At 39.8% G+C, this 72,089-nt stretch overlaps 2 protein-coding genes across 8 annotated transcripts in view; both read right to left on the reverse strand.

The window, feature by feature from the left end:
* Positions 1–15,353: 15,353 nt before the first annotated feature.
* On the reverse strand, positions 15,354–60,289 carry osbpl5 (oxysterol binding protein like 5). Of its 3 annotated transcripts, none has more exons than XM_022754456.1 (23): positions 60,019–60,289; positions 47,399–47,460; positions 32,237–32,392; positions 31,900–31,973; positions 30,227–30,307; positions 29,763–29,864; positions 29,302–29,505; positions 28,453–28,537; positions 28,174–28,336; positions 23,823–24,036; positions 23,356–23,540; positions 23,135–23,216; positions 20,774–20,872; positions 20,477–20,573; positions 20,171–20,269; positions 19,593–19,690; positions 19,338–19,427; positions 18,840–18,976; positions 18,482–18,661; positions 18,149–18,278; positions 17,713–17,827; positions 17,520–17,622; positions 15,354–17,142 (listed from the first exon to the last, which is right to left on the reverse strand). In XM_022754456.1, the coding sequence occupies exons 3-23, from the start codon at positions 32,370–32,372 to the stop codon at positions 17,007–17,009; spliced, it is 2,610 nt and encodes an 869-aa protein (XP_022610177.1). In that variant the 5' UTR covers positions 32,373–32,392; positions 47,399–47,460; positions 60,019–60,289; the 3' UTR covers positions 15,354–17,006. The 3 variants fall into 3 exon arrangements, with proteins under 3 accessions (XP_022610177.1, XP_022610178.1, XP_022610179.1); XM_022754457.1 differs by lacking the exon at positions 60,019–60,289 and adding an exon at positions 53,640–53,707; XM_022754458.1 differs by lacking the exon at positions 31,900–31,973.
* Positions 60,290–62,112: 1,823 nt separating this feature from the next.
* The window catches only part of ptprj (protein tyrosine phosphatase, receptor type J), a 35,135-nt gene continuing 25,158 nt past the window's right edge, over positions 62,113–72,089 (reverse strand). For 4 of the 5 annotated variants that reach the window (XM_022754454.1, XM_022754455.1, XM_022754453.1 and 1 more), the window contains 22 exons: positions 71,787–72,050; positions 71,396–71,650; positions 70,749–71,012; positions 70,232–70,492; positions 69,884–70,147; positions 69,216–69,485; positions 68,842–69,105; positions 68,173–68,439; positions 67,681–67,830; positions 67,284–67,488; positions 66,647–66,762; positions 66,472–66,559; positions 66,333–66,377; positions 66,222–66,230; positions 66,001–66,088; positions 65,346–65,436; positions 65,055–65,131; positions 64,691–64,825; positions 64,486–64,602; positions 64,209–64,369; positions 63,946–64,081; positions 62,113–63,846 (listed from right to left, as the gene is read on the reverse strand). In XM_022754454.1, the coding sequence (XP_022610175.1) occupies positions 63,688–63,846; positions 63,946–64,081; positions 64,209–64,369; positions 64,486–64,602; positions 64,691–64,825; positions 65,055–65,131; positions 65,346–65,436; positions 66,001–66,088; positions 66,222–66,230; positions 66,333–66,377; positions 66,472–66,559; positions 66,647–66,762; positions 67,284–67,488; positions 67,681–67,830; positions 68,173–68,439; positions 68,842–69,105; positions 69,216–69,485; positions 69,884–70,147; positions 70,232–70,492; positions 70,749–71,012; positions 71,396–71,650; positions 71,787–72,050 (3,686 nt within the window). In that variant the 3' untranslated portion in view covers positions 62,113–63,687. The remainder of the gene's footprint in view (positions 63,847–63,945; positions 64,082–64,208; positions 64,370–64,485; positions 64,603–64,690; positions 64,826–65,054; positions 65,132–65,345; positions 65,437–66,000; positions 66,089–66,221; positions 66,231–66,332; positions 66,378–66,471; positions 66,560–66,646; positions 66,763–67,283; positions 67,489–67,680; positions 67,831–68,172; positions 68,440–68,841; positions 69,106–69,215; positions 69,486–69,883; positions 70,148–70,231; positions 70,493–70,748; positions 71,013–71,395; positions 71,651–71,786; positions 72,051–72,089) is intronic. The other variant, XM_022754452.1, reaches the window with a different exon arrangement.

A 72,089-nucleotide genomic window follows, 5' to 3' on the forward strand; every position in this document is an offset into this window, starting at 1 on the left:
TCAGCAGGGGCTGCAGAGCTGAGCAGGGATCATGTTGCTTAAGACCCAGCTGTCCAGAGAGAAGCTTCAGACAGAGAGAGGAGACGCTGTTAGGAATGTCTACAAGGCAGTGAGGGGGCGGACGGCTGAGGACGAGAGAGCTCCGCAAACACTCTGTGCCTTGAGGAAGACGGCAACGCAAAATCTGCATCAGACAGAGTAGACTTTAAACTTTAGACCTGAGTTTAACTTAAGTAAAAAAAAAAAAGAAAAAAGAATGACAACGCTTCCAATAGTTGAGAAATTTTACCCAAAACCATAAATGTGAACCTCATGGTGGTGCTACAGAAAACGTCAGGATCATTAAAGTCAGTAAGATATGTCATGTGGGAAGCATGAAGGTCTGTTCAAAATTTTGGGCCAATCTAATAGATGTTGAAAAATTTTATGAGAAAAGTGAAAACTTTGACCTGCTGGTGGCACAGGAGGAAAAGTCACAGGAGGAAAATGTCATTAACCATCCTCTGGATACCATGAATGTCTACACAAAGTTTCATGGTAATCCATCCAGTAATTGATATAATACCAATCTTTTTCTAAAAAAAAAAAAAAAGAAGAAAAAAAAAAACTCTAGAGACCAAAAAAACAAAATTGTTCTCACAAACACTTATTGAAAGAAATATTTCTCCCAAAATTCATTCCAAAAAGTCATTTTTTTCTTTTGGGATTGAGGCATAAGTCAGAGAGGCTGAGGTCTTATTTGTCAAAACCTGGACAAACCAAAACTACATGTGTATCTCCATACAACCGGGACTAATCATTTAACATGTCAGTTACAGAAACATGTGGATCACAGTGGATGATGGGACTGTGAGCAGAGGAGCAGAGCAGCTGGGGTTCAGGAGTCTGATCACAGTCTAACTGGGCTCCTGAGGGGAGCTTTAGTTACAAGCACCTGCCTGAGTGGGTGTGTGAAGAGATGAGCAAGAACAGATTACAATAACATTACATGTCCCAGGAAGTCCCATGTGAGACATCATTCAGAGCTCAACATTTTTATATTAACAAATGTCTTTTGAACCCAAATCATTGGATTAAGACTTAAAATTAAATAATTGAAAGCGCCTTTAAATTAAAACAATATGAAGCTTTTTAAACTGTAGACGTTATTAGATGAGATGGCAAAATCAGCTATTCTTCCGTTGAATAAATACAGTATCTACTGAATATTATTCATATCTTTTCTTATCAGAAGTAATAATTTGAGTCACAGAACCTCATACAATATCTAAATGCACTTAACTTGTCCTCCATATCATTAGAAGAGGCAAAGGAATAAGATGTCTCAATTGCTTTGGCTGAGCTGAAAGTAGCTGCTGAGTCCATGCAGACACACAAATCTCAAGTTCATCTACAATCTATCAACTACTCTCTTCAAACTGGCACTTTTCAGAGAGATTAAGAGGCAGCTCTTATTTCTTTAGTTCTCATGAAGGATAATGACCCACTGCAGTGTTCAAATTTGACTGATAACTCTGAATTCAGACATCAAGATCCATGCTAAAGCGTTAGCAGTGAGGCTGGAGAAATATATGAACAAACTGGTACATGGAGATCAGACTGGGTTTATTAAAAGGCAGACTGGCTTCCGTTAATTTATGAGATCTACTTCATACTATCGATATTTCTTTTCAGGATATAAAAAAACAAAACTGACTAATGCTTCTAAACAAAGCAACTCCTCAATCTGTGCCATTTCCATTATTCGCGGTTCAAACTGATTCTGAAGGTTTTATTTCAGGTCTTATTAACAAGATCAATAATTCTTTCCATTGACAATATTTCCTATCACCTCTCCTCCTAATTATTCTAAACAGGAAATCTGAGGTCAAAGTGATAGTGATGCCATGTGATCGTCTCAAAAGTTCCACTAAAAAAAAGTTCCACTAAATAACACCACAGCTGATCACATGCGTTACAGTGAGTTACATCAGATTGCTGGTGCAGCAGATAAGGCAGCAACATGATCAACTTTGCCTGACAAGAAACGGAGGGTGAAATGAATGGTTGTAATAACCTTTAATCATGACCCTGGGTCCAGAGCCATTATCAGGGCGAGAGGAAATTAGTTCACCGTAGATATTACACAAGAGGAAAGCGAGTGAAAGAGAAAGAAAGATAAATGAGAACATAAAGGGAGGGGAAAATTCCAGCATAGAGAATATTAGAAGTAATACGAAGACGAGTTATCTAAGGGGAAAAAAAACTGGATGCAGGAATTCCCCTGCCACACCAAAGCCAACAACATACCAGGTACAACCTAATCATGTGATATTTCAAAAGGGATACTACACCCTGCACAAACACTCTACTAAATGATTTTCAATTTATCTTTCTCTCTGTCTCTCTACTTTCAGGAAATGGTTTGACATGAGCAAAGAAATGGAACAACACCCTTAATGAAAAAAGATAAACCATTTTCATGACAGTTTTGACAGTTAAAAATTACACATCGCCGGTAGCATATTAAACATTTTCCATAATTGTACCCTCAAAAACTGCTGGGTTAAAAAATAACCTGACCTTGACCCCATCACTGGGTAAATATGGGAAAGTGGTGGGTTTTTACGATTCAACCCAGAATTCTGATTGTTAATTTGACCCAACCTAGTGATTAAGTCTATTGCTGGGTTGCATGTTACCAATACACTGGGTTATTTCCTGTCTCATTGCCTTAATACTTTATTTACTGTTATTATCATAATTATTATTATAATAACAACAGAACATTGAACTGAGAATAAAAGAATTAAACCACGAAAGCAAAGACGAATCCGAGAGTGAACAAAGCCTGATCGTGTTACATAATCAAAACAGAACAACTGATTTCAATTGTCTAATTTCTTCCTTAGATTTTATTTTCGCATAATCTTGCTAGTGTACAGGTTTGGTGTTACATTTACAGTTTTATTTTGATAATTTATGGGTTTTGTTTCATAATCAGTTGGTTATTTTTTTTATTTCAAACCTTCTGGCCCTAAATTACCTTCATAGTTGTCAAACATATAAAGCAATACAAATGTCCACCCTTACTGAAGTAGAAAAACTAAAGCAAAACTTACAGTCTGCATGTCAATAAATGACCTCCGGGACTCCTCAGATGTCGGTCTGAAGCCTATTCCTCCTCTCTTGTAGATGGATGGGGGAAGCAGAGTTGGCAGGACATTCAGAGCTCTCTCATCTTTAGCAACTAAACAGTTTGAGCATAATACATAGTATTGCATTAACATTTAAATAATATGGTATATGATGACTGGTATTTCCAAAGCAGTATTTCTGACTTTTCTGCCCTGATGTTGATTGGTATCTATGAGTGTGCTGATTCTGTAGTCTATTATGACAAGACTGGACATTGTGAATCCAAAAATCACTCAAATGCTCCAGGTGGGTCAACTTCAGCCCAATTTCAGTTTTTCAGTATTAAGACAAACAACACAGTTACCAACTAATACCATGTTAGAAAAATCAGAAATGCAGTCTTATTTCAAAATTGTCTTACCTGTCTTTCAATTGTAATTTTTTTCTATTTTGACATATTACTATAAGAAATATCTTACCTGGTGTCACGTCAATCAGCACTAAGTGCAGTTTTCCTCTCGCTGGGCATATGTAAGGATTCTATCACCGATAACACAAGCCGCTGGACCTCTTGATATCTGATAAATTCTGAAAACAAGGAAAACAAATGTAACTACAACAGTGTTTGAAAAAATGATATGTACTTGCAGGAAGCACCTTTTAGGAAATAATACTAAGATGTCCTAAGATGTCCTAGACATACAGTGCATTCATAAAGTATTCAGTCACAAAATGTGTTATGTTGCAGCATTATGCTAAAATCATTTAAATTCATTTTTCCCCCTCATCAATCTACACTTAATCTTAATCTACACTCTAAGATTATTGCACAGCTTCCTCAATCCTAAACAGCATTTAATTTGTCATCGTGTTCACTATGAGTTTAGCCAATCAATATATCTGATTGTTGATCAGCTGACATTCAGAAATAACAACCAAAAACAGTTAATTTGATTGGCTATCAACACTTGCACAGTAAAACTAAACTGACGCCCCACCCCCTTAAAGTTTGTACGCAAATTTCAAAATTTTCATTCATAGGAAGTCATATACCGAGCTAACGTTAACTGGGTTAATTAGTTAAAATTAGCTGAGGTTGTTATGTTATGTGTTATAAACTCACCATAAGCCCCGTCTCGTCCGGGATTTCTTCTCTGAAACGTTTCTTCTCCGTGTCTCTGATAATATGAAGAGGAGACAAAACAACAGAAAACATTATGAGTAAAACTATCAACACACACGTTTGCATCCGGACACACGCCTCAGGCTGCGACTGGGTCTGCTGGGTGTTGTAGTTCTGCTGTGGCAAAGGTGTGCTTTCAATACATGGTTTTCTGTTTGTTCACCTGCATCTGAAATCACTTGTAATTGAAACACAAAACTTTATGAGTATCGAATAACCCATTCGCTTTTAAAGTCTGTTTGGTGTTCAATTTCATGATAAAATTCATAATCATGGAAATTCAACAAATAAACAAAATCTCTCAAAAAAAGTGAAATAAAGGGAAATGGCACCAAATATGCTGACAAAGTGTGCATTGTGTCTGTATACTTGGTTGGTTTTCATGATTTGGCCTTTGTTGCATGGAAAATTTGAAATGCCTGAAATTAAAGTTCAAATACATTACATGAAAAACTTTTGTTAAATCAATGTTATTTAGCTTCCTGTCTTTCACTATATATATGTTTGTTTTCTATTGTGACGAATTTTCCATACCACATTGAAATCAAATCACAAGAAAACAAAGTGAAGTGTATTACCTAGGCCGGAAATGTCCAACAGTTCACAGCTCATGCTAGCCTCATGTCTAAAGGTTAGCAGCAAATGCTACCCTTGAAATTTCCAAATGTAGCCATTGATGCTAGCCTCACAGTGTCCAAACATTAGAAGTTTAGCAGCTAATGCTAGCCTTGTAATGTCCAAACTTTCCAAAAAGTCTGATGCTTATGCTAGCCTAATGTACATAGGTTAGCTAATGCTACCCTTGAAATATCCAAAAGTAGCAGCTAATGCTAGCATTATGATGTCCAAACTTTAAGATAGCAGCTTATGCTAGCCATATGATGTCCAAACTTTTTGATAGCAGCTAATACTAGCCTTTTAATGTCCAAACTTTAGAGCTTTGGCAGCCAATGCTGGCACTGTTAGTAGCACTGTATAATGCAGCTTAATGCTAGTCTTTGTCCAAGAGTTAGTAGCTAAAGCTAGCCTTGTAATGTCCAAACTTTCCTAAAAGTCTGAAGCCAACCCTAATGTAGAATGGTTTGCTAATGCTACCCTTGAAATGTTCAAAAGTAGCAACAAATGCTAAATAATAAAAATGCCAAATACTTAGAATGGCAGCTTTGATTGCGGTCAGCTTTGAGTTGTGTTACAGTTACCTTCACTATTATTTGCTTAAACACAGTTGTACTATACTGGTTTAATCTGAACACTCCAGCTCTCCACACTCACCATGTGATCCATGAGTCAAAGGGGGGGGGCGGCCAAACATTTCCTTCTTTTCTGCTCTTGTTGATGTCATCAGTGATGTCATGGGTTATACCATGACTGTGGGGGTGGTCAAAGGTTTAATATACTTTGTTAATAAGTATTTGTCTTTGATTATTTGATTTAGAGTGATGACAAAGTTATATATTAAAATATAATAGTGTATAGTAAAATTATAACATACATCTTGTTTGTACTGTTGACGTTTACCAATAAAAGTAACTTTTGTCAATTAATCTTTTTAAATGAGATAGAAGTAGACCCCTGAAGGAAATTTGGTTCTCCTGTGGCTAATTGTTCAGTAGAGAAAAGGACTACATAAGCAGTTGTTCTTTCTCAGCTATATCAGTCTGTGCAGGTTTGAGTGCTTTGAGGGTCCTGTATACTGTATTGCCTAATATAACTGACTTTAATGTTACCTTGACTTGAACTTTGTGATGCCCCAAGTTAACCGTTAAGGTTATTGATTTTTATTTTCATATTGCTGTTTCATTTTCATAAAATTTGTGATGGCCATATCTGAGTGATATGGTGACCAAAGTTAGCAGCTGATATTATTGAAAAAATTGTATTTTGTGAAGATATTCTCTGATAACTGCATGTATGTTTCAAGGCCATACTTAGCAGCTAAAGCAATTGAAAAGTCTTGATTTCTAATAGGAAATTTCTGTTTAATGGCCAAACTTAGCAGCTAACATAAAATATATTACATTTTACCTAGAAATCATAATTAATTTCCCCTCAAGGTTACTGACATTTTATCAGGCTACATTCAATTTAGAAGGTTTACGCTGTTTCATTTAGTCAATAGCTTACTTCAACTTTGCAATGCTGACAGGTAATCTAACTATGCCTGTTTAATTTCATAACCATATTAAATTTGTGATGGCCAGAACTAGCAGCTAATGTAACTTTCACTTAATATTAGTTTACCATAAATTCCTGCCCATCACGTGTCGTGTGAATCTCTGAAGGCAAGATGGAGCCAGACTATCTAACAGTTGCCAAGCGGGAAAGTTAATGAATGAGTATTTAGGTCTAAGTAACCCAACTAGCTGGTCAGCTGTGGATGAAACCCCTTAAAATCATTTTGACCCATAGTGAGCAACGCAACAGTGTGTTCATATTACCCCAAACAACCCAAAATTATGAACCAGCAGTGTCAGTAACAACCTGGTAGTTTTATGAATGTATTTGATTACAAGTTTTCCAATAGGTTGTTCAAGAAATGTTTTCATTTACTCTATGTAAATTTTGAGTTATATTTCCTGTGTGGAAGGCTTAGCAGTTTTTGCATTTTGCGTACAAAACAGAACGGGTTAAGAACATTTTTACAGCATTATATTGTATTTACGTTTTATGATTAATATGAAAACATGTCCTCATCTATGCAAAAATTTAGCAAAAAGAATGTCCAGAACTGTTTTTTTTTTACAAAGATTTTGGGAAATATTTGGAAAAAAACATATTTTTTACATGGTAATTAGATAATGTCTTTCTCAGTGTAATGGGATAACAAAGAACAGGCCAGGGAAGCTGGAAAATCCCTTAATAAGAAAGTCTCATGCAATACATTCCTGCAGTCCCAGGTCCTGCATGTTTTGCTGCTTGGCTCTGGCTTCTTGATCACTTCAGCAGTGTGGTATTGACCCAGCAACATATGTCTCCATCAATCATAGCACAACACAGCAGAGGTGTATTGTTCATAGACACTGTGGAGGGTGTTTAATCACTGCTGATCAGGGTGTAGGCTTGTGTTTCCGAGTCTGCATACCTTCGCTGTGGGGATGTGATCTCTCAGCAGCCATCCAGGAGCTGGATGTCTGTGTGGGTTGATCTATGGATGGAGGAAACTCTGGTCTGACAAACAGGAAGCAGACAGAAAAACACAGTGACACCAAGTTTAATTTGTTTTTCTAATTATTTTTAATTCATTGAACATATTATCAACATACAGTAAAAAGTTGATATGGCGGACATTGTGGTGCATCGTAGCAGAAAAGCCACAGGTGGAATCATTTGTCATTAATTACATCTGTGCTCCTGATTTCACGACAAGTCAAAATGTCAGCAGTGAAAAAGTCTATTATATGTTCTGAATCTGAAATGTTGGATGATGGAAATTCCAATAAAAACTCAAACTGGCCAGAATCTGAATTTATCTGACAGAGTTGTAAGTGGCTGCTTATTATAAATCCCCTATAGGAGAAGGAAATGGGAAGACTAAAGCCTAAAATAAGAGGAAATCCTGTTGTTCATGGCTCAAGGGTCTTTCCCATGAAGCAGGGGAATTCACAATGGTCCTCTCTGTCCACACGCTGCCCAGAGACAGAGCATAATGGCAACCTTTTGCCAAATAAGCTATGGTTGTATTGGAGGTCAGCATTAATCAAATTGGACAGCACACTTAAAATGCAGTGCAAACACACTTCAACAATGTACACATATATGTTTTTACACGTGTGAACCTGTACCTATAGAAATATGGGACCTCATCCTTATTTGCGTCACACAGTTGTAAAATTCATTTACAAAAAAGTAACTTTACAACGTGAGTGGTGGTATTTAAGCTTTTAATATATCAAAAAGAAAAGAAAACTACAGGCTGTGTAAGTCCACATTTTGGCAAACATGTTTTTTTCTTTCATCAAAACTGGCACAAAACATGAATGCAAAAGAGGTTTAAAAGCAAGGCAAGTCACAAAAAAAGTGACACTCAGCTCCCATGCAGTTCTGCTTTCTGTGGCAGCAGTCTCACTGTCTCCTTCTCCTCTCCACCCTGTTTCACATTTCACATTGAATCAGTCTGAAAACTGGGCACAGGCTGTGAGCTTTGCATTACTCTCCATAATAATTTCAAAATCCATTATTTGTGAGTCTGTTGGAAACATTTTCCCATGAAGGCAGAAACAAATTATTCTGTTTTGTGAATCAGTATGTATTTGAAAATGTAATTTTGCTCCTTGTGCTCCAGACGAGAAGTCTCGATGATGTCACCTCCTATGGATGTCATCTTTAATGAACACACTGTATGCCGACACCCTGCAGTATGTTAAAAACATACACATCTCCTCAACCAATTGCAAAAACATGGATGCAGATGTCTAGTTTTGTCCCCATGAGGTGTACAGATCTGTGTTCACACCAGTTAAAGGTGGGTGTGTGACCCATGTGAGCAGTGGGAACAGGAGTCTGTGGTGTAGGTTTACACATTCCCCATGGAAATTACTCCAGCAGGAGAGATGGAGGCAGAGATTAGGATTTCAGGTTTTTTACATGAAAAGTTGGAACATTAAATATGAAAGATGATATCTCGGCAAAAAGTAGTTCCACATGCTGTTAAAACTGTGAAATATTATAGATGACTTAATGCAGTGGCTTTTGGCGTATGAATGTCATAATGCACACTGACCACACAACATCTACACACACACATAGACACACACACACACACACACACACACACACACACACACACACACACACACACACACACACACACACACACACACACACACACACACAGAGGAGTCTTTCACAGCAGTTTCGTCCACACAATCCCCACTGAAACAGAATCTCCTTTTTTCAGCCAGTTATCACATAGTGTGTGTGTGTGTGTGTGTGTGTGTGTGTGTGTGTGTGTGTGTGTGTGTGTGTGTGTGTGTGTGTGTGTGTCGGCTATCTGAGCCAAAGGACAAGGGGCAGGGACGAGGATGGAGATGTTTGGGGGGTGTAGAGGACATGAAGGGTGGGTGGATTGTTGGGTAATGAGTCACTGGAGCCTCCTTCAAAGCCTGCTCTCCAACCCCAAAACCCCCTCCAACACCCGAGCAGGGAGGTCCACTGGAATCTGGGCCCATGGGTGGAAGAGCTGAGTGGGCAGGCCACATACAGTGTGTATATACATGGATGACAGTAGCACACACACACACTCTCTCACACCCATACATACACTTCTTGTGTCTGTAACTAGGGTCAGAATCTCGCCACAGAGGACGTGGCCCCTGTAACAAAGGCTCCTACTGTAGAAAATCTGAAGGGTGCATGTACAGTGTGTGCTTGTCTGTACTTTGTGTAAGTGCAATGTAATTTATTATCTTTCCATAGTGAGCTGGTACACACACTGTAAAACAGTGTGCGTGAGGATGGCTGAAAAGAAATTCCCTCTCTTGTTTGTCAAGTAAGATATTTGGTGTTTTTGTGTGTCTGCGAGTTTCTAATGTTAATGTAATTTCCTTTGGTTTTATTCAATTCCATGCTGCGCCCCCACACACTGTCTTGTAATGCCTTTCAATGTGCAAATTCAACCCAGAGACACAAGTGTGTTTGTTCGTAAACACAACAACCTGCTGGCAACAAACTCCCTTGTGTCACATCTCTGTGTTAATGCTGATGCTGATCCTGGTAGCAAGTATGACGTCTGTAAAGGATTTCAAACACACAGAGACAGCAGCTGTGACCTCATGTCACAGCTTTCTCTCCCCTGTTTATTGGATCACCAGCAACTGTTTGACTTACAGACGGAAATGAGAAGAGAAGAGAAGAGAAAACAAGAGAAGACAAGAGAAGCTCTATACATAGACTTAATTTAGATACCATACAACCTCATGCACCTACAGAACTACATGCATGCTGTATAGGTCAAAGGTCATTCCTCTGTTCACGTTATGTGATAAAAAATGATATACGTATTTCTCTCTCTTCTGTGAGTATTCTCTTTTTGTTTGAACAGACAGAACATGTTGGCCTTTTTTTTTCCAAGTAGGATTTAAGTGTGGTGTTGATGGGTGTGTAGTGATAAATCCCCTCTGAGCAAGTGTGTGATTGTCTCGTTAAACTGTGGGACAGGATAAGTGCTCAGGGACAAGATTCGGCAAGAGCAGCAGCTCTACATGGAAACCCCACACGCAGGCAGTGCCGCCAACATGGCAACAAACCAAAACGTGACACTGTACAGCTTGTAATAACTGTATTTGCAGGTTGTATAATGGCTGGTTGGTCACCTGCTAAGTTATAATACAGGTAAATCACTACCTGTATTATAACTTAGTGAGAGACTGTTCATTATCACACCTTACTATTTTTGACATTTCTCCCCAACACTGTGGACAAATCGTTTTTTTCATGAAGGTAAAAATGAAAAAGATCCTCCCTGAATCCTCGGCTGTCTGTGTTTTAACAGGTCATGTCTACCTGTCTGCACAAGAAGGCCACCCCGCATCCTTCTCCTCACATGATGTGGGTGGCTGGCATGGCAACAGACAGGCAGGGCATTGCTACAGCCACCCCAACACATCAGTACTTGCCTGGAAGAGTTTTTCATAGTGAAACTTAATTATTCATCCTTTGAATCATCAAAGGCCAAGTTTAATCAATTGTTTGAGTTTAGTTTCACTACCTCCTCAAGGAAACAGAACTGGTGAGGCTCAGTAAAAACTAAATAAACATATAAAGTTAGACAGATTGTCTCCACATGAGGGTCTGCAATGGAATCAACTGATGATGACCATGTGTTATTGTCAAAACCTCCACAACAAGCAAGGAAGTGGACTTCATTCATAGAAGATACCGTTTTGTAAAAATTATTTAAAAAAAAGAAATATTCAAGTAAAGCACAAGTACTTCCTGTAAATATGCTAATTAAGTGCAGTACTTTAGTTATTGTACTCGGTCACAATGAATCATTATCAGAGTCAGACAAAAAGTTGCTCCCTGCATTACAGGGCTACTGGTAAAATGAAAAGCTCAGCAGTGACTTACTGATTTACTTAGTGAAGTTAACCTGACACCATCTGACCTTGTGCAGCAAAGATAAAGAAATAGCCATGACACACATCGCCTCAGGGTGTCCCAGACTGCCGCAGACTGCCAGACTGCTTCCCTCGTCCTCTGGAAGGCAAGTCTGGACAAGTTCTCTGTTCGCGCCTCCCTCTTGCCTTTCAACAAGATTCACTTATTTGGGACAGGCCCGAGCTGCAACAGAACGGTGGCAACCGACAGAGCAAACATCCAACCTGACTCCTGCTGCACCTCAGCCAAAACAATCGGGACACACCCCAATGCAGCTGGCCACTCACTCAGTTTACCTGGGGATAAAATACAGAGGAGGAGGAGAGGGTGGGGAGGGCATAGATCATAGAGAGATAATAAAAGGATTGTTTTTTTGTCTAAGCATGGCTGAGTAATGTGGAATAAAAGATGAAAAACATCCCTTATATTACTGTACATAATACGATCAGATTTAGCTTAACATTTTTGTGAAATGCGTCTGTTCGCTTTCTTGCCGAGAGTTAGAAGATTACTCATTACTACATGTTATATTTGAAGCCGTGACATGTCATAATACAGGTTACATAATACTTTACTTAACACAACAAATTTCTATGTTTACAGCTTTTTAATACTTCATATAAACTTAATAATATGAGTATCATCAATGCATTCATTACATTTTGTAATTAGTACATGTTTATTTAATATTTGGATCCTAATGAGACAACATGAACATGAACAGTTCATGTTGTTGATGTATGGTCTGTCTTGCATTATTTAGGGTCTTGTGTAGCCAGAAGAGGCTGTACCCCTATGTTGTTCATGTTGCAGTGGTGCTGGTATCCACAATGAAGCCAGCTCAACTGAAGATGAAACTTCTGTATCTGATAATTGATATCCAAAGATATCACAGCTGTTGTTGTCCAGACATAAAGACAGTTAAAGGAAAAACCACACAACTAAATAGGTTTAACCAGCAGTTTCCTATTTTCTTTCTTTAATATTTACAAGAAAGGAGAAAAGACAGTGGGTGTGTGATGGTAGGCGGAGGTGTAAGGAGATATTAGACTATTGGGGTGGAGGGTATAGGGGTTAGGGGTTAAGGGGTAAAAGGAGTGGGGTTAGGATGAGGGGTTAAGGTGGGTCAAGTCAAGTCAATGTTATTTATATAGTGCCAAATCATAACAGAACATAACGATTGGAGGACATAACAGTTATCTCAGGGCACTTTTCATATAGAGCAGATCTAGGCCGTACTTTAAAATATTAATCACAGACAATTCCCTCCATGAGTAAGCACTTGGCAACAGTGGCAAGGCAAAATTTTCCTTTTAACAGGAAGAAATCTTGAGCAGGGGAGAGGGGGAGGGACACACACACACGCACGCACACACACACACACACACACACACACACACATACACTAGTTCCCGCATACTGGGAACTGGGCATAACCGTCAAGTATTCAGCCAAGCTTTAAAGAATATTTTATATTTGAAAATTGTTAACATGGCTCACAGGTCAGGTAAGAGGGTCCCTTAGAATTTTGCTTAGGGCCCCAGGGAGGTCAGCACCAGCTCTGTCCGCAAAGTAACAGAAACAATAAAAAATAAAAAAAATAGATGAAGTCTGGTTGATGTCATGTTGCGCCACTTCCGTCTGACTCAGTGATGTTTGAATGTTCCCCGCACTGTTTCTGTTGATTCTGGCTGTGAGTGGGATAGTGTATTTGACCAGAGAGCAGTTTACACCCTTCATTCATCCAGTGCCAGGAGATGTAAACACACACCAACACACATGGACACAGACAAAAGAGTGATACACATGAGGTTGTTGGAGGTGTTACAAACTCAATATGTCACACACAAGCTGAAAGAAACCTCCTTTGATGGAATGCTTACTGCCTGGAAAATAAACACACACACACACACTCCAGTGGCCTAATTTGGACTGTCACTCCTTCCATCAGTCCCACACACACTGTCAAACAACACAATGGTCCAGTGTGCACCCACTCAAACATCCAGCTAACTCTGGAGAATGGAAACAAGCTACGGAGGAAGAAATTACCCCTTGATCTTTACCCTGCTACCAAGCTGCCCACTCTGCTGCTTCTCTCCTCGTCTTCACCCTGTTGGCCTCTTTTTTAGAAAGAAGACGATACACATAGCTTGTCAAGACCTGGGCAAGAGATGGTACAAACATGGATTTGTGTGGAGATATACAGTTGAATCTGACCTGCTATTGGCACAGTAAAGTTTGGATATAAAACCTTTGTTTCAGTCGGTATCCTTCCCTCTGACCTTACTATAAAGTGGAGAAAGTAGGAAGAATTCATCTACAAGGGCTCAGGGAGTCAGAGCCAAAATGGAAACTACAATCATTGAATTTCATTTTGTTTCACAGTCACTTAAAGACAAAACTGGCAGTATAATGTGACATTGCTGCAGGCTATATCATTTTAGACCTCCGTATAATACAGAGTTATTTTTTGACGATTAAAAGTTTTTATTGAGTTCAGAGTTCAGATCAGGTTGAACCACACCAAAGGCTAGTTACAGCGAGCATTAACCACAAACACATTCCACGTCAGTAATTTAATCTCTGTTTGGATAGACCTGACACTTTGATATGACAGATATTCACCTCATCACACTTCAAAGATTTTCTCTAGAAAGCAGACTGCAGCAACGAGGCTCTAATGTTGTTGTGCCATCACTCATATCAATACATGTAGAAACAAGAGGAAATGAAGAACAGTTTAACATGAATAAAACCTCTATGTGAAGACACAGATCCTGTTTTAATTTGTGCATAAATTATTACTTAACATTACGAAATTAGAGTGTGATAGGTGTTTCAGTGTATGTGACTATGCTAATTCATCTGTGTCATAGCTTTTGATTTCAAAGAAAAGGTGGCATGACCGCGCTGTCATCCTGAGACTGCAATGTGATTTACCAAAACCTTGCCAGCAGTTTTCCTTGTCGGTCTCTTGTCCAAGTGAGCAGAAGAAACCACCAAAAATACAAAGATTGGAAATATCCAGTTACTGTACACCTACTTTACCTCGTCTATTGTAATTTAGAAGATTTTTTTTGTCTGGGTGCTTTTACTTTTTGGGTTGTTTAAGTTAAGTTGGGAATGTTGCTTTATCTAAGATTTATGGGCAAGGAATTTTGCTCGCTCGTTGAGACACATGCCTTATTAAGTGTTGTTGGCTTCCCAGTAAGCAGCATAAACTGGGCAGCTGCAGGGACATTCACTGTTAAGACAGGCAGCAGAAATTAGCAAAAAGAAATTGTAATTTCCAACTGAATCCAATTTTTCTAAGACCTAACTTGGTAACTTTGAATATTTTTAAAAAAAGAAATTAGCTTGTTTTACATTTACAAATATGGTAATTTTACCTCCACTTAAAATATAAGTAGAATAACTCGGTGTTGTTTGTGAATAGTACTTGAACATCAGTCGCTCTAAAGGCCTCCTGCACTGTGGGGAGGCTCCTAAACACAATACGGTTACCCTCACTGGGGCTTAAATCTGTGTGTGGCAGATCTGTTGATCCATGTGGCGTCTACCAAGAGATTTTCACCTGCTCAGGTTCAACCCTCAGGCCTGTGCCCAGGGCTCTACACAGTAACTGTATCAGTCAACCACTCGTCACAGTTCTCATGTCATTTGTGCAAAAATTGTTGATTCGAAGATCTTTGTTGTAGCCTTCTAGTTTTGTCTAGTCTAACACTGTCTTTCATTTGAAGCCAATGCCTGGAATTATCAGCCTTACTGCTGCAGTCTAGATATAATGAATAGTTTGGTTAACACAGTGTCAAGACCTTGGATAAGTCACATCAACATCTCCCTCTAGTGGAGGATATTCAACAACAAATTTCTTGTGTAAAGTGTAAGAGTTCTCATTGTTTTTAAGACCAGTGGATACAATTTTCTTTTATAATGAGAGTCAAGTCAGCGGCCGGGTTAAAATGTTTTACTGTAGTGCTACAGTATGCAACAGGTATGAATGAAAACATCGGGCAACATCATGTTCTCTGTAGTTTCGTTCCATATGACAAAAATATCTGGCATGTAGAATCCCAACAACATGGCAGTAGAGTAGAAAACGGGAAAATAAAGAACAGAATAAACAAATTAAAAGTGTGAATAAAAGCATTCAAAGAGTCGACGTCCTTCTTGTGCTCTCCGATTCTCTCATGTCGGGTAGATCAGTACTGGCAACGGAGACTGAAATTCTAGGGCTAAAAACCAAGATCACAGACTTGGCTCTGTTTAGCACAACTCGTAATGGCTTACTCGCACACATGTGCTCCCTCACACTGACGCATACGCACACACATACACAAGTATGATGAACCCACACAACCATGGGAGAGTGATTGTCACCCCTGGTCTCCGTCCTCCAAGCTGAATTAGATTAGGAAAGTCAAGGTTAATCACCCAATAAATACATTCTGAAATCTCTTTTTGAAACAATAACCGCCAGACAAATATATACAAACTGATTAAAAGAATAAACAAGCAACTCATTACTAAGTGTTTACATCTTAAAACAGTCACTTGAACATGGTGTGAACCAAGATGCACACACACAAACTCCTTCTATTAGGCCTAAGTATCCGATTTTTTTCTTGTTTTTCCACTTGTTCTCTCTTTCTTCCTCCACATTCTGCTTCTTTATGTAACTGATTGTACACACTAGTGTCGTGGTCTAGACCAAAGCAGTGCTATGCTATTATCCGTTCAGTTACAGCACTACAGGCACACAAATTCAAAGACACTCTGTTTGGCTCTCTGCCCTGCCTCATCCCCATGATCCTTCCTTCCTGCGTGTCACTACGAACACACAGTGCTCCCTGTAAACAAGTACTCTTTGATCTTTCAGATTATAAATACTGTTTTGGTAAAATCATCATCATTAAAAGACGAGACAGAGTGTATTTGAGCGTACATCGATACAAAACACAAAGAATTGCACTGTTGGAAGATTTTCCTTCTTCGTTTGTTTACGTTGTGTTTTTCTTCTTCTTCTTCTTCTTCTTCTTCTTCTTTTTGGCTTCAGCGTTAAGGCCCAAAATCTGGAGTGGAAGGGGAGAAGGAGAAGTCCAAGCGGTGATCTGCCTGCGCCCATAGGGCCTACTGTAGGTACGAACAACACACATACAAGCACACTCACAGATAAACAGTATTGCAGGGCAATATAAAAAGACACTAAGGAATGGTGAAACATCCTCTCTGTCATTTCTTTTTGCAAAATCATTCTTCATCTTCATCATACATTTCATCTTTTTGTTCAAAATCTTTTTAGCCGTGCTTGTCTCTCATCCCTCCTTTCCTGTCCAAAGTGCATGGGTGCCGGTGCTGTTTCAGTCTGGCTACACTAGGGGGTGCCGTTCCTCTCTGCAGATGACTGACAGGCGGTGGCTGTGGCTGTGTTTATTGCTATAATGTCCGTGCTCTTCCCCTCTCAGAGGAAACAAAAGGGACAAAGTTGCTCTCCTGACACTGATCTGAGGTCTCTCTGGCCCCATTGCTGATTAGAGTCTGTGCTTTTTGGAGGGATCTAATGCCAGATCAGTGCCAGAGGGAAACTCCTCCCTGAGCAGTGGGCTCAGGTGAAGACGTAGTTGAGGAGGAGCTGAGAGAGGAGCATAACACACAGGATGAGACAGTGACGGCCTGTTAGCGACACGCTGTCGTCTGTCGCCCTCTGACGAGCCAGCTGACGGCTCAGGGCCACCAGGTTCCTACAGGGAGAGAGAGGGGTCAGGTTGAACAAGTGTCTAACACAGTTGAGCAACAGTTTATAAGATGACGCAAAGGATCGGGCAATTTAAGACTTTTAGTTATGTTCTGGATACAATCCTTCAATTATAGTGATCTAAGAAGGAAAAGCCACCCTTTGGTTGACCGGCTCAAAGTTTATGTCCACATTAATGCATGTGTGTAATACATTTTTTAAATAAATTAATAAAAACAGACTTTCCAGCTTTTTCATTTGGTGAAACTGCAACTACAGCCCTTTTCTGTATTTAAACTGTATTTCCATTTTCCTTGAGTCAACACAAAATGTACCCTGCTGTCTTCATGAACGCACGTGTGTGTAAACGTGTGATCTTTTCACCTCTGAATATCCTGCTGCGACTTCTGTATAGACGTGATGGAGGCCTCTATCAGGGCGATTTCCTTCACCTCTTTACTGCACCGTGCACACTGGTTTGAAAACCCTGGGCACATGACAGACCGGAACATAAGACTTAGGTCGCACAATAAAAAGACTGTGCGTCTGCGAGAGTGAGTGTGTGTATGCACCTCACCTTCATTGTCCGAAGACTCGTGTGTGGGTTCTGGCGTGGTGCTGCTGCTCTCCGTGTTCTGGCTGCAGCTGGACGGCTGGCTGCTGGCCTTCCTGTGCTTCCCATTCACCTCAGCCTGGGGAGAGGCAGAGGAGGCTTACTTTTAAATTGTTCAAACTTCACAGACGACAAATTGAAAGTGAACTTCTGGTTCATGCACCACAATAACAGCTGGATCAAGATGGCAATCTAGCTGTCTGGGCATCACCGCAGCAAATAACAAGTGAGAAAGAAAATGGCGGATTGTGCTTGTTGGTAATTTTAGAGCACTGAAATGTCAGGGGCAGTCTGGCTTGAAAGTGAAGCAGCTTTCATTTTGACAAAATGTCAATGACAAAGCATCGATAATACAGCAATACACCTCCAGTTTTGGTGGTGTGAGACTGGTCTGGCTTACCTTCTGTTGGCTGGCCCAGCTGTGGCTGTAGGAGAGTCCGTTGTGTTGTCTCTGGCTTTTCTCATGCGTCTGAATCACTCCGTCCTTCTCAAACTGAACCAAAGAGCGCTCAGGGTCCCACGGTCGCGTGCTGCCAAACATGACGATATATTAAGCTGCAGATGCAGTGTAATTTAAATCTGAACACGTCATTATTATCTTATTATCACGTTTTTCCTCTCCTTACTCTACAGCTCAATCCTTGTTTTAGTGACCTGGTGTGCCATCGCCTGTGTTTTATTTGCTTGGTGTGTGTGTGTGTGTGTGTGTGTGTGTGTGTGTGTGTGTTCGTACTCCAGGTGCCTGTAGGTCCACTCGGAGGTGACAGGGTCCTGATGGAAAAGTCGTGGGTTCCAGGGTTTTTCTCCTCTCTCCCTGGACTCTCTCCGCTGAGCTTCCTCCAGCACAAACTTCTCCTGGGTGGCCCGCAGCTGGTCCCGATCCATGATGGCACTGGTCACATGCTGCCACAGTCTGCCAAGACGGTAAATGCTTCGTAAATGTTGTTGAAGTCATGATTTATCTTAGTTACCTGTCCTGTCCATTGGCAAGTCAACGTTTGTCATGAGAAAGGTCTTTTATGGCATTTTCATGTTTGTTTACTCCTTTCAGTGTTGACACAGTGATTGACAGACATATTTGCTTTGCTCACCTTTCAGACTCAAACTCTCCCTGTTGCTCCATCTGTACAACTTGTCTCTTGAGGCGGCTGCTGCGGATGTCTGTACTTGGGTTCCACAGCGTCTCCTGCTGGCCTGAGCGTTTCTCGTGAATGAACACCTCGCTGTCCTGATTACAACAAAGGCAACAAAATGTTCAGGCCCGTCATCCAAACCGATTCATCACATAGACATCATCATCACATACTAATTGTGCCTATCCATGTTCATCTATAACGAATAATTTTCAGATCATGTAGTCAAACCTTTCCTAGTATTTCAGACAATCACTGTGTCTCTGGCCGACTGTGAGAGCCATCTAAACAGGGTCTTCTATTTGTTGTGTCTCCCTGCTGCTCCTAAACCTCTAATTACCAATTCTGCCACTAATTACTACAGAGAATTACTGAATAGTCATTGGCAGGGACTAAGAGGCAGAGAGGGAAAGAGATTGGAGTCGTCAGGCAGGAACAGGAGTTTAAAACTCTCACCCAGTGTCCGTCAACCGTGGCCAGCAGCTCCTCTCCCACAAAGATCTTCCCGCTGATCTGATTCACAGAGCAGGAGCCTCCGAGGAAAGGCTGCAATGAAAGTCAACAAACTCCTTTACTAAAACTGCTCAAAAAGTATCACTTGCGAACTAGTCAACCAGCTACTATAAAGTAAGAAAAAATAACTAAATCAAACAAAGTTCACAAACATGTTGGTCTAAACAACATTTTTAACTATACAATACAAAAATATACCTTTAGTTTGAACTCCAGCTCTGTGAAACATTTTGTTTTCTCACACTCAATGGTAACCTTCCCACCTAGCTCCAGTGTCATAGTGCCGTACAGGATACCTACAGGAGACAGTATTACAGCATCAGATCAACAGCACATCAACGCACACGATCAAAAACTCCTCTTGTAAGTGCAGAGATATATGATACCTGTGTTACAGTACGTTACTGACTATAATTTATTTAAAACTTACAGCCCACATATGATTTGCTGCAGTAGACAGATCTGTGGTGAATTAATTTGTATGTTAAGCACCTGTACTCACTGTACTGTACAGTAGCCATGTTTAGTAATTCAAGTGTGACACTGAGGACTGTCATTAATGTAACAGCATCAAGAGGGACATCAACACAGAAAATTGACCTTTTGTCCTGCTCTAGAGTGTCTCCTCTAAACAGCAGCTGTTTCCAAAGAGATGATGCAATATGAATGAGATTATGTTAGTTATGGGAACCTACGGCCAACGGTAACATAGCAACAAGACCATGAACAGATTTAGTGATAGTGATGATCACCAATATCTCCTGTAAACCTGTTACCTTTGCAGTGAGCGTAGGGCATCGTGATGACATACTCCTCATCCCTGCTCAGGAACAGCAGCCTGGCTTTGCCATCCAGGATAGCTGACAGAGAGTTACCTGCCACAGCAGAAAGACAGAGACGATTGTGATATAAGAGCAGAACCCCCGTCAAAAGCTTTCACCGACAGCCACTCACTGTATCTCGACACGCATGAACAAAGGGATCAAAATGGTGATCAAACCTTTGATCACATTGTTGTGTATTGATCTGTGCTGACCTTTCAGCTATGACAAACAGATTACATATCGTAGTATGCTGCATACCATAGAATTTGGACTTGGCCAGGATGCTTCCACTGATAGAAAAACCATCCTTCCTATTGCAGACATAAAAGGCAGAGATGGGCGGATGGTGGGACACCTGGCAGAGGAAAAGGAGACAGGCATTTGAGCAGCAGAGTGAGAAAGCGAGGTGTCAGATACCCTTTGGCATGAATTAAATTTTACACTTGCTGCATTTCACAGGTGTGTGCTCTGTGTGCTTGCCGAATTGTGGAAAAAATTTCACACAAGGGATGAATCATTTCCTGTTACACGTTCTAGCTATGAATCTGGTTTAACCTGTTCAGCTATGTAGTAAGTGCAGCTGTCGGTCTGAGGATGAAGCCAGCAGCAACGAAATGTTTCCCCCAGGATTGGGTTGTAAGGCTTCTTCAGACCCTAAGAGAAAAATGCAAACACACACAGCAGCGTTAGTATTAATGTAACTTTCTTCTGACACGAACGGTTTTTCTCTTTCAAGTCAAATGTGGAAACAGCTGTTTTTTTTTGTTTTTTTTTAAACCAAGTTGGGCAAGATTACTGTTCCTTCACACTTATCCAATACCTAGTGGTGAGGACCAGTTACAATGCAGATGCTCACAGGGCCAAACAGGCTTCACCAATGCATTATTATTATGGAAAACATAATACAAAAAAACAACTCTATAATTCAGAAGGCAAACTCCAGTATAGATTAAGGTTGTTGTATAAAACTTCTACCCTTCCACCTACAACGACTCTGTTAGAGGTAGTCAGCCCAAAAAGTGCTGAGTCAGCCCAGTTTAATCTACAGGGTTCATGTTGGGTGTTTTGCTGCTACTGAGTTATTAAATGCATAACAAGTGAAAATGAGTGGAAAGTGTCTTCAGACATTTTTACTGCAGAAATGGACCCTGCACAGAGTCATTTGTCAAGTGGCCGAGCAATACAGTGTCACAGAATGTCATGTTGGAGGATAGTAAGCCCAAAAAAGATGGTGCAAAAACTGCTTACACTCAGAGAAAATCTTCTAGTGATCGTAAAACAGCCACTTCCAAGAGCTTGACAGGAAAATGTGAGTATAAACTAAAGACCATAATGAAGGAATGTCCATTAAAAGAGCTGGTAATCAGCTGAAAATTGAATCCTTTGGTAAATGCATATTCTCTTTAAGATCATAAAGTGCTATTTGAACAACCATTTAGTTATAGTGACTTACATATACTGTACTTTATTTAAATAGGACCTATTATGGCCATTTTAAGTGTTAATCATTTCATTCTTGGTGTCGACTAAAAAAGATTTACATGCTTTAATGTTCTGAAAAGACATTAGTTTTCTTCTGCTGTACATTTTATACTGTACTCTCTACACCCTCTGTCTGAAACGCTCTGTTAGAGCTCAGGGCTCTTTAAGGCCCCCCTCCTCCCTCTGGAGCTGGAGGCCAGTGTGCTCTGATTGGTCAGCTTGTCGGCAACTACCATGGCAACGACACGTTCGGCATGTTTTGTGTAAACAAACTTCGGATGACAATATTCATAATTTGAAATATTTGTATGAGAAACCTTTTGGTTTTTTTATGTGCGGACACTTCTGGACTAAAGGAATATAAATAATGGAGGAACAGACAGATGGTCGACAGGTAGTGAGTCTCCACTGCTTCACATCCTGCTGGTTTAAAATGCCGTAAATCTGAATGAATTTAACGTTAGTGGTCATAGTTAGTGAAAAATGAAGTCAGTGGTTAAACTGTGGATAATTTATCTGAGCTGACAAGGCACAGCGTGTCAACACTAACAAATGTTTAAGCATTTATATCTTTGCTAAGCTGCTTCTTACTAACATGATCAGGTCACGATCGGGTCGCGGCAATGCGGTTAACATGCACAATAACAATGCAGACTGACAGGATGTGAGACTTAGTCCACTGTTCAGCCAGATCAAGTGTGCATTATAGAAATAACAGTTGTGAAGATGAAACGCCTAACTGTGGGTGGTTTCTGAAGCAGTCCTCCTTGAAATGCGGGCTCACACTATAATGTTTGGATCAGTGGAGAACTATGGAAAAATGAAGTAGATTTCTGCAGGAAATAAAGAACACTGTCTTTTTGGCATGGCTACAAAACTAATGAAAACGTTTCACCACAAGTAGTTATGTGCTGTGCCTTGTGTGGGGGTGAGCCAAGCTTGCAGGTGGGCAGCACCAAGAGAAGTATTGACGTCAATAGGACCAGGAAGTAATGTCTGGACTCCTAACAAGGCGTTTCAGACAAAGGAGAAAATTGGGTTTTTACCCTGACGGAGTTACTCCCTTTGATGTAAACTTTGATCCTTGTGACTCGGGAGACCATTTACATGCACAAAAACCTATATAAAAACACTATAAGTAAGGAAAAACTCAGAAAAGCATAATAGGTACCCTTTAATTATAGTAATCAACTGAATTGAAAAATGTAACTAAATCATTTCTAATGTCTTGTATCTATTGATTTACTGTGCCTTGAAAGATAGACTGTAAAGCTTCCTAACTAGTTTCATTCAAAATCATTCAAATGTTTATCATCTTTAAAAGTATTTATCCAAAAACAGGTGTTGCAAAAAAATGGGGTGTCTTCTTGTAATCAAGGCTGGCATATTTTAGAACCAATATTAACAAGCTATCCTGGCATGAGCAAGTCTTACCTTAGGCTTCTTGTAGAAACCAGACAAGTACCATCTCAACACCTGCTTGATCCGACCATATGCACTGTCCTCCAGCACAGCTCTGTGGTAAAGGAGCAATAAAGTCAGACACAATTGTAAAGAGATTCTTCATCTGTCTTACTTTGAAGGGAAATACTAAAATGTGCACACACATGTACACACTATACCATACACTTTACATAACACTTTTAGTTACTGACTGTGAGAGCAGGTCAGCATGGTAGTAGTAGTCAGACAGCTTGTCCAGGAAGGAGCGTGGCTCCAGGATGAAGGTGGGCAGCACCACCTTGGACAGGTCCATGCCCGGCCGCAGCTGCTTCAGCAGGCTCCAGATCAGTCCCTTGTTCTCCTCTGATACAGTTTCCACCTGGGACGCCTCGCCAGCCTAAAGTAACCCATAGGGACAGAGGAAGGGGCAGAGGTGTGAGGATGACAGTGGCCTTATAGTCACATTGATGGCTCTCCAGTCGAAATTTAAAAAAAAAAACAAACAATTACATTTTACACTAATATTGGCTTACCAAGGTAAACCTGCTGAACTACATCTTTTCTTGCTGTCCTTTTTAACAAAAAGGGTAAAACTCACTCTGAAGGACTTACAACTTAAACAAAACAAGGTACAGCTCTCGTAGAGCTTACATACATGACTGTGAACTTGGTGCCTCACCTCAGCCATCTCCTCTGTGCTTTGCTCCACATAGGTTGTGGCCTGTGGCCCGGGGGACAGCTCATCTGATTGGTCCATGTCGCTCTCTTCTGTCAGCCTTCCACCATTCTCATTGGCTGTAGTGTCCCAGTCGTCATGAGCCTCGCGCTCTGATTTGTCTGAAAAGCCGTCATGCTCCATGTGGTGATTGCCCAGCAGCACAGTGTCATTCAACCTAATGGTAACAGAGGAGAAGTGAACAGCAAGGTTAGAACCACATTGAGCAACGCAAACACTAAACCATTTCCTTGCTACTGCATGTCCAATCGCCAGTTAAGCTCTGACAAACCTATTCTGGAAATGCTGTTTGAAATTACTGATCAAGACTAATAACATCAGAACTTAATGAGGTGCTTCCTCCATAACAGTTTTTGTGACTTTGACTTATGGTTGTATTTTAATAGATTTGGACTGGAATCATATGTGGCTCTCATAACGTCAGCAAATCCTTACTGTGGATAATCAAATTGACGGTGGAAGCTTGATCAAAACACACGACTTTGGTATTTGACCTTTGCTCACCAAAATCGAATCAGCACATCTCTGAGTGAATGTTTCTACCACATCTGAAAACAATCCCTCAAGGTGGTCTTGAGATATCGCATTTAAGAGGCCAAAAACATGTTTTGAGCAGTCATTGTGACCTTGACCTTTGACCACCAAAATATAATCTGTTCCTCCTTGAGTCCAAGTGAACTTTGAACCAAATTTGAAGAACATCCCTCAAGGCGTTACTGAGATATTGCATTCAGGAGAATGGGATGGACAAGTGGACAACCCAAAAACCAAATGCCTCCGACCCTGGCTGTCGCTGGCGCAGAGGTATAAAAAGCTGGTTGACCTGGAGGGTCTGGGTGACTTTAATAAACCTGACCTTTCTGGTTGCCCGGACAACCAGGACACCACCCCATCCTCCCATGTTTCACACCTCCCTTTCACCTGGTCTGAATGTGACTGGCTACGATCAGGGTACTTTACACAAACAGGATAATGCATTCACGCACTTCACATACACACATACTGCACATGCTCACACACAACGAAGTTGAGGGACAACTAATTCAAAGTGCATCTGATGCTGAATTATCATTTTCTTAAAGTGGAATTTTCCAGTCTTTGACAGATCAAACCCAGACATCAGGTCTGTCAGCACTTTAACAACTGGAGCAAAGTTAAAAAAAAACGAGAAGCTTAGCAGAGAAAGTCACACATCAGCTTATAAATGGTCGAAGAAAGGAGAAGCGAGACTGGCAGAGGGAAAGAGAGACAGGAAGGTGAAATCGATAGCTAAAAAGGAACATTGCGGTTCCAATCCTACAGCCATTTTACAAGTCCAGACAGTGGATGTCTGTGTATTCTGGTGGCACACATCCCAAAACAAAACACTCAAACACATACAAAGCAACAGACACACAAGCAGAAATTACAGCAGATCTTAAATATATGCATATACAAAGGTTTTAAGTCAGATATTTCACAAATCCTCCACACTTTAAGTCCACACAAATATAGTCAAACATTAGCGTAAGACACTTGTAGTGTGTCATATGTTTTCAGAGCCACATTCAGGTCGCAGAAAACAAGGAATAAGCCTATTTGCCCAAACAACAAGGGAATAGAGTTCAATTTTCAAAATGCCTGAGGGCTCGACAGACCTGAACAATCACATTCCTGCACACTCAGTGAATCACTAACCAACCAGTGATGTTACTTATTAACTCAAACACGCCCTGGAACAGAAGCAGCTTTCCTTACCTCAGAGATATACAGCATACAGACAAACTCTTCCTCAGAAATCAAAACACCACCAATGATGAAAGCAGCAAGTCCAAACAGAGACACAATCTGTCCTTATTTCCTCTCCGGTGCGAGTGTAAATGTTTTTAATCTACTGTCTAAAGGTGCAGTGCTGTTTCCCTCTCTCTGGCACACCTGCTTCCTGAATGTGTCTGTGTATATTTCTGTCTGTGTGCCAGTGTGCGCGTGTGTACGTGTGCGTGTGTGTGCGTGTGTGTGTGTGCAGGCTGGCAACGGCTGTGTTGCTGCCGTCTCTTTCTGGGCGGTGTATGGTTCCCATTCTACTCCATCTTCCTGCTCTTCTGTCAGTCATGTGATTGTATGAGCAGCTGTGATTGGCTGCGAGAAGAGCAGGGAGGAGGGAGAGCTGGAATAGATGGCCTGAGGGGTGGGGGTGGGGGTGGGGGGTTCAGCCATGGAGGAGGTAATAAGGGAAGGAGAAGGGTGGAGAGGAAAGGGATGTCTAATGTACGATGTAAACAGTACACGGACAGCGATGCACACATTCAAGCAGAAATGGGAGAATAACTGATGCATGAAAAGAGAAAAAAAAACATGCAGAAGCACATGATCAAATATAAATACAGATTTATGACAAATAATACGAACCCTGCTGATGCAAAACAGGGTAGGATTTCCTATAAATAGAGCCACACCTTGGCTGGGTTGCATGTTGTAATTAAAAATTTGTCGTTGGTGGTTTTCTAGCTTTCTTGTTGCAGTTGAATAGTTCATTAATTTGGAGTCACATTCGAAGTTCACTACAGCCACAGTCTTCTACTGTCCACCACCTAAAGGAAGTGAACTGCCTCGCTTAACAGCAAATTAAAAGCAGTTGCCTTCCCAGTCATCATTGTCACTGTTCAGCCATCTATATTTAAATTTAAAACCCTGCTAATAAAGCTTAATATTTTATTTTATTTTATAGACAATATGAATGTCAGCAGAAAATCAGGGCCTGACAAGTTTTGGAAGGCTTTGAAAACCAGGCAATTCTACTACAACATAAATCATCGAAAACTTTTCCAAACTTCTCAAAGATTCCTCTATCCTGCTGGTATGATCAATATTCTTTCCGATGTCCAGTAAAAAAAAAAAAAGAGTTTTAACCACGAGGTGCTTCTTTATACACTCAATGAAGCAAAGCTGACTTCTAGAAGTTTACAGGATCCAATGTTAAAATGTAAAAAAAGATGATTACATGAGAGGATCAAACTAGGGCAACATCATACAATGGTTACACTGTTCAGCCCAAGAGAAAAGAGTCACACTGCTCCTATGCAATTATTCCACATTTCATCAATGAAAAATGACACACACACACACACTCTCTCTCTCTGTCTCTCCGTCACACACAGAATCACATTTACACACATAGTTTATACACACAAGTAGGCCTGATGCATGTAGCCCAGCTTCACTAACAAAGCAAAATAAAACTGACAGACTAATTTGAGCACAAGAACACTACAGAGATGTTCCATTTGAAGAGTAATTGATTTTCAAGGGTAAATCAGCTTTTGATTTCATCTTTGATAACGTAGCTAAGTGCTGCTGGAAAGTTATTTTGATGCGTTTCTATTTTGAAACGAGGAGACTGTTGTGTGGAGTTTATTGTACTCAACTTCTTTTTTCTGTCTGTTTATCAGGCCTCTCGAGTCTTGAAAAAGCTTAAACTTAACTTTCTATTTTAAACCAAAGGTGAGAATTACTGCTAATCATTTTTAAGACAGGAAACATTGTTTTCAAAATGGGCTTCTAGACTAAATAAAATGCATCATGGTCCAGAACTGGTTGGCTGGGGCAACTGGGCAACCATTATGGTCAGTAAAAAAGTGCAGTATCATCTATTTTTAACTCATATGGTCCCATCTAGTGCATACATAAATTACAGAAAGAGTAGCTTTGTGAGACTGGCCGTAAAAGAGTAAGTTTAAATTACATAATGTGTCAATGTTTGTCAAACTTTCATTTTTCTCATGTATCGCTTTATCCTTTTAACTTTATTTAGCACTTTCAGTGGTTACAGATTCTGACAACATTTTGGAGTTCTGGCTTTTTAAGAATGCAGGAATTACATTTGATCCTTCCTTCCAAATGCAATCCTTTAACAACGAAATCAAAATGTTACTAGAATGGTACGCACTACATAGCTAACACAGCTAACCTTGTCTGTTGCATCAGGGGCCGGTGTTTTGCATTTAGCAAACAATATCTCTGGGAGTCCATGTTTCTTCATCTGTGATTCTGAGTTGATGACCAGAAAGCACAGAGACTGTATTTTAGACCTACCATCTGGGAATTTCTGACTTCTGCGTTAATAAGACTAAGGCATAAATGTGTTGGTAGCAATGCTAAGAGTCTTGTGTGTGAATTGGAAAATGCAACAACTTGGAGTGTGATTACAGGAAATGTAGACGATCCAGTAGCAACAAATAATAAATGTAAGATGGAGTTAACTTATATCTGAGTGGCTTTCAGTGTATGCAGCTGTATCTGAGTGCATATTACTCACTGTAGCAGCTCTGTGTCAGTGAGTGTGGTAGACTGCAGCAGGTGGAGTATATGGGAGGACTCTGAAGACGTGCTGATGTCTCCTTCTCTCCCTGCTTTGGCTGTCAGCTTGTAGAGGCTGGAGCAACTGAGAGCCAGCTCCAGGGCATCCATCCAGCATCGGCCTGAAGAGACAGACGCATTTTAGAAACAAGAAGGAATACCTTCAATAAATTCTGCTTGTGAAAATAATGAATTAAATATGCAGGAACATACACTTCCAGCCACACATTAGACTCACCATCAGACTCTGAGGCAGCTCTGAAGATCAGGTAGTTGCTGGGTAGAGGCTGTGTGATGGAGCCAACGTTCTCTCCTTTGGGACCCTGAGCATATGGATGAAGCAATGACTCACGCTTCATGCCATTTCAGTTATGTTGTACCAACAGAAATAAATGGCTCTCTCAAGGGCCATAATGTAGCATAATGAAGCACTGAACTGGAGAATTATCACTTAAAAATTAAAACTATCGGTGAAAACACTGAAATATAGATAAAATTAAAGCCTGCTGATAAAAATACTGTACTACAAAATTAACTAAAGGAACACATACACACACATATATACACACAAATATATATATATATGTTTTAAACACTGCTTTATCATCCAGTGTTGCTAAACCAAATTTTAATAAAAAACTCCAGTAATGACAACAACAAAAGTCCCTTGAAAAAAAAAAAAAAAACTTTACAGCTTCAGTGCTGGTTAGAAACTTTTATGTATGGCCATTCATTTCTATTTAGTAACTGTACATTAATTTTAATGTACATGGATAGTAGCCACAGTGTCTTTTTTTTGCTACCATACTACCACTAGGAGGCACTCCAGTCAGAATTTTTCCAATCATAGACATAGGGGCATTATCAGTGTTTTTAAAAGCAACAATAGTGAAAAAGAAAAAAAGAAACCCAAATCAGATCTCACAGACACTAACATCTAAACATAGAAAATAAAGAATTATCCTTTTACTGAATGAATATGTTTATTTATATCTTAGTCTGTCTCTGCATGATCACTAAAGTCTTCTTGATCATCTGTTACTATTGGGGCCATGAAAATGCCAGTGAGCCTACAAACATGTCTGACCTTGACAGCCCAGATGGATTTGTCCAGCGGGTGGTAGAGCTTGAAGCAGAAACCGTCCTTTTTTGAGGGTCTCTCAATCAGTTTGCATGCACTAAGGAGGACGGTGCCCACCCAGTGGTCCGTTTTTGGGGTCTTATAGATCAAAAGAACTCCAGGTTTCAGGGCACACCACAGCTTGGTCCAACTCTTTAAGGACCCACGGATCTAACAAAAAAACACAAGGGATGAAAAGTGAGATCATTTCAGTTTGAGAATATATAGGAAACCCAAGGAATATGATGTTAATTCACAATTAGATCTTACAAAACAACAGAAATTATGTGCAAGATACAGAAAAGGCTAAAAGTTTTGTAAACTGAACGTAAACATTAACAGATTGCAGACAGATGATAAAAAAGTCTAAATAGCTTGTTGTCAATTTAAAGGCTCTGTGTAGTACTGTTGAGAAAACATCCCTGCACCTTTAGCCAGTTGGACATGATGACAACACTGGGGTCCTTTAGTGCACTGAACAGTTCTTTAGCTGCCCGTTTCTTCTCTTGCCTGTAATTCTGCTTTTGGACCTGTGAAATGGAAAAAACACACATGAATGAGTCATCAGTCTTACTGGTCAGAGGGCTGGTTTGAAAGGCAACACTAGGTGGAAGCAGAGTCAAAGAAATACTACTACTTCATGCACGCATCCTGTTGCCTCTGGTATTAATTAAAATGAAATATCGTTGATCATTTTAAACACATTACAAAAGGTACACATTTAAAACATAATTCAAAGACATGTCAAAAGGCTCACGTACATTTGCCCCATTGAGTGCAGACTGACAGAGATACTAAAGAGCTAAATTATACACACTACATGATAAATCCAACAACAGTAATGATGCTTAATAATTCTCACCGTTGTCTCAAGCGAGGAAAGGACACGTACCTTGAGAGACTCCTTCCGGGCCAGCTTCTCTGTGGGGGATGGGCAGTCCTTCTCGACACCATTAAACATCCTGGACTCAGACTGAAGGAGAGAGGAGACGAGACGGTCAGAGATGATGAAGAGGAAGAGGAAGAAGAGAGACTTAAAAATAAAGACAAAACCTGTAAGCTATTGAAAATGTTGTTTTGAAAATGAATGTTTTGAAAATATTGGCTTGTAAATGTTTAAATTAGTCCAAATCTCAGAAGTACAGATAAATACACTGTTGCCCATAAAGTTGGAATAATTTTGTTTTCAGAAACAATCCTGTTTATTCCTATTTAAATGCATCAGTAATCACTTTTGAGCAGGTGCAATAAATCACATTGTCACAATCATTTCATGGAAAGAGGTAAAAAATATTTTATTCCAACTTTATGAGTAACAGTGTAGTTCAGTCTCTTATCAAATCTAGACTAATGATGATTAATTAATGATGTCCTGCAACAAGAGTTACCTAACTTGGCTCGCCTGCATTTTGAACAGAACATTATTTAATTGTTCCTGTTGCCACGGAGCACATCTGTTATGCCACAAATTTGTGTGTAGCAGGTGGGTGGCCCTTTCAGTCAGCAAGGCAACTTAGCAGGCAGTCAGCTCTGATGTTATAACCACAAACCCACTGACTTCCTTGGTTAGACAGCAAAGGGCACTGACTGTTTTATGGTCTCCACTGATCAGTAAGTAGAGATAATAATCTCAGTAGTAAGTTATCCTGTAATTTCACTGCAATATGTAATTACATAACCATTTGTTCTTTATGCACTAAACCAATATGACTCACAATATTATTTGGGGAACCCACACAGGCGCTTAGACTTATCCATTTGTTTCCAAAGAAGCCGTTCTTTAAGCATAGTAGACAACTACAACTCACTATAAATGACAACATGCAAGTGTTAGGCTGTGCTCAGTCTCCTATTGTCCCAAAAGGACTCTCAGGGTGGAAGAGAGGGCGAAAGGCCACAGATGCAGCTGCGCCTGTGAATTATTCCACATATAAATAAGCAGTATTGCGAGACGAGGCGAGGCAAAGCGACAAGAGGAGAGGAGACAAGACAAGATGAGATTACCCAATAGCCACTGGAAACATTTATTGACCACTCCAAATTAGTATTACCAAGGAACGGAGACAGATTGTTAGGACTAATACAGCATAAGCAAGAAAGGCAGCATCAGGACAATAAAAATCCCAGCTGCCAAATAAATGGCTTGTGGTGCTAAAGACACAGTTCCCACCATGGCCCTGATATATGAAATCCCACAGCTTATATATGACTTTATTACAATTGGTCCAGTGTCATGAGTTAAAAATGTTAGTTATTCCTTGTTTGTTAGCATTGTTTTACCATAAAATTAATACATCTGTTTTCCATTTCACCATCTCATATATTTCACAACCTATTTGTTAAACGCCCTAATATTACATGACTTCCTCCAAAAACAAGGCCTCAACAATTGTAGGTTTGTCTACTTAAAATTCTTTCCTGTTGTCGTGTTTCCTGTTGTTCATACTGTAGTCAGTCAGAAGGAAAGAAATCACAGAATGCAAAAGACAAGGGCTGCACCCTAACCCAATGATTCAGTTATAGAGAACAGTAAGGGAGCTGCCCAATCGGAAACTGTGTTCTTACCTTGCTGCCTGGTGATTGGGCAGGACTAAGTTCATTACTCAGCATGGAGAGACCGTTCCTGTCTGTATCACTGCCTGGTGGGAACCCACAACACACAGTCACACACAAATGAACTCAGTGAATAAACCTGCTGACAGACAATTAAAGCATGGCAGCCCCAAAAGCAGCTAATAAGCAGCAGCTGAGGTTCTTTGATTTGTATAGGATAAGTACAGTAAAGCACAGTACGACGTGTCATTTCACAAAACACTGGAATCCACCAGCACACGTCACTGAAATATCACATTTTGTCATATTCACATTCCATGTGTCAGCTGTGACCTCTTTGGTCTTTTACCTGGGCTGAGGTTGTAGAGGTCGTTGTCTCCTCCATAAGACAGGTTCCGGGTGAGGGTGCGGGGGTCAATTTTGGGTGGGGAGGTGGCATTGGGGCACAGAGAAAACCTCCGATGGAACAAATTCTCCTCCTTCATCCTGACAACCTGCTCGTCCTCTGCAGAGGGAGAAGCACAAAAGAAAGAAAGGAGGGAAGAGAAGATGTGGAAAGGACGAAGGAAACGGGAACACAAGAAAGAAAATTCTGATTAGAACAAAAAGCTCAATTATCAATCTGATGCATTCATTCTGATGCACTGTAATATTAGAATTTACAAACATTTCAATGAAGTGATCCATCCTGTCTTTGTGTCCCTTGTCTTGATTTGATCGTACTTGTTTTGTCTCCCTGTGTCACCAACTGTGAGCTCTCAAACGCCATCCTCACTCCTCCTCTCTGTGTATATCTATCTGTCTGGACCTCCACACTTTCTCTCCTCCCCTACACTAACAAAGACCTACTATACGAGGACATGTCAGCCTGTCTACATAATGGCACTGTGCGCCGCAGTGACAAGCAGTTCAGACTGCACATTGTCAGAGTATATGACAGACAGAGGCCCCGACCACTTTGTCCACAGAGACTCACTGTCCAAAACGACCCCCACCACCATTACCACTACTCCTCCATCCTCGCAGTCTGCCTGCATCAACAGGCTTCCATCCACAAGAAAGAAAATGCTGCCTCTTCACTCATTCCCTTGGTATCCACAAGGATCCTGTCTACTAATGAGATGGACATCTCAGCACACAGAAGGGGACAAATGCAATTACTGCAGACATGTGCAGGACCAAACTGCGGCTCTGCAGCTTAATGTTGTCATTGTGCTGTTATTTGCAGAGGTGAGTAGATGAGTCATATTTTTAGGCCACCATGCCCACAGAATGGGGACAAAGACACAAACACAGATACAAAACCATACAGGAATACAAATACTGTACGCAAGTCTGCACTTTAAGTCAGAGCTGTGTCTGCAGCTTCTGTGAGCATGTGTTGTTAATGACAGACATCTTTTTCCTCTCTAATACCTGAAATGCAATGACATAGCAATTAGACTCTCTGACAGTTTTCTCCTCTACTGAGCTCTGTAACTTCTGACGAGTTGCAAACTATTCATAGCATCTTATTAATAACTGCTAAGGGTCATGGCTGTTTCCAGACAGATCATTATGCTTGTTCAAACGGGTGGTGAGCTGATCATAGCAAATCAGAGCTGACGGTAAAACACTGAGGTTAATGGGACGTAGCTGTTACCACCTGGGACTGTCTGGACGGACACACTGTGCTCTGCTCAGATCAATATAATCCTATTCAATTTCTCTTAGTGCGCAAACACACACAGTAGACAAGACCCTATGACTCGCAGCCTACAGAGCGGTCTCGCCCACAAGTCCTCAATTACAATATCCAAGAACAGTGTGTTACATAAAATTCATTCATAGAATGTTTTTACAGACTGATTCATCTCTTAACTCTTCTACATCATTGAATTGGTGCATGAGGCAAATGCAGTGTGTCAAAGTGTTTATTGGTAAGTGACAGAAGTAAAACCTGTGGGTTGACAAGTGAAAACCACATGTGATGCTGCGAGAGTCTTGGTTGTTAACAAACTGTAACCTCCCTCTACAAGTACTTACATGTACATATCAAAAATACACAAGAACACTCACATCCGTATACTCGTCGCACCACTCCCTGCTTCCCTCTGTTTTCTATTCTGCCTCTGTGACTCATTCTCTCAACTGCTTGACTCTCTTTTCATTTCTGATCTTGCAATCTCCTCTGTGCATTTCCTCCTGCTCTCTGTTCTTTTGTCCTTTTCAAAGAGCCAGCTATGAACAACCAAGATATGAGAGTGAAAGGTAAATTTGTTCTTCCCGAAAAGGAGCCTTATTTGTCCTTGTGGGGCAGGTCTATAAATAGCATTCTATTGCTGCAGTGCATGTGCAAAGTGTAGCACAGTGCTGAACCCTGAGTGGGGTGCAGCCTGCATGGAAAAGAGCATGAAGCTTCAGCATTACAGAACAGTTAGCACAATGGGCTGCAAACTGTACAGGGACAGGCAGATACACACACAAAATTAATACCACTTACAGTAGGCCTAAGGCGGGTCAAGATGTGGGCAGACATGCAGACTGACAGGACAAACCAATCACAGCTGGTTCTTACAGCTGCAGGGTGGGACTTGTTGGGAAAAAGACTGTGTGTATGAGCACATTATGCAGTCTAGACTGAGCATGGGTGTGGCATCCCAGCATACTTAATGTGTTTGTGTTGTGTGTGTGGGCCTGTCAGTTGAGCCTATATAGAGGACATGCCAGTAGAGTATGCGTGTGTGTGTGTGTGTGTGTGTGTGTGTGTGTGTGTGTGTGTGTGTGTGTGTGTGTGTGTGTGTGTGTGTGTGTGTGTGTGTGTGTGTGTTGAATGACGTAAGTGTAGAGAATGAGTGTGTGTTCTGTGCATACGTGACTGTGTGTGTGTGCCTGCCTCGTTGCTGCAGACCGGAGGATTACACATGCACATGATGTAGCGCCAAGGATGAGGAGAAAGCCAATCCCAGCAGCAGTGGTGGAGCAGGCCGCATTGAGTACACATAACACACAAACATCACATACAGACAGGTGACAAATTAAAGGATCTGAATAAATGAGTCAAGAAACAAATAACAAATGTTATGTAGAAGCCTCCACAGAGGTCACACGAGATGAATCGTTTGATGAGTATGTAAATACTAGGAATCATATGGCCTTAACAGTCACCTGATCTTAACATAACTGAACACCAGTTTTGAACAATATGAAGACCAGTTTAGTATCCCTTGGAACTGCAGCCACATTGAACAATTCTGCACATCACTGTTTCTGTCCAGTCTGTTTGAATAGGGTTAGGGTTAGACAGAGGCTTCTGTACACACAGTGTGCTAACACACATGCACATGTGTGTACACGCCCACACACTTACATATGCACACATCTCCACATGGTCAGTGAGCAAGCAGCAGTTAAAATTGACTAACAAGGTCACAGACCCATGTTGTGAAAATAATGATATTTTCACAGCAATATAATATAATATCAAAAAGTCAGTGTTATATTTTGACAGACTGAGTGGTGAAGACAGTAGCCTACTAAAGTAGCCTATCCCTATTACACAGTTATCTCCACCACCATCATCAAAACACATAATGAGGGAACATCTTTCAGACGAATGTTGTTCATTCATAGAGTTCCTGAGATTTTATGAATCTATGCCACGGGGCACTGAAACAGTTCATCAGAGGTGATGGGAAAATATCAATATGTGAGAGAGCACCACATTCATTCACTTGTGTGTGTGTGTTAATGCCTGTACAAGCAGATATGTTTGTTCATGAAGGTGTGATTGTGTGCTCATCAGTCGGCCTCTCATAGCAAAACATCGGCTGTCTGAAAAGTGTTCAGTGCTGTGGAGTTCCCAGGCTCGCCAACAGCCACAGCGGCGTTATACCAAAACAAATGATTGATTGCTGTTCCCGCTGCTCATTCCAGTAACACTCTGCACTTATGTTAGTCTGTCTGTGATGCATGAATACAATGTTGTAGTTACTGTGGTTCAGCTGGTTATAGTGATAATATGATTTCAAGTAAAGCTCCACACATTTTCATAAGCAGCATGTGTGTTGTGCAACTTTCTATCTCACAGATATGTATTAAAATACTAACATAGCATAATCAAAATTAAATGAAAAAAAAAAACACTGGTGTTTTCATGTCCAAATATAAATCAAAACACTTGGCTGCTGTATCCTCTGAGGGCAAGGAGTGCAGTGTGGATCTTTACAGAAGTAAAAGATGTAGTGTGTGTAATGGAGAAGGTGCCACTGTGAGGGGAAACATAACTGGACATCGTCAGCAAAAGGTCATTTACATATATCAGTGTGACTCTCATAAATACACATTACAAGATGGAAATGAAGCATTCATTAGTGACGGTTTACCTTTTGTGACCTGGTTGTGACACTGAAAACACTGAAATAGAAGGACCTCTCTTGTATCTTTGAGTGAAATGTAGGTTTTTCAGCTCACACTGGTTTATATATCAAGGAGAAAATGTGAGAAGAACCTATCCAGTGGAAACCCAAGGACAAATTCACGCACCATTTTCCTAACAGTCATTCTACCCCTTGGTTGACCTTCTATTAATACTGAAACACAACGTGCAATCATGCTTCACCTCAACTCTGTGAACAGTTTGCCCGGCTAGGCTAAGACTAACTTCATCCATGCTGCACAGGTACTAAACCAATATTTACCCAGTGATATGAACATCTTGTGGAAAAGATAACAGCAAAATTGCAGCACCAGGACAGTCAATAACACACATTCCTGTGTCACACATTAACCTTGAACTATCAGAAGAGGGACTGATTAAACAACAACAACAGCAGCAGTGTGTGACCCACAGTTACCTTATCAAGGTGGAAGCGCTTGTCCCATATGACCTGCTGTCACATGGGACATGCTCGATTTTAGTAATCACTACACCAACTGGGAGAAAGAGGGAGGGAAAATAGTGGGAGGTGTCTGGAAGGAAACATGTTGACATGTTCTAACCTGTATAATGTTAATACGCTTTAGTAAATTTGAAAAACAACAACTTCTACTGTCCATTTCATTCTTCCAGCCACACCGTGCCATAGTTTTTCACACCCAAAAACTGTGCTTTTCCAAAAAACTCTCAGTGGATATATCTTAAAGCATAGATCTGTAGGAATAGTGAAGCTTTTTCCAAAGCCCCACTCCTATACAAACTTCTCCTCATAAAATTCACACTGAAAAGAGGGCTACTTTTTTTGGTCTACACAATGTCCACTGCTCCTAACTTATACACCGACACTGAATCTATCAACACTTCTGCTATTTTAGGTGGATAATGTCATATGGAGTTTAAGTTCCCTGATTTAGCACTCATGTTGGCCCTTCACCCTCTGTCCCTTCTGTCATTCCTCTTTAAGGTCTAACTACAGATATAAAAACACACACACACACACACACACACACACACACACACACACACACACACACACACACACACACACACACACACACACACACACAGTACTTCACTAATGTGGTATTGTTCATTAGTGACATGGTGAAAAACACTCTTGAAACGCATGATTAATACAAGACTTTTCCAAGGGAAGTCTGAAATACTTTCTTTAAAAACTACACTAGGTCAAAACCTGGTATATGGCTGGTCTGTGTATGGTCAGTGTGTGAAAGAGAGGAGACAGTTAGCATAAAAGTCTCTCAAAGTTGGTAAATCTGGCAACAAAGGCGCCAAGATGGCAACACTGCCTATAAACACCCTCCATTCACATTTATACGACTGGCTCTGCTGTTGCAGCCAAAAATGAACACAATAAAGACCACATCATATCATTACCAGATAAAGGTGATCTGATATAGTTCTCTTTAACTACCATCTACAACGTAGCTATCATTGTATATATTACATATGGACAGCTACTTGTGATTACCTGTAATAAACAGCACTCGTTCCCAATTCCTTGACTATGGAAAAAAAAAAAAATACTGTGAAGGCATCTAAGGTGTCTAATTAAATGAAGTACACACAACAACATACGTTTAGTCTTTTAGTTTTTTTTCCTCAAATTTTAAATTAAATTCTTTTTTAATCATTTAAATTTCTAATTTTCATTCTAATTAGTGACAACTGGTCACAAGAGCAGCAATGCTGCTGCTACATGAATACACACCTGACAAATACAGTAAGTGACAGCCGAGTATAAATGTGGCCTTGACCATAAAATTCGACTGTGTGTATGTGTGTGTACACGTGCGTCTTGCAGTATGCATTCAGCTTGTTTGTGAGAGTGAGAGCCTTCTAATACTGACAGCCAGCTGTTCCTAATATGATGGCACAGATTAAGTGCTGACACTCCCTCCCTCCTTCCATCTCTCCATCTTTCCTCCCTTCAGCGCCCCCAACCCTGTTAACCCCCCTATCTCCAGTGACAACAGGACTATATGTGACCTAGATATACACCAATAGGCTGTCACCAAGTACTGTATGTGCATCAGTAATGAACGGCCCAGCGTCATACTGTAGCAGACACACTGCTTATTCAAAAAAACAAACAATCGGAAGCGGACACACAAGCAAAATGTGCAGACATTTATTCTTTCGTTTGCTCATGTGCAGTGCATTTCAACCTCTGCCTCTTCCTCAGCTGCGGCAGTTTGTTCAGACACAATGTGTCTATCCTCACAAAGTCAACCTGTTCAGTTTCCTTCATTATTTCTTCAGAAGAACAATCGTATAATTTTTTTCATACACTGGCATATCCAATAAAATTTTGCTTAAGCCACAATCAAAGAAGGGGTAGATGGTAATTGCGGTCTTTGCAAACACATCATTATCTTAACCTGACAAAAATGAGGATTTTAATTATTGATGGAAAAACACTTCACTTCACCTAAACAACAATATTACTGGGAAAATTGAATTTGACCCTGGGGTTTCAGTACCATGCATGGTGTTTAAGCATTATTCATAGTATGGTTAAAAGCATTAAGAATTCAGGTCAAGTCATAAACAAAGTTACCCTGTGACACATATGTTCATTCATCCGACTCTAGTATATAAAACTTTTATGACTTTTATGTCCTAGCAAATGCATACATCTGCCTTGACCGAGCTTAAGCAATAGAAATATTCTAAACAACGGTCACAGCTCCACCAACATTATGTTACAAATATCCTGATTAAAAAATGGGAGGGATAACCTTAGAAACTGTTACTGACTACCATCCACTTTCATTTTATATAAAAACAAACAAAATCAAAAACTGTAACTACTGTGTCTGAGAGGACATGCAGAAGGCAGAACTAGGTCTGCTGTTACTGTTTAAAAAAAGGAGACACATGGTCTAATTTTGTGACACTCTGTGGGAGGATGTGTGGTTTAGTTGTTCTATTCTGAGTCTTGCGGGGAGTGCAGGTATATTTTAAGTAACGCAAATGGAGAAAATGCCTTCTAGCCAGACTTCCCATTTGATCTTACTTAAAATAGGAAACCCCTTCTGTTCTGTGGGGACTTTACCATAACCATGGTAAATGTTAACTACACCTTTGTAAACCCAACATCCACCCAGTTCTACCCAGAGTTCCCCTCCATAACACTGCAGTAATGTCGGCATGTTGCTATTCTATGTGCATATATGCATTGGCTACATTCGGTGAAGTATTTTCAGCTTGTAGAAAGTTTTCAAGGCTTATCTGAGTTCTTGCCAGCTACGACTTGAGCATGAGTGGAAGAAGAGGGGCTAAGGCCGCGGTCACCAATGGGCAGACCGCAGTATGGGTTCAGATAGGACGGCATCTGGATGTGAACTGATCAGACTGACCTATAAATTATTGAGGTTTATTAAATTTTGATGGAGCATTTCTAGTTTAACCGGCGCAGCTTTTCTAGCTTTTAAAAGGCACTGGTCACGTGACGCTACTCAGCCAATCATTAAGACTCGAGTCAGTGAGTGACATAGGCATACAGGGGAGAGATGAGTTGAGAGAAATAAGAGGGGAAATGGGGAGTGGGTTTTAAGAGGGAAAGAAAGAGAGAAGGAGGTGTTAAAGCTGTTCAATTGTTAAAATGTGTTGAGTTTATCACAGAAATGGCTGAGACTGTTAACATTTGAAACGGAGCTAACAAAAATGAGGAAAAAGGGAAACTTAGATTTTCTAAAATTAACCACTTTAATTTAAGATGCAGATTTTGAATAAGCTCTCGGTTACGTAGTCTGTTGTACTTATTACAGCCATCATCTTCCTTAAAATAAGAAAAGGATAGGATAAGAAAGGATAATTAGAAGAAAAGTTATTATTTATCACCCCCCCTTCTTTGCCTTGATCTAGTTTAACTCGTCCTCTTTGAATTTTAATAGAATGCCCCTGGGCAAAGGATTTGTCACTTAGGCAGAATGCCTTCGCTATTCCTTCAGCTTCAGGTTAGACTGGCAGGAGAAACAACCTTCCTCTGTACATACAGCCAGTTTCTGAGAACACAGGCTTCGGTCAGGGAGAAGGGAAGAGCAAGGTAAACATAGGCTGTAAATGATACCTTGGATTCCCTACAAGGGGGTGGGAAAGGAGCTCAGATTCAGGTTCAGGCTGAGGGCGAAAAGTAGGGGTGCAAATATTATCCAATATGCATCCGAAAACAGAACCAGAGATACAGCTACATCAAAACACAAGCACAGATCCAAAACTAATTCTTATCAAAAAAGGATCTCTTCAAGTATCTCTCTTTGTGCTGCTCTGCCGCGGGCGTGCACGTGTGCGTTTGTTTGTACTTTCTCCAGTCACATTCCTACTTGAACCCTGCACTTCATAATACAAATTATCACAATGAACAAAATGTCTGACTTCACCATGCACAAAGGCTAAAATCTCAAGTAAACTGAAGTGTGCAAAACAAAATACGCAGGAGGTGCCACCAACCTCACTGCACAATTTAGAGTACTTTTTATTACAAATTTATCTGTATCATTTATGTATTGTTCTATGTAAAATATAACTGGATACATATCTAATCATCAGAAAGCAACAGACACACCCTTAGTGAAAAGTCAAGCTCAGTCAGCCCACGAACACCCATGTTCAAGGGTATATTCCTAACTGTTTTGATGTAGCAGTAATGTCAACCTTTAAATAAAACTAAAACCTCTATGATGCTTCAAAACTTTGCTTGTAAAAACTGTGCTTGTTCATATCGTCCACCTTTTTTAAGACAGCAGTATAATAATTCTAAAAATGACCACCCATTAAGGCGGCCTATTTCCTCTAACGCATTATTATACAGGGGCCTCCTTTACTTTGCAATATCATTCCTTGAACAATAAACCATACAACCGCAGCAACACTATCCAGAAAACAGTCTTATTTATTTGAAGACTTCAGACATTCATTATAAATCTCATGAATGATTTGTTTCACATTTATTCACATTTGCTTTCATAGAATAAATCTGAATTAGAGAGCATGTCCCTAGCCACACACTGGAGCCATGTTTGACCTAGCAGACCAAGCCAGCTGGCTGTCTATACGGTTGGATCCAGGCCAGGGGTGGCTATGTGTGAGAACCAGCCTTAGGCAGGCCTAGTCAGGCTGAGCTGATGGAAAAGGGTCCAGCAGTGGTGCCAAGCATGGCCCCTTTGTTTACATCAAAACGCAGACAAGGACGCCTGCACACATGTGTACGCATAGAGAGACACTAGCTAAATGCTGTACTATGAGAGTCTGCAGCCGTGACTTTGACTTGCGCTGACACATCTTCACTTGCTTTCGTTTTCATGGTGTTCCTTCTCTTGGAACATCAAGCACACTTGCGCGGTACCACTTCAACACCATTAAGGATATTCTCACTGTCAGTAAAGTGAACCTGATACAGAAACAGATCTGACAGCACCTGTTGTTCGAAAATATGCATCTGCACACTGATTCCAACGTACAGTACATTCATTTACTTTGATGCAAACGCACATTAACCCAGACTTCCAGCGATCCAATTCCAGCAATAAGCCAACAAACATGGTAGTGATGCAGCTACAACTGCATTATTCTACCGCTTCTCTGACAATTAATACATTTTTTTTTTTAAATAAATGTTTTAATGTTAAGAATAAGCATTGGAGAAATTTTGAAGGCCTGTTTATAAACATTTATCCCAATAACATGCATAAATGTATTTGTTTACTTACATTTTGTCTAATCCTTTTTAAAAGATGATAGAGATGATGAGAATATATTTTTCTCACTATTTCAGATGCCCAGTGAATTCCATTAATTTCATACAGTATAAAAATCTATTAGCAAATGTTTAGAACTTGCTTGAGTTATGAAATTCATCACAATGAACATCAAGTCTGAATTAATTAACTTTTACATATTTTAATGTTTATTCTGGGGCATGTTTGTAAATATTGGTATATGCCATATCAATCATAGATACATTTTCACTTAGTCAAGTTTGCAAACAGTCTGTAGGACTGGCTCAGCCATCTTAAATTCTCTTCCTATCACTAGTGAGATAGAACAGAAAAGAAATGGACTGTGAAGATAATACTAGAGAAGGGACATTGAAAATGATAGCTCAAAGAAGCATGACTAACTAAGAAATGTGGGCTGGTAACATCAAAGCTCATCATCTGAATCTCCTGCCCGGCTGGAAAATCTGATCGGAAGAAGTAGAGGGGTAATTTCCTTTCTGCCCAATTAATTTTCAAACAAAGTGCTGTTCAGCAAGGCACCTAAACCCTAATTGCAACAAGGAAGAGGCAGAGGTCAACCGCAATTTACTCTGTTTTCATTGTGTAGACGTTTGAGAACCTAGCAGGGTGTTGCTGAAAAAGAGGTGCAATGAGAAAATGTTCAATGGTTACATGAAGGTGAAAGTAGAATATATGTCTTGGCAATACATGGTGGTGCTCCTATAACAAAAGAGCAATTTATTTATGAAAATATCTAAGAGTTTGACAGCATCAACAATTTTCCTGCTAAAGCTCTCCCACTGCCAGATCTACCTTACTTTCCGTTCTAAATGTCAGTGCTGCATTTCCACTCTCAAAGCCGAAAAAGTCAAGGCTTGAAAAACCAATATATCAGCTAATTTTACTTATCACATTGCACTTTAAATTATATATAAGGGCTATGCAAATTGGATTCTCTGCTCCACTTCAAGTTGCTGCAGCGATTTAAAGGCCCTGCAACATCCTGACAGGGCCTTTTTATATAGCTGAAAACCTCTGTGGCAGAAAAGGAAATAATGAGCTGTGGAGGTTGCAGAGTAATAGATATAGACAAAAGGAAGAGAAAATGAGCTTGTGTTTGATTAAGCCAACACAGGCTACTGGCTGGACGAAGTGTGTTCTCAGGGGAGTGAGTATGGTGAGGGCAGGGGCTCCTCTGTCTGTCTGCTTGAGAGACAGGAGGTGTGAGGGGCTGGGAGGAAGATGTCTGCCAGCAGAGAGAAGCTGCCTGAATAGACAGAAGAAGGGTCATTAAGTATGGGATAACAGATGACAAGGTGTTGGATAAATGGTTTTAATTAATGATGCTAAAGCAAAAAGCAGTCCAGTGGGAGGCAGAGGGTAGGAGCCCATTACAGACTCCTTAGAATAATATCACATTTAATCAACGACCATCTTCCAAAGATGAACAAATTATGGCTTATATATTTTCTGAATTCAAATTTTACTGGCAATTCTGAGCAAATGCGCCTGTTTGTCATGAGTCCTGACAATTGAATATTGTATATGAGTAGAATTGAATAAGCCACTTGGTGTGGCTATAAATACAAAACAGCTTTCCCAGCTAAATTGTGGTGCAATACCTGCAAGAACTATTATTATTATTAAGTATACTGAAGCTATAGAATTTTAGAGAACACAACATTAAACCCACCATCAAGTCTTACAAGTCTAACAAGTCCCTGTAACTGCTACAGGTGAAATACTTTAAATACACCTCCCTTTGAACAAAACCGTAAAGTGACCAGCCAGTCTTACAAAAAAAAAACAAAAAAACAGATGCAACGCAAATGTTTGTGATTATGGGAAGAATATTTGTATTTGTACTTTTGCAGTGCCAAAGTATTAAACATTATCTTTTTGAAAATCTCCACATTTAGTGCCTTACAGGTTTTATCTTCCAACAAAAAAGCTGCAGTGCGTTTTAGAATCCAACTTTCACACATCAGAGTCCCTAGCACTACGTCAACGCAGCACACCAGCAGACAAATTACGCACACTAATCCACACTTGTGACTGCATTACCTCAAATCACCCTCAGAAAACTGGTGAGGTCCATGAGCTGCTCCCCTCCTCCCACCTGAGATCTCAGCATGGGGGTCCTTCCCAGTGAGGAACGGTGAGAGAGGGAACAAATCAGCTTCACACCACCTCTGTGACCTGCCAGCCTCTCTTATCTGGGAAAAAAGAAACTCTTCAAAAACAAAAAAAAGTTTGCTAACCACTCTGTATTGGACTGCTGGGTGCTCTCACACCCAAGATGAATGGATACTGCCACAGAGAGACTTGCTCATGATTTGTAAAACATTTCATGGGAAGTAATTGTCATGGTCAACCTGCTAAGAGTGAAAGTTCTGCCCTTTGTCAAAACAGACACTTGATAGTCATGTCACAAGCCAACAAAGGAGACAAATGAACGTAATGTAATGAGGTTAGACTTTTTCTGTAGATGTAATGAGCAACAGTCAAAAGTTCAAAGGGTTAGAGCAACAGGTTTAACAGAACGTCAACAGAACAACACTTCCCACAGCCTGTCCATCCTCTCACTTTCCCTGTCTGCCGCCTGCCCTCTCTCTCTCCCATCATCAACCCCTGATGGATACTTTTATAGAAACTGGCAGCAGCTCCCAGGCTTTTCATTGACAGGGACATGGACTAATCAGAGTGCTAATCATACACACAACTCACTGGGTGATAGAAATGATGGATCTTAATAAATAGTGATAAGTCTCCTAAAGATGCCACTTTGCTTTACCTTTAAGGGTCAGTGAAACCAATTGACATAAAAAATATGTTTCCTCACTGTCCCCGGGTGGTATCTAGCCTTGCAGACAGTTTCAGTTTTATTTGCCATGGTTTAAGATCTCTACCACTTAGACTTCTACTGCTGCCCCTTAATAAAATAAAGATCCATAAAGACCATAGTGGTGTGTTATATTTACCATCATTATGCTGTGTCAGAAAGAATAGGCAGTCCAGATAGTTTTTTCCACATGTAACTAATATACCCTCAAAGTCTCAGATCACACACAAAGATGGATGAAGCCACTCTGCAACCATCAGGAACACAATGCCTCCCTCAGTGTTGATCTCATTAAATCATACTTTGCTTTGCTGATCAAAAGGGACTGCTGGGGACTCTATTTTATGTGAATGGAGTTCTACAATACTCATTAGAGATGATATTTAGCATTACTAACACTCCCCTTAATTTATTCTACAACCAATTTGGACTTACTCAGGCCCTGAATGAATGACTAGTCTTTCATAAACTGGCTCCAGGATAACATTGTGTGACAAAATATGAGCCTATGCTAATTAAGGGTATGACCCATAGACCACATTGTTCTGCCCTACATCAAGTAATTTATTCATCAAATGATAAGCAATACATTCTTAGAAAAACTAAATGTGGAAAGGAGAGCAGTTCCGCTATTAACCACAATTTCCACATTTCTATTTATCTTTTTATTCTTCTTTTCAGCAAACAAAAGCCCAACTGAATCAGTCTTCAGACTGTTAGAACAGGTTGTCAAGTCTCTGATGTTATTTTATCATTACAAGTTTAACATGAAGACCTCTGTGTAGAAGAAAAAGAGAAGTTTTGGTATTTCAGCATGTACCTCACAGTACCTGTTTCAGCTGAGTTGGTGCAGATATTAGATAAAGATTAGGACTATTTTCGGCCCTCTGTACTTTCCACTTGTGTTAACCTAACTGTGATCACAGTACAAAATTCAAACTGTTAGTATGGGGTGAGTGACACAAACAAAGTCAAGCCAGAGTGATTCACTGCTGATGTGCTAGACTGGACACATAGAGAAGAATAAGACATCCTCCATCTGTTGACTCACAGTACATGAACTTTTTAAATTCCATTCCCAGTGAGTGGACACAACAGTGTGTGCACAATACTAAGCCTTATAAGTGGAACACAGATAAGGGAGCTATGTAAAAAGTAATTCAATCAGTCGACTGGGTAAATAAACTGTCAAGTATTTATGACCATTGTCTTACTATTGTAGTAAATCAGATGACTGTGTGTGGCTTTTAAGGTGGACAGTAATGAAATGAGAGTAACCTGGGTAAGAGCTACTGGGTGCAGGTTCAGACATTTTGCCTGGTTAATGTGTAATTTGCTGTTAAACCTCTATGTCTTCATGCTGCACACACATGCCAAGATAAACAGCTTGGGCAAGGCTGAATCCAAACACTTCCTAACTGATATAAGCGGACAAGTGATGCTTTGTTTCCCCCACAACTACCACAGTACAGCCTGCTACCATCTTAGAGCTGTAAGGAATACCAAAGCAACATTTTTAACTCAATCAAGCACAACACAATGTCAGGACACCAAAAGCAGAGATATTAAGAAGACTGTTTCACCACTATCAATGTGATTCCTCCACACGAAAAGATAATAAGAAGGATAAAATCATCTGACTAAGTGTCCTCTTATTAGTGTAATAAGAACACCTGGCTTCCATCCTTATGCCCAATGGACAGATGTGCTGAACAGCTGACTGCCTCTAGTATTGACCGACATATATAAAGACACTGGTACACTTATCCTTCCAGGAGAGACTAAAATACGCAGTAATAAGGATGGTAGGCTGAAAAAAGAAACAGCAACTAGTCATTACATTTTTTCTGCCACTGTATGGAAGCTCAACATGTACTCCAGGCACACTGCCTACTTTAGAGCTTTGTGTATCTCTCTGAAGTATCATTCTGTAGCCAACTGTCCTGAAGCAACCCCAAACATTTACTCCATTCTAACCCAAATTAATCTGACACACCCTGTAAGCTGCTGAGTTCTGTCAAACAGTTTCTTTTCTTTCAATGCTGCACTGTGCTCCAACTTTGCAACACTGACACACAACTGCTCACATGGACATGCAGAAGTCTCAAAAACAGCTTAAATGTTAGCGTTATTGCACTAACTGACATTGTGAGGAAATAGCTGTCGAAAGATATCTTAAAATGTATTGAAATGTGGCATAAACAGAAAGTACATCTGTTTCACACCTTAAGAAACATGTCCTAATTCTTTCTACTGCTCAAAAAGTGAGTTATCCCTCCTGGCAACATTGGGTAAAAAATGTTCCTGTATTTGTGCCGAATTTTGAAAGTAGACAGACGGTTAGGAGAAAACAGGTTCACAAATTAAACTTTAAGATTGAAGTGTTGCATGTCAACGGCACAAACCATTTGAGTAACTGAAGCTAAGACAAACAGCTAGCCAATTTAATTGAGTGTATGCATTATTAAGACATTAAAGAGCAGGCCAGCAGGTGAGAGCTCAGCTTACCTTTCACCTGAGCCACGGGGAACACTGCATCCAGAAGCCTTTGTGGGAGCAGCCTGTCTCACCTGCAGAGACACAAAAGTTACTGAAAGGTTTCACTTTTACTCACACAGTACAAACAGACTTACTGCCTCACCCCCGGTCTCTCGCCTTCCCATGCTCCTCCTGGTCACACCACTGTGCTAAGGAGGGCGGGGCCCCACACAGTCCCAGTCCTAAGAGAGCCACTGACATCACTCTGGGCTAAGTGCACAGTCTGTTCGCCACCTGTACACACACGACTGTCAGTTACAACTAGTCCCGAGTTTATGTAAGTTTGGGGCAAAAGGACTACTTGAGCCGATGATCAAGGATCCAATCCAATAAAAAAGGTAAGTGAAACTAACAGTATAAAAGCATAATTATATGATATGTCATGGAGAGAAACAAGATTCTATACAGTGCGTGTTTACTAAGTTAACAGAAACACACCAACAGTTAGCTAATCAGCTAATCATACTTAAACACAGAGACACTAACACACACCATCACATTTATGGAGGACTATTAGTAATTCTTACTAGACAAATACAAACCTTGGTTAAATGTAAATCCAGGAAGACTGGAAGTATATGACTGCATGAGAGTCCATTTTAAACGAACACACTTCTCAATTCTAATTTAAATTTGGTCTCTCATTCTAATTGGTTGTACTCGACATATATTGTATTTTTTACCGCTAAAAAAATTCAGATTTCAACACCCCATTCTGGTCTTTTGTTTTCCCTTGAAATGCCTCTTAATCCTGCCAGGGAAAAGAACAATGCATGCTCGAACAGCTGGGATGTGTGATAAGCCACAAATCCAAAAACCAAAACACAACAACACATACACCAGTTCATAAAAAAGCATGCGCACAAACACACACACCCCTAATATAAAATAAACACATTAATATGAGTCTTTACAGATGCAGAGTTGCGTAAACAAATGCAATACTGTAATCATAAATACATTTTAAAAAATCTGTATTGCACCTAAACATTTGCATAGTAGAGATTTGTCTGTATGAAATTTCAGCTATAACTTCACTGGGACCATAGAGCACGGATATTTTTGTTGGATTATTACCACTTCACAGGCAGCAGAACTTTGCCAACTAAAAAAGAAATCACAAATTCCCACTCGACCAGCCTTACTTTACCCAAGTTTTCAGTGACTATATAAAACCTGCATAAAATTAAACAAAATGTCAGCAGTTCAAAATGAAAAAAAAAAAAAGGACTTGGCATGGATCTCTGCAGATAACAACTCAGTTAATGATCTGATGGCAGGCCAACAAGTGTAAAATGGGTTGGGCATTGGGCTGGAATCTGTGCCTAAATCCTATTGCCGAGCAAAGGAGGAAGCCATAACACTTGAGCATGTCTAACCTAAATAAGAAGTGAACTGAGAGAGAATCCCCGAGCTGACAGAGCTTGAGGGACAAAGACAAAGGGGGGAGGTAGTGCAGAGGAGATGTGAGCCAAACACAGACAGCAACTACAGGAAAACAGAAAGACACGGAGAAGGAAAGGCTAATTTATGTCAGTCGCTGAGGGCATGGCTTTCTCATAATAACAAAACAGCCCTGATTTTTATTTGTCTTTATACACAACACAGATTTGTATGACATATGAAAGCCAATGCATAAGAATGAAAAAAATCTACAAAGTGTGAAGTGCAAAGAGAGAAAAAGTGAAGGAAGACACTGTGACCCAGAATGTGGCATGGTTTGGATGGAAGGGCTCCAGAACTACACCACTTTCTCATACACACACTGTCCTACATTTCCTCACTCAGACCAGACGTTAAGTATCTGCTCTGAAGCAGAAATACTACATGCCACGTAGAAATGACATTGTTACATTGAGATATTTCATTCAGCGCATGACCAAAGATCAGGAGAAAAGTGCACAGCATTGGCTCAAGAAATCTAATGTTCAAAACTATCACTTGCTGCCAAAGTCTTTTACTTTTAAATTCTACTTGTAGTTTCAAGAAAGTGGGCCAAATAAAACTCAGCAAGGACACGATTAGCCACAACAGCCCCGCAAATTGAAAACTATATGGTTATGGATGCGTGAAACACTGCCACATGCATATTGTATAACCAGCACTCCGCATGCTTCTCTCCAAGCATACAAGTAAGTAACATTTACATCAGAGCACTATGAGTTCACCAACTTTCCCAGCAGAGAGCCAAGACTGACTCATAGGAGTGGTCCAGGCCAGATCCTGCCTACTGATTTATAGCTGTGTCTCTGGCTCAATTAAGGAAAACAATAGGAAGGATGTGAGTAATAACTTGAGGCAAGATGTAGGTGCTTCAACTGAGACTACAGTAGTGGTGAGAAACTGATGAAAAACTGACTGACTAACAATAAGCTCTTAACTAGCATAAGATATTATTGATATACTGGAAACTTGGCTTTTATACACCAAGTTCTTGCATTGTCACATTTGTGCATCTACAGCGCTTGAAATTCTGCATACCTGCATGTATGGGGTCATGTTGCATGCTTTGAATATTTAACTAGTATTTGACTATTTAACAAAAAGATAAGTACTCAAACGCCTCAATTTCTTTTAATTTCATAAAGCCTTCAAAAGTCAAGCATCTCATCAGCAGCCACCTCCACTTCCCTCTCCATGCATACATGTCCACTTATCTTAATGTAATTTTAAGCAAGGTTCAGGCAGGTTACACATGGCTACGCAGTGAGGGTAGGCAGTTGTCAACAGCCAGATATGAAGTCGGTATCTGAGGTCTTTTCAATTGATTGATTATTAGGCAAAGTCTTTCATCTGCTACTGGATTAGAGGCTCTAATCCAAGTGGTCAATTGAGGCTGATATTTACAAATGTCCTTAGGTATACAGAGATTGTTTGTCCAGTTGAGCCAGGCCACACAGACAAACAGACCATAAACTTAATCATTCTCCCTGCATGGATGCAGAAAAATCAGAAGCCAGAGACACAAGGACACAAAGTGAGCACTCACTGATCATAATGACTGCAGATTAGACTTAATGGAATAGCAGTGGGTCTAGGGCACTTAACATTAAATGCACTCAAATGCCTTAGAGACTAATTATTGTTCATCACATGCCCTCCTAACCTGCACTCCTGTTGTCTGGGAAATTAGGTTTAACTCAAGGTTGGCTAAAACCGGTACCAACTCTTCTATGGGATGCGGCAAAATGGGAACAACAACAAATGGCCCCTACGTCCAAACACTTTGTCGGGGACTCATCACATTGCTCTTGATAATCATGATGGCACAGAACAGATAAAAACAAATTATGAAAAGGTGTTTCTGAGGTTCAAGTTGAAAATTGCTGTGAGGAAAGAAAAAGTGTTGTAACAATAAGTATACAACGAAAATGTGTAGTGTCTAATTGGATGTGTTTGCCCTGTGCAGCCTGAGGAACTTCACTATACTGTGTCACACTGGCCTTTACTATAGATAAGATACTGCTCTACACCAATGTCATACCCATGGCTGTTTGAATTACTGCCTGAGACATTTTTTGCTCTGATAAAACCCAATTATAAAAAAACATTTTGCTATAAACATAAAGTCCATTTATGTTAGTCTTCTACTCATTGTAGAGTCCACGATTCTGTATAATAATTACAAAAATATTAACCTTCATACATACTCCAATATGGCCAAGTTTTTAAATTAGGCTGTGATCACCAGGTTATTCATTTAATATTACTGAAGCATTAACAGCAAAGCAGCCTTATTAGAGTTATAGCGGAAGTCTGCAGGCAGAGGGAAGACATGGTGTCTTAATACCCCTTTTTTAAAGGAGACATAGGTATGACGTTGTTCTACCACAACATTAAGTAAGTACCAAATACAGTTAAGTTTCACTTTCTCTGTCATGCTTACCCACTCATGCATATTATCTCTCCTGGGAGTTAGTTGAACATTTTAACATCAATATCATTAAATTAATTTTCCAACCCGAACAGAGATGCCTGTTCACCAAAGCCTGGTAGTGTCAACCCCGGACAGGAGAAAGGATCTGGATCCAATCAAATCGACCACCAATCCACTTCATTGTGTCAGTCTGGATGGGGTAAATAAGGTTCCTTTTTTCCGCTGTGCTTCCCCCTGGCCTGACAATTTACATGTCATGAGCACAGGAATGTACTATATGTTGGCCACATACAAATACATGTATATACGTGACTATTCCTCTGCACCTTGGTGAAAGTAATTGTTTACATTTGAATGTCCACTTCGAAGTTGAATATACATGTCGGTGAAAAACATGTCCTTAGTTTACACAAAGGTTCGTGGAGCAGCCGATAAACCATCGCCAGCCTTGTTGGCAAGGGTAGCTGTGTTGGAAATGTGTGGAAATTATAAACATGACAGGAACACGACACTGATCAATCACTAAAAGAAGCTTAAATGTCAAAACCAGCAAAAAACCTAGGCAGAACTCCATCAACAAAAGCATCATAATGCGGCATTAAAGGAATTCTCTGACATTTTAGAAAAACACACTTGTTTGCTCCCATGCTGAGAGTCAGATGAGAAGATCAATATCAATGTCATCTCCGTGCATTTAGTAAAAAGATCAGACCAAGACGTGTTTATCCAAGTACAAAAGAGCGGAAGCAGAGGGGAAAGGCTGGAGGCAGGGAGACACAAACACTGGAGGGAGGGAGAGGGGAGAGATGAATGCTGCAGCAGTGGTTTAAGAAGTTTCTATGGACGTATTTGTTAATTTTTTCCTGCGTGAGACCTGATCACTGTTGGAAACCATTGTAACCAACATAACTCAAATTGTCCATGGCCAATACTATTGGCAAAAGTCGAAGCTACAACCCTTTTACAGCCACCTTTCATATACAGAGGCTGAGTGTTAAATACCCAAAAGACAGATTTTGGGTGGAGTATCACTTTAAGTCTGTAGTCGGACGATGACCCTGTGTCATGGAAACCATCCATGCTCTGAAACCTGAGGTCTTTCTTAAAGGTTAAGTCGATGCTTGCTTTCTTGGAGCTGCTTGGCAAAGATGGCTATACTCAAGTGTCACAAGTTTCCTTTTAGTGTAATTTAACACAGTGTCACTTTCTCCCCTCACCTGACTACTACATTAGGAAAACAGACACTACACACAGTCTCATAAATACAACACTGATTGACAACACATGTATTAATTTTCTAATAACAAAGTTCTGACATTAATAGTTATTAACTGACTTATCTGTAGCCAATGAAATGCCATGAAAAAAAAAAAAAAAAAAAAAAAAAAAAATCAGTGGCCAAATGCCAAAAATTAGAGCCAATCTCACTCAGTCTGCACAGAGCACCATGATGACCCTCCAAAGAGGGCTTTAACAGGCTGATGTTAAAACCATGACGTAATCAAGCCTCTCCGAAACAACTCTTTCATAATAAAACACTGTGAAAAGTATGTCAAAAACCTACAACAACCCAGCTGTAAACTCAACACAGACGCTGCAGCTTATCCCTTGAAACTGCAGATTATGGGCATTTGACATGGGGTGCGCACAGTGCCAATCATTTTCTGGGACTGGACGAAGTCTCTGTACAAGGCCTGCCACTCAGAAACGGCTTTAAAACAAATGTAGATTGTAAGAACGACTTATGTGCCACAGCCTCATACTTGTAGGTACAGTGGAAACCGCTTAGTTGTCACCTCTGTCCAGGCCAAATTGATCACTATAAGCGGATGATTATTATGATAGAATTTTTTTTCTTTTTCTTTATTGTTCATGCAGATTACCACCGACTACCGTTTTTATATTTATGACATTAATATTTCTATATTGATAATATTCATAATGTTTCATTTAAGGATTTAAAGATAAATAACACTGCACTGGGCTCTCTCCTGCTCCAAGCCTAGTCCGAATGGTCAGGGTGAAAGCATTACACTCCACTCACGCAACAAACCTGCTGCTGTGAGAGAGGGGAGACAATAGTTACACTGTTTAAATCCCAAAACGCAAGCAGAGCAGATGTGGCACATGGCACACATTATTTAAACAGCATCTGTATAGGAATGATTCGGTCCCAACCTTTTTGATCCATGAGTAGTTTTCACTGTAATTAACAAAATTGTTGATCACTGCATGTGAGTCCATTGAAAACAAAATACACACATTATAGATGAGCACAGCACAGTATTATTCATTCATTATCAGTATTTCATTTGTGTGACTTTCTGTACCTACATTTTTACAAAGTAAAAACACTGGGTCCACAGTAAAGTTGGCAGCATCTACATCAGCTCCATACATTAAGGTAGAGATGAGTGAGAGGTGGATATCGATTGCAGAGGCACTAGCTACTGTGAGAACACTCTGGCAGCCACTGCTTCTGTGAAAAGAAGAGCAGTGGATCTATGGTGTTAAACCTACTCTATAAATACACACCAGCTACCCAGCAGGCTAGGAACAAACGTCAAGGGACCAGGAGGTTAATCGCAAACCCTATATTTGTATGTGTGAGATGGATATGGTAAGCAAGAGGCAGACAAAGAATGAGGAATGTTGAGGTACATAAATGTATATATTTTTTCAATTTTAAGAACAAATGCAACAAAACTTGTGACAGGAAAGCAGCGAAACATCATAAAGATGGAGGAAAGTCTGCATTTTCAATTGCAGTCAAATAGCTGACAAATTATGTTCAGATTATTTCTTGCAATATTGCATTAAATAAAGTGGCAGAGGTTGTCAGAAGTAACTCAAGATAGGCTCACGCAGCAGAACAACACTGGTGATACACTGTCATCCTTAAAGTACACTGTGAGGCAGTTTTTTGTAAATAAAATGGATAACAACAAAGATTATGTTATCAACTATTATAATATACACAAGTAACATTATGAGAACTCTGCAATCTGCATGAAAATTCCCATGAGAGAAAAACCCAGTTATATAGTAGTCAAATTGTATAGTAAAATGTTGTGTGAGTCATAAATATGGTTTCAGAGGTCTTAAAAGTAACTGCTTTTATTTGTCTCACAGTTCTAATGAGAACAGGGGAAAGTTCACAATGATGCTGTAATGTAGCTTTTATAGTGTTATATCTTCATCCCAGCCTTCAGTCAAGTAGTAGGAAATAAAGTCACTATCTTCCCTAATGTTCCTGAGATGATGTCACAGTGAAGTTGACCTTTGACCGTTTTGATATAAAATGTCACCACTTCGTTATCTTATCCTATTAGACATTTGTGTTAAATTGCGTCATTATTAGCGTATGAATTGAGTTATTGTCAAAAATGTGTTTTGTGAGATCACAGAGACCTTTGACCTTCAAAATCTAGTCAGTTTATCCTTGATGAGCGTTCCCTCAAGGCGTTAATGAGATAGTGCTTTGATGACAATGAGACAGACAGACGGATGGATGGACGGAAAAACATAATACCTCCACCCATGACTGTCGCCTGCACAGCGGCATAAAACTGTCAGCACTGCTGTACTGTGTTCAAAGTAACAGATGAGTTTTTGCTGGGAAAAGTGACAGTCTGTGAGAAAGGAATTGTTTTTAGACATAAAGGCCAGTTTACAGCTGTAAAGTAACTTAGGACAAAAAAACTCTGCAACACCAAGGAAGGGGAAGGGAATCTTGGCACAATAGAGGCTGCTAAAAGTGCATCTGCTCTCTAGGGGCAGAGAGACAGATTCAATATGGAGCAGTATTAGCCTAGATTCCCCCACTAGATGTCGGGGAAAGCATTTATATCTCAGGGGAACTGGAACAGCACTGAGCCACTTATCAAACCCTGGAGTAGGACACTTCCATTGTTAAGAGCAGTCAGATTCAAATTCACAGTTTATAGGTCTAGGCATCTTTTGGAAAACTACTAGGAAAGATTTTCACACGTCATACACTGATAGTAAAGTGTGCCCATTTTTTTTTCCTTTTGTTTTGGTAAAGATTACTTTTTTACAGTGTGAAGTGACGTTATCTTTTAGACAATATAGCCTTCCTTGGCACTGCTTCAGCAGTCTTTCCACTTTGTACTCCCTATTTGGAATTTTGCAATTTCAGGCAAAAGCTTCAATTATCATTGCTTGTCCGTTCCTTTTGCTCTCTAGTCTCTTCCAAATACCCCTCCTCATCTCTTAGCACTCACTTTAAATTAATTATGATCCCTTGTTTCATCTCTTCTTGTAGCTGCCACTATTGAGGCAACACACAGAGTGTGTGAACAGTGATGGCGTAGAATTTACATGATGACGTGACAATCACATCTCAAAACATATCCTGTGAACAATTTTTTGTCCGAAAAAAACAAACACATTACATCACTTGGGCATACTGGTGCAAAAGACTGAGTTCAGAGAGTCAGGTTGACCAAATGCATGGATTAAACTAAGCTACAGTGCTAATCATCATTAGCAAAGAACAGTGTACAAAACATTCAGGTAGTGGCCTTTCTCTATTGTTACCCACCACTGATGGTCACTTTGAGCTGACAGTAGAGCTGGACAATATGGCCAAAAATATTCTCACGTCAATTACATGAAATTAATATATACATTTAATACAATTAATGAGGCATGCTTGTTAGATCTCAAGGATACACATAATGTTTTATGGTGAGTAAGACTGCATACAAACATTGTTAACAAGAAAATCCACAAGGAACCTTTTTATTTGAATTTCAAGAGGTGTATTCAGTTTAGGACTGAATCCCACATAAATGACAGTTTGTTATGGTTCGAAATAATCATTTGTATTTGAATCAATAATTTGATGCTCTCTGCAACCACCATGGTGTAACATTTGTGCTTATTAGGCTCATGTAAGGCTAGACTACATATCAGTAGTGGTGGCACGGTGTGTAAAGGTGCCCTTCCACTTTTCCCCTGATTTCTGCATAAAGCTGAGGCAGCAGTGTTTTTGAAGAATGTTTCCATCCTGGGACTTCACACCCCATAGTCAACCACTTTCATTAGCTCTTGAAAGACGGATTTCCCTTTGTTCTAACTGATATCATGTCTTCGCTATAAAATATGAAATTGCACTCACTGTGTCCCCATTTTTTTTTTTTTTGAGCATATGGGATGATGACTGAACCAGTAGGCTTGTTTGTGAGCTTGGGTGCTTATGCTGGAAGTTTAGGAGCACAGACTTTGGCTTTTTGTATAATGGGATGTTGAGATGGTAATGTTACCTTTTCAAATGGTAGAAAATGTTTCTTGCATTTCCAGTCTATGTCAGCACAGGTCACCTGCATATCTTCCAATGGATATCCCTCTGCTGTCTATCCAGCTTTAAAAGTCTGAACATTTTCCAATACGTTACGTAACCCAATTCCTGTAGCCTAGAGGGGTGATTGTGCTGAAGGTTGACTCAAACACAGAACATCAATACATTTATCAACATTTATCGAAATTACTCATTACTTACCATCGTTATTGTGGGTTTTTTTTTTTTGGTAAAAATTAATTATCAAGAATGTTTTATCAACCAACCATAATTGACACCCAGCATGTAATGGTATTTGTTATCATTGTAGTTTGACTGATATCGTGAAAATAACAAACACTGAATGCCAGCCCTAGTTGTGTGCTTTTTAAAGGGACAAAACAGACCAACTATCAAAACATCTGAACCTCATGCGTGCATATCACCGTCTTCTTCCTTGATTTTATAACTGCATAGAGCACTCTTTGCATAAGGCACTTCCAGGGTGTGGTGTACCCTTCAGGCAATGCATTTGAGCTTCTACTTTTTCTAACAATGCAGTTTAGCTTGTTGCTTTTTAAGAAATGCCTTTTATCTGTAGCACACACACATGCATTTTTGGCATTATACAGCACACTTTGCATGAAGCACTTTGAAGGTGTGGGGCAATTTGCCGCTGACATAGACACACAATAACAACAGACAGCTCTTATTCACATTTCTTGTCTCTCTACAATGTCATATTTTCAAATAAAAGCCAAGTATTTTTGTTTTGTTTTTTCCCTGTATTCTTACAGTGGATAGTAGAGATTTGACTGTAAATGATGGGAGAGAGACGAGGGATGACCTCAGCTACACAGTCAGCATCTTCAACCCTAACTGTATGCCACCAGGACCCCCTTTGGTGGCTTCTTCTGCAGAGTCACATCTACAGTATGTGGTTGGACATGGTAATTTCTGAGTATTCCTCACAGCACAGCATGGACATTGGGACATCTGTTGCTGTGTCTTCCTGCTAGAGAAAGCAGTGATAAAAAAAAACAAAAAAAAAACACAGCACTAACCACCCACAGAAAGTGACTCAAACAGCTCTTCACATTCTCACCACCCTTTTCTTTTTTCTTCATTGACTGCCACTCTCTCCCCATTTGTCATTCATGGCAGGGCAAAGCCAGAGTTCTAGTTGATAGGCTTAAGGACCAACACCATTAAATATCCCCGCCTGATTAGTGCAAGGTAGACTGTCACATGGCATGACCAGACTCATGTGGGTAAATCACCACAGAAAACCTCTCATCATTGGGGGGGGGGCTCATCTGGTAGAGCACGTACCACATAGGCTTAGTCCTAACCGCAGTGGCCATGGGTTCAAATCTGACCTGTGGCCCTTTGCTGCATGTCACCCCCCCCCCTTTCCCCAACCTTCCTGTCTCTTTCGCAAAAATGGCTGAAAAAAAGAAAACCTCTCATCATTTTAAGATTCCCTTCTGATGAAGGGCATTAGCCAAATACTTGACACAACACAAACTGGATCAAAACCAGAAGCAAATAAGAATAGTGTCTGTTGTTATTGATCTCATGACCTATTTCCAATAGTCACTCGGCATTAATGACCTTCAAATGGCTGATATGTTACTATCGCTACTATTGACACCCCTTACAGTCTGACATTTTGCGGTCATTCAATATCAGATCAATTTTTGTCCAATGCGAGTCTGACAGAAAATCCTAATATTGGATATTAGGATATTTTGTATAACCTAATCTGAAAGATGGAGTCGACTGAAAGTGCAGACAGATTACAGAAAGGCTGAAGCAATAGACCAAATGAAGACTTTGCAGAGCTTTGACAAAAAAAGAGAAAGTGGGAGACCAAGTGCAATTTCCCAAACATCACCTCACATTTCACTTCTAGCAGTCTGGTAATCATTTCCTCTTGTGCTTAGATTGCCCTCTCTTGAGATTATTTTTTCCAGTATTGAGCGACACATTCCAGTAAGCCTTTTAACTATTAACTAAAGTGCACTTCTGTGTTATTCTCATCTCGAGCAAGGCTCAACTCTACATAATACCACACGATTAAAGATGATGAGCTCTTCTATCTTTGTCTGCACTGGGAATAGACAGATGGATGAGGTGAAGTGGCACTGTAAAATCTCCACATTAGACATTATCTCATCAAGATCAAATATCACAACTTTAGCCCAACCCATACTGGATTTTTGAGGCTACCTCCAATATCAGTATTTGAGTTTGTTTTTTTTAATCTGATAATAATATAAATCAATCTATAAATCATACACATACATTTTTGATAAAGATCCTTTAAATAAGCCTTTGTTAAAAGTTGTGACTCAGGTATGGGCTGATCAGGACATCTTGCAGCTGAAAAATAAACTTTTACATTCCTATGAATTTTTCTTTTACAATCTCTCACAAAAACCTCAACATTACCTACTGCCCTAAATGTTAATTGAGTGAGGTCTCTGCAGAGAAGCCTGTTGACAGTCATAATGCTAGTGCTAGTAGTGAACACATGACAAAGGTTACAGCTTTGGCAGGTCAAACCAGCAACACTGGAGTTGAAGCATGCTGAAGATGTCTTGGCCTGCACTGCATAATATTTGACATTTAAATGTCTACCAGCCTCACCACTCTCCTTTAAATCATCTACAATTCCACACTGCATTGTGTCTTAACGTTACATTCTGCACGTAACACGTCGTGCACCGCATGATATAACGACCATGAACTGAGTATTATGATTCCTTTGAGTAATGGAGGTTGTTTTGTAGCACCATTAATCGCAATGGTTATTCCTCTGATTACTGCTCTGCCACACGTTATAAACGTTATCTATTTTTGATTGGTCCAATTTGCCAATCCACTTCGAAGCAGGTGATAGCAGGAAGGCAACCCAAATAAACGTGAGGGAATCAAAGAGATATCCTTGTCCTTGCTTGTCACAGCCACCCCAGACATCGGCTAGGTTCATGGTTGCCATGCAAACAAGTGACAGCCAAGCTGCAGCCGCATGGGGCACGGTGTGCTCCGCTAACGTGTCGATGAGGGTTTACTTTATGTGGCTAGCTAGTAACGTTAGCCACTACCCAGCCAGACTGCAAACCAAACAGACACAGATAACGTTACTATCTCCACTGGCCAAATTCCTACGAACATTGCGTCGTTAAGATGACACAAAACTACCGTCTGGATCCTGTGTAAAAAAGAAAAATAACATCCTGCTGTTTCTGTCAGTCAGTGCTATCTGAGCACCGCTAGTTAGCGTAAGTTAGCACATAAAACATACGTTAGTTGGAGAAATACAAGTAACGTTCGCTGAAAATAGCAAGTTATCTTTCTCGCCGTGTTGGCGTGGTATAGTAAGACAGCAGTTAAGTGAAAACTCACTCTGTGTCGACCAGGGCAGCGCTCATACAGTTGTTTCCGAGCTTCCTTCCCAGTCCAGCGTCATAGCACGGGGGCTGTGGGGAGCAGCAAGCGGGTTGTGGCGGATGGTCGCAGTCGGCTGGGGTAGAAGTTGCTCCGTTTCAACATGGAGAGCGTGGAGCGGACTGGATCCTCCTGCTGCTGCTGCGGTGGGCTCATCAGGCTGCTGCCTACCGCACCGGGAGCTCTGGCGACACCTGTGGCCGCAGCAGCGCACAACATCTTCTGCATGGCGTAACACTGTACAGCAGATACCAACCATGAAGATCAGGTAGCTATGACCTACAGGAGCAAAAATTGTGTTTGGCAGGATAATCATGCAAAATTTTAACCCTTACATTGTACGTCACAGCGCTACATTTACTATAAACGCCTTTCTCTCAATTATCTTAAAAGTAGGACTACACAACGTGAAAATACTCCATTACAAGTTAAAGTCATACATTATTCATTTTTTTATTAAGGTATTATCAGCAAAATGGTAAATAGGCAAAGTATCAAAAAGTAGACTAAAAAGTACTCATTGGGCAGCTCAATGGCTCATGTCAGTATTATATACCATTTTATTGGATTATTATTACTCATGCATTAACAAATATTTATTGCTGTGGCTGATTGAGGTGAATGTGTTTTATATACTTTTTACCACTTCTGTTTCATTGTTTGGGTTCTACTTCAGCATACTCCCTCTGTGTTAGCAATCTAATATTTGACCTTTTTTTTGCTTTCATCTGCTGGGCCATTGTGACTTTATTTTGTCTTTCTTCAAATTGAATGTCCAAAGTCATTGCTTTAATGAGCTAAACATAAACAGCCATGTGAGAGCTGTAAAATGACACAGACATGCTAATATCAGACCGCAGGCCAGACATCAACAGCCACATGTACAGTACACTTATAATGACAAGTTTGGAAGTCAGGTCTTAACTTAATTTCAAGGCAAGGTCTCCACGTAGCTGTGTGGCTGCATGTTTTCCACTTAAAAGAGCACACTTCCTTATTTATGACTATTTTTTTTTTTTTTTTTTTTTTTTTTTATGTTTTCAGAGAATGCCAAAAAAAACTATTACCACCTCAGTCAGATGTGTAATCCATTATGGTGGATTTACTGGCACATAAGCATTTGAGCTCATCATTAAATTTGGATCACCCAGTTATCTTTTGTCCTATTTTAATTTTCTATTTGCAGGTTGGACTGCTGTCATAATGGCTCCAGCTCCCTGCGTGCTGTTTTATTGCAAATCACAGCACAGGAAACTAGAAAAAGACATTCAAATGCCAAATCTATTTTTAGATCCAACTTGTGGATCTGAGAGACATGAAACAAGGATGATGAGGAGGAGTGGAGGGAGACGTAAAGAAACGGGGGAAAAGGAGGGAGGGTACTGTAAAAGATGTGAGAAATACCAGGCTTAATGAAGCCAACATGCTGACGAATTATTATATTACCACCATGCCAGGAGTTCCCTGTAGCTACTGTGTGAAAATGATTACCCTTAAAACACCACCATATTGTACAAAATCCCTCAAGTGTAGAACTGATGTGAGCTTTAAAATTAGAACTTTTTGAAGTCTGTCAGAAGCGCTGTGTAGGGTTTTTCCTCATGAAGTAGGAAACAGAAACGCTATTATTTATTCATCCTTTGAGGGTGCACTTTGCTACCTGCAAGCTCAAAGTTGCTCTGAATAATGCAGAGGTGTGCCAGCTCAATCCTCCTGTGCACCATGCAGCACATTCAATAGCTTTGCTCCTCTTAGTACTTTCCATTTGACTGAAACAATTCAAAAACTATTTGCATAATGAATTTAACAACTGTGCTATTTCTAGTTAGGCTGTCACACAAGTTATGTTTTCAATGATATTAGCTTGTAAAATGTTACATAACACAACAACTAGCATATTCTGAGTCACATCAGCCTGGAGATAGTATAACATTATGGTGAGAGTAAAAATCTGTAATTATATTGAAGATGCTTGATTCTAGTAAAGAGGAGACTGATGCCACACTCACTCATACACAGATTCAAACCACACACTACAGCCATACACATATGTGGGGTAAAAATGTAGTTACATCTTTAATACCATTTTGTTTGACAGATTAAAAGGTATTCAAATATTAAAATCTTGCTCCTTTTATATTTTTGCATTGTACCAGCAAGCATATCATAAAGCATTTCAAAAACATCCTGAAACTTTGCATCTATTTGCTATTCTTGTTTCTCAAACACAAGTGCCTTCAATCGTTTTAAGTACATTACGATACATTAAAAATAAAACATGGGCTTAAAAATATCTACAGCCTAACTGCACATATTAATTATCTTTACAAAAAAGCCGTACCTGCCTCATGGAAAATTCTGCCCTTTAGAAGCTGAAAATGAGGCTTGTGCTGCTCTGGTGATTTTAACATCTCAGGAAATGTCCATTAGACAGACCAGATATGTAGCAGGAAGTGATATAACATTGTTGTTTCTATGAGGAATGTACAATGTACAAAATAAAGACATTAACACAACAATGGATGTGACATTGACGCAGTATGGTTTTTCTATCACCATACCTCCAAGTAAAATGTTCAGTTGTCATTCTTGGATTTCCTGAGCTTTTGTTTAATGTGACACATCTCTTTAATCTTAAAAACTAATCAAAGTAAGACTGGGACAATCAGAGGCACGGTGACAAGAAAAAGGTTACAAACAGTATCACAAAGAACTGGCCAAAATATAATGAAGAAAGATACTGATAAAAATAAACATCTCATAGTTTTAAAAAGTGGACAGTGTAAAAAGACAAATGCATCCAGTGCATTATTCACTACAGTGCATTCAAATACAAAAGACTCTACAACAAACAACAAAACTCCTTCATTAAAAGGCGTTGCACAGTTCAAATTGCCTTAAGAGGTGCAAAAACTATTGGCTGTACAATCCAACAAACTTCAATAAAATATGATATATTTAAAAACTTAATTCTAAGGTTGCTATAACAAGGTAAAATCACAACAGTCCCTCTTTATCTTTTATAGTTTTGGCTTAAGCAGTAAAGCAAAAACAGAAGAGTGCCACCTATTGGTATTATAGCACACAGGTTTTTAAAAGGCACAGTATTTATACCAGCAGTTTTTTTATGCAGCCATACTAAAGGTTCATTTAATAACAAGATTTTCTTTTGTCTAAAATGTCTGTATTAATACCTATACAGCAACAACATATTACCTGAGCTAAAGATGTAATCATCAGTAAGTCATACAGTATACAGTAGTAAGCAAGCAGAAATAAAACAACAACAACAACAACAACTGAGCAATACAAAAGTATTCAATTAAAAGAAAGAATCCAAGACAGAAGTTTTCATATAATCAAAAATATTTTTGGTCAGTGATTATGTCCACTATCATATCTCCATATACAGTTTTCTCCATTGTCAAACATTCAACATTTTTAACGAATAAATACCAGAAAAAGAGGTTTGAATCCAGAAAAAGCTACAGGGTCCCTCACAAGAGCATGACATGTATAAACAATAAATACAACACAATCTGTTTAAAGCATTCCCTTTACAAATGTCTGCTGAGTTTCTTGCTAAGAGTAAGGAGAGAAGCAGAAGACCTGAGCGGTCTCTCTGGCCTATGCATTGTGGTACCCGTTTTTGCGGAAACCTTTTTTGGGTTCTACGTTCTCGTAAATAGAGAGCGCAGCTGTGTTTTGGTAGATTAGATCCACATTGGTTCCAGTTCTTGACCTGATGATGTCCATGGCGCACTGGTTTAAGAACACATACTGATCCTGCAGGGACACCAAATACAAAAGTTTGCTGAGCTGCAGCATACTGATAATTTCATGTACAGTAAGACAAAAACCACAGTGAATGTGACTGTATCCTACCTCTGTTTGCACCATTAGGGGCCGGTGCATGCGCAGATCATGGACAATGCCATACACATCCACAATATTTTCTCTTTCAATCTGGAAGATCAGACGATCAATGGCTATGAAGGTACCTGTGCGCCCAACACCAGCACTGAATGTAGACGAGGTAGACACATGGACAAGAGAGAAAAAGAATGTCGGGTGAATTTTTTGTGTCATTTCTGAAAGTTACATAGGATTGAAGGCAGAAGTGTGTGTGTGTGTGTGTTGAGTCAAACCTGCAGTGGACTACAGTAGGAGAGTGTCTGGAGTATTGGTCCATGTGTTCTCTGACTAAATGTCTGAAACTGATGAGGAGTTCAGTGGTTTCTGGTACCCCGTGATCTGGCCAGGCTGTGAAGTGGAAGTGACGCACTGAGCGGGTCTCTGCTGTTTTCACCTGGAGAACAACAACACGCAAACTCAAAATAGATGTTAAATACACCATGATGAGTGATGGTGACTGTCACACTGTGGATTTCTTTCCTCTTGAGAGGGTTACATCTCACCACTTACATTTTTAATGTCAAAGTCCCGGATGGTCCAGTCTTCAAGTGGTATTTCAGAGGTTGTTGTCACAGTGATGTTTTCAAAGTGCTTCATGCCGGAACTCCAGTACTGCTCACATTTTACCTGGCAAGGGAAAACAGTCGTTGCGTCCATGTGCATTAACTTGCATGTTGCTACTAGTCGTGGTGCTTGTGTTTGTGTTTGCACTCACTCGTCCCTGCTCATTACAGCGTGTCAGCATGACGAGGGTCTGTACGTTCTTCTCCCATATCATCCTCCAGAACTCGTTGACTGTGGTGGGCAATGGACCCTGAGCTGCAATAAACTCCTTCCTGGAGTTGTAACCCTGCCAAATGAAACATCAGCCCAGCCACAGAACACAAACATCCACCCTGTTCAGTACTTTTCTCTGAGATTCTCAGGTGTCCCAAACATCAATGTGCATGAAGGCGGAATAGTTTAAGTAGCATGGCATTAAGCAGAAGAATGAGCAGTTATGTTGTTCAGTAGGATGTTTACTGATACTGAAGCAATGACTGAAGCAGAGAGCTGCCTCGACAAGTGTCAGTACGCACCGGCATGTAGTTAGCATTGATGTAGTCGTCATAGGGACTTCCATGGATAATAGAGAGTTTCACCCTAGAGGAATCATCTAGGAGGCGAGAGAAGAGGGTAAATGGAAAAATCTACCATGTGTAAAATGTCATGGCTGCACTGATGTTCAGTTTTCTGCAATGTGAAAGAATTTAAATTAATTGAATTATTGCAGTGATAACAGATGCACCATGATAGGCGATGCTATAGTTTAAAGAGAGAGGAGTGTTACTGTTGAAAGAAGCAGAGGTGGATTTGTGAAGGTGACTCACAGGGAAGCACGTTGTTGTAGCGGTTCTTGGGCTTGTTCTCCATAGTCAGAGCGCTTGTTTTTGACTGACCCGTACCAACAAGCTTCAGGTCCTTTAAAAGAAAGGGGAAAAAAAATGTGACTCACGATTTGATGGCTCACTTTACGCCCAAAATCTAGTGCATGTGCAATACCACAGACAGCAACTACATATCAGTATGGAAGCACAGTCACTGAGATATTTGACCTCCAGTTACTAATAAATTTCATGTTTTGTTTTTGTTTTTTACTGCGAGTCCACCGCTTTGCACCAGTGAAGTATGTCGCAAATTGTAAGCATTACTGTAAAACTGATGTTTGGTCCAAATGTCTTTCAAACACTGCTTCATTTGTACCAGTACTGATTTATCTTTAAACATTACAGCATTAAAGTGTCTGACATATCTGAAGGAGAATATATTCAATATTCAATATAAACATTGAACTTAATCACATTTACACATATTAAAATTACATGATTAGATCGATCTGGAATAAACTACAAAATATACTGGACAATATTTTGATACTGATCCCATTGGCCACTAAATGTTTTTTTTTTTTTTTAGCAATAATTGTCTGCTATGAATAGGCACATTTTCTATCAGAAGCCCTTGAATATTAAGTTTTTGTTTCACCTCAAACTCTTCAGCAAAGCCACAGTTGGAGTCTGCTTTCTGCTTCTTGTAGTAATCCTCATAGTCCTCCACCCTCACCGCCACACTTCTGCTCAAATGGACACCGGAGATAAGACAAGAAATGAGTTTTGTTCAGAAAACCATTTCAGCACAGTTCAGTCTGTTCCGGTCATGATGTGTAGATCTGATTATACTTTATTATTTATAGGATTTATACTTACACTTTGGCTCTGGAAAAAGAAAGAGGAAAAAGCAACATTGACTAACAGCTATAAGCATTGTTGTCCATTTACTTTGAACTTACAATAACATGGTAAAAATGAAAGCCTTACCTCATTGAATGAATCTGAATGTCTGATGATTCTTTGTTAGATAACCTACAGTTCATAAATAGAGAGTCTGGTGTTTACTCCTATACACATTTTTATTTTATTTTACTGGTAATTTCTATCAATTATGACAATGACAAACCTTTTCCAGTAGATGATGAAGCCAATGAGGATGATGAAGAGTACAAAAAAAATTCCCAGTGTTACTCCGACAGCAGTCCCAATGACAGCTGAAATGTTGACAAAGATTACGACAGAGAGTTATTTGGGAGCGTTTCATAGCAAAACAGACAAACATAAAATGTGATTCTGGGTACCTGGGTTTTGTGGGAGTTGAACAGTAGGGTAGAAGTTTGTAATTGTGACCAGTGAATATTGAACATTCACAAGGCCATCTGTCGTAGTCAGATTTGTGCACAACACAATGGCGTATCTGCAGGATAAGAGATATCATTTTTTTTTATATGTATGTATGTATGTATGTATGTATATATATATATATATACATATGTATATATATATATATACACACAGATCTTACATTTTGACTTTTGACTTTCTTTTTAGGTCTATAATGAAATAAGTATCACAAAATAACTAATGCTGTAATATTTGCTAGATGATGTAATGATTTGTCAGTATCTGAAAACCTGCATAACTTAACATGATAAATCAAATTATCAAGATAAAATCATTACTTAACATACAATGAAAATGCATTGCTAACATTAAAAAAAATTCAAGTGTTACAGATACATCATTAGTCATTTTAATGACTATTGAAACAAAACAAAACACAAACATACATTATTACACATTATTAAGAAGTAACAACAATAGTTGGCAGTTCAAATACATATGATCTTATATAATATAGCAATAACCTATAAAGAAGATGATTATTCAGTCATTGAGATTTTACTATAATATACACAGTATCACTTTTGTTCTTACATGTATTTTCCAGTGGCATCCAGAGGACCATTAGTGTAACCGTTCCATTTGGATTCATCTCCTACTTCTATGCTCAGATGGTTGTTTCCACTGCGTGACTGGACACTGGTCTCTCTGATTGTTGCCAGGTATACTGGAGTATCCTTTGCCTTCCACTGATCATAGGTTTTCCCCAAGTACATATTCAAATTGTCACCTGAAAGGTCTGGAATAACCATTGAGTCTTAATCATATGAAACAAATAAAGAAAATATAAGAAATACCTACGACTCAGCATAAATAAATGGATCTCCAGGACTGATTCACAACAAATTGTCACTTCCGAATGAATGGATTACGATGACGTGACATAATTATAAAACACACCCTGACATTAAGAAAAGAAAAAGAAACCCACCAGAGGGGCTGTTTGTCACCATCACTCCGACATGTGTGATTGGCCCATTGGTGTCACTCAGCAGCTCTGTGTTAATCTGAAGGGAGAATCTGTTGTATACCGTCTCACTCACCAACAACAGTGACTCATAGTTGGGTGGAATGTTTGGAGCTTCAAGAATAAAAATTATGAAAAGAGAAAACGATTTGGTTTTGAGAAGTTCTTACTCATACATCTTACATCACAAAAACATTTTTAAAAAACTGTAAAGAAAATACAGAAATAGAGTTTTGAGCTTGCTACCTTAACCAGCCTAGCATATTTCTAGTGAGTGTCTCAAATGACTGGATCTCTTTCAGCATGAGCAACAGACAAATAAAGGTTTGCTGCATGTATCTCAAAAAAAATTCAAAAACCTGTATTAAAATATGTTTGAATTATGTTTGATTATTAGTATTTGCATTCTACAGTTCTACAGTGTAACTATAATGTCCACAAAGCATAATGTCCTACCTGTAATGCCTGTGTGGCATTTCAGAGACACAGGAGTGCTGGGCTCTCCACAGCTCAGTGTCTCCACAGACAGCTTGTATTCAGTATTGTGACGAAGATTGGAAACAGTCTGACTGCAACAGGTGTTTGTCGAGTTGCTGATCTTGCTGTCGTTTACAGTGACCAGGAAGCCGGAGTGCTGGCCACTGGGTGCGGTCCAGGACAAGACGATTTTTGCATTTGGTTTGTTTGGACCGTTGCACTTTAAGTGTTTCACTGGGCTTGCCTCTGCAGCATCACATAGAAATGAATGTTAGGAGAAACATAACACTGATAATTCACAAATAAAACAGTTTTTGATATTAAACTAGATTAATATATAATAATATTGGCCAAAAATATAATTGCTGCATCATTTAAGTCGAGCAATTTCCCTTCCATTACTTAAAAAAACTGTGTCCATCTGTCAGCAACATCCACTTCACTTTCTGATTAAAAAAAATGTATTAAAAATATCTAAATTGTCCTTATTAGATAAAATCTTAAAACTAGAATGCCACACTTTGTAACTGTAATTACACCTAAAATAAGCTTGCATTTCACATTTTTCATGCATGTTCAGACAAAAGACAAAATTATTTGAAACCATGTGATAGCAATATGAAATTTATCAAACTGTTATGATCATACTTGTGCAGCTGGAATTCGATGTTGGAGCACTCTGTGTTCCGTCAGAGGTCTCTGTGGTGACATTATAGCTATAGAGGCTGCCAGGATCCAGCTTATAGATAGTATACTCAGTTTTGGATGTTATGTTACTGATGGGCCCATCTTGGCCTTGCCAGGTCAATTTGTAACGATAACCTCCTTTGTAATCAGCAGGTTGTTTCCATGTGACTGTGATGTTGTTCTCTTCTGCCTTACGAGGCACAAGAGACTCCACACTCAATGGTCCTGTATGCAAGACATTTAAGAGATGTAAATGTTACTCCAGATATAAAAAAGGTGACAGAGGAGAGTGCTTGTGCTTGCACATTGCTTGGGTACAGAAATAAAACCCTTACTTGTAGTAACAAAGTAGATGTGAACCCTCTCACTCTCAAAACCCATGACACCCACTGTTACGATGGAGATGTTGTAGGAAGTCCCAGAAAGCAGGGGGGCAAAAGTGTGACTGGTGGTGTTGGTAATGAAGACTCCATCTCCCTGGGATGGTGTGTTGGTCAGTTTGTAGACGAATGATGCACCAGTCATCAGAGGAGCTTCCTCCCACCTAATTTCAATGGAACTGGTTGTCTTTGTCAGGACTTCAATTGACCCGGGAGGGTTAGGGACTGGGAGGGGTAAGGAGTGGAATTGAAGCATGTTAACTTCAACAAGCAGAGTTATTCTTCCATTCATCAACTCAAAACATTTTTATGATATTGCTATCCTTCCACAGTGAGTGAGTAATGTCACTCAGAAGGATGATAGAGGAGTAACCATTATCGTTTCATTGCACATCGTGTTCTTTAAAGCACGATCAGCTGCGCTTGCAACTGCAGGACTACATCATTATATTACAAAAAATAAAGTCAAAGAAGATATCACTGTTGTTCCCAATGTCAAGAAAATTTTCATGGCATAAATAAAACCTGAAAAACTAAAAACTAAAAATGTGCAGAACTTCTTCTGCATTACTGGTTACAACACCACTGAAAACTTTAATTGTTAACACATTTATCATACTTACAAGTTCCATTAGTGACGGATCTAGATGATGCACTGAAGGGTCCACTATATGAGATTACCCTGGCAGTGTAAAGCCTCCCTGCGGACAGGCTTTCAAACAGAGAAGAGGTACTGGTAGAGTTAGTCTCTTTCTCCTCTATAGCTGAGGAAGTTCCATTTAGATAAACCTTGTAATATTCCACTTTTCCAGAAGGTTTGGGCCATGACACCAGGATCGAACTATTGGAGCCCTGGCTGGAGATGCTGGGTTGCACTGTCTCAGGCTCTGTTAATGTACACAGGAGGAAAGATTAAAGCTAAATCAATTAGTTGAAATAAACAAAACAGAAATGAAAGGTGAGAATCTTACTAGTGTACTGCGAGGTGCATTCTGCTTCCCCTTCGATGCCATCCGCTGCCCTGACTGAAACACAGAAGGTGCATTCGGTCCCAGGGGTGAGCGCTGAGATCTGGGCAACGTTTTCTGCAATGGTTTTGTTTTGGGAGCCACAGCCACTTGTCTGAATCCGATATTTATATTCACTCTTATCCTCCAGTGGTACTTCCCAAGTCAGATGTACAGTGGTTGTGTTTAAGGTTTTAGCCTTCAACGATCTAATTCTATGAGGCCCTACAAACAGAGAAGAGAGGGTTAATTTTGAAAACAACAACATTAGGCACACTTGTTCTTCCATATTCTGTCAAATTAGCTGCACTTCCCTCAGTACAAAAGTTACAGACAGATAAAAGGTAAAGGAATAAAGATAAACTAAATGTGTTTCGTTAAGTGTGTAATTGTCTTCTTTGGTTGTTTTGCTTATTTAGCTTTGTTGTAATATTGTAAATGTCCAGGTGTAGAGACAGTGTATGTATACATATATACATACGTGTATAGTAGGAGACTGTCACAGGAGATGCCTGAGTGCCATCTGGTGTCTGTGTAGTGACAGTGAAGTTGTAGCTGCTCCCAGATGAAAGTCCATTGATTTCGTCTTTGGTGTTAAAAACTACTTTTTCAGAAGAAGGAAAGGAGCCATTGGTGACTTGCACCTTATATGAATAGTGAGATTTGCTCTGCCTTTGTTCCCACACCAAGGTCACTGAATTTGTGGTGATTTTTTCCTCTCTCAGGCTGCTTACAGGATATGGTCCTGAGAAAATAAAACAGATGAGACACAGTGGATATAAAAAATAAGTTTTCAGTCAGATTTTGGGCAAAAATAGCATCTGCGGTTCGCCACAAAGACATAAGGGGTAAAGAAACAAGCATTTGGGAGTTAATATGCTGTAATAATTATGTACTCAGTATGCCACTTGGTGCTTCTGGCCTTGAAATGATGTCAATGGACACCCATCTAGCTCATAAATCACATTTCTAAATAGATGAATGAATAAACTCGAATCGAACAATAAAAACTGACTACAGACAGAAAAAGACTAACTTTAGAAAAAGAAAACTATTAAGAAAATATAATAAAGTTTACCATCCACAGTAATAACCCTTATGTGATCTATGTGTATCAATCACACTCACTGGTATAGTTCTGTGCTGTCACTGCTGTGCTCTCATAGCCATATACGCCTACAGTAACAACAGAGATGTTGTAGGGGCTTCCAGATTCCAGTCTGTCCAACAGGAACCAGTTGTTTTCAGTCAGATAGGAGCCATTAACGGTGGACACACTGAAGTTGTATTTATTATGGTCCATGTCCTCTGGAACTGGCCAGGTAAAGTTGATGGACTCCACAGTCTGAGACTCCACTGTGATGGGGCCAGGAGGGTTGGGAACTGAAGAGGAAAAGGAATACTGTTTCATTAGAGCTTAATTCAAATAAGCATTTATTAAATAAATGGTCAAAATACATACAAAATGCAAAAGTACAAACAGATTTGATTTACAAGTCACAATCTTGATGTAACTCACGAGTTGCGTTGCAAATTCTTTGACTGTAGCTCTCAAAAGATCCACTTGTGGTGAACACCTCTACACAGTAAAGCACTCCTGGTATCAGGCGCTGAAATACTTTGGTTACAGTAGTGTTGCTCAGATCCGTGCTGTTCCCCACCAACTGCCCATCTCTGTACAGCAGGACAGTGTAGGAGACCACCGCCCCAACTGCTGGGGTCCAGCTCACTGACATGGTAGTTGTGTTTCCTATGGCTATGATGTCAGAAACTGCCTCAGGCCCTGAAGGAAAAAAGATTTGAATTTAATGTAATATACATT

This window comes from Seriola dumerili, unplaced genomic scaffold (assembly GCF_002260705.1).
Source record: "Seriola dumerili isolate Sdu_G_001 unplaced genomic scaffold, Sdu_1.0 BDQW01000219.1, whole genome shotgun sequence".
NCBI classification, from domain to species: domain Eukaryota; kingdom Metazoa; phylum Chordata; class Actinopteri; order Carangiformes; family Carangidae; genus Seriola; species Seriola dumerili.

Bases quoted from the DNA above. Each gene is read 5' to 3' on its own strand.
- osbpl5 (XM_022754456.1), bottom strand. From the start codon at position 32,372: ATGAAGGAGGAGAATTTGTTCCATCGGAGGTTTTCTCTGTGCCCCAAT. The intron at 29,506-29,762 runs GTGCAGGGATGT...TTTTTTTGTTAG, and splicing joins TCATGTCCAACTGGCTAAAG to ATCCGTGGGTCCTTAAAGAG. The intron at 23,217-23,355 runs GTCAGTAACTAA...CCTTTACCACAG, and splicing joins CATGCTGACCTGCTCTCACA to AGCTGTGCTGGAGGACAGTG.